At 47.7% G+C, this 70,790-nt stretch overlaps 5 protein-coding genes across 5 annotated transcripts in view; all 5 read right to left on the reverse strand.

Annotated features, from left to right (window-relative positions):
- LOC106739991 (olfactory receptor 5G9-like) overlaps positions 1-10 on the reverse strand; it is a 4,914-nt gene extending 4,904 nt beyond the window's left edge. The window contains exon 1 of the mRNA XM_059719107.1: positions 1-10. This exon is cut by the window's left edge and continues 3 nt beyond it. Coding sequence (XP_059575090.1) covers positions 1-10 — 10 coding nt within the window.
- Positions 11-6,885: 6,875 nt separating this feature from the next.
- Positions 6,886-7,824, reverse strand: LOC132245892 (olfactory receptor 8S1-like). Its single transcript, XM_059719108.1, has one exon. The coding sequence runs from the start codon at positions 7,822-7,824 to the stop codon at positions 6,886-6,888; it is 939 nt and encodes a 312-aa protein (XP_059575091.1).
- Positions 7,825-15,484: 7,660 nt separating this feature from the next.
- On the reverse strand, positions 15,485-17,368 carry LOC132245893 (olfactory receptor 5AR1-like). The gene is made up of 2 exons (XM_059719109.1): positions 17,356-17,368; positions 15,485-16,443 (listed from the first exon to the last, which is right to left on the reverse strand). Exons 1-2 carry the CDS (start codon positions 17,366-17,368, stop codon positions 15,485-15,487), a joined length of 972 nt encoding a protein of 323 aa, XP_059575092.1.
- Positions 17,369-22,750: 5,382 nt separating this feature from the next.
- Positions 22,751-34,773, reverse strand: LOC132245894 (olfactory receptor 5AR1-like). Its single transcript, XM_059719110.1, has 2 exons — positions 34,623-34,773; positions 22,751-23,727 (listed from the first exon to the last, which is right to left on the reverse strand). Exons 1-2 carry the CDS (start codon positions 34,771-34,773, stop codon positions 22,751-22,753), a joined length of 1,128 nt encoding a protein of 375 aa, XP_059575093.1.
- Positions 34,774-35,017: 244 nt separating this feature from the next.
- Positions 35,018-41,722, reverse strand: LOC132245895 (olfactory receptor 5B3-like). The gene is made up of 4 exons (XM_059719111.1): positions 41,716-41,722; positions 37,089-37,544; positions 36,640-36,803; positions 35,018-35,209 (listed from the first exon to the last, which is right to left on the reverse strand). The coding sequence occupies exons 1-4, from the start codon at positions 41,720-41,722 to the stop codon at positions 35,018-35,020; spliced, it is 819 nt and encodes a 272-aa protein (XP_059575094.1).
- Positions 41,723-70,790: the final 29,068 nt, after the last annotated feature.

Genomic DNA, 70,790 nt, shown 5'->3' on the forward strand with positions numbered 1-70,790 from the left:
TCATTGTCATCTTCCTTTTTTCTTTCCCTCTTACTAATAAAGAACATAATAATACATGCTAGTATTGACCCTGTATTTTAAATCCTTAACTTTTAAGCCTTTGGTTTTTGCCTACAATTAGGCAATGAAGTCATTTAATAAGGGACTCAGCACTTGCTTTAAGCACATGGCAGCCAATAGTTCCAAATGATCATAAGGGAAAGGGAAGATGCTGACAACGTCAGAGAAGCAGACTCTGTAAATGGATTTTGTATGGAAACTTTTTTTCCTTAAAATTGTTCAAATTCTCAGTGCAAAACTAAAACCGAATAAACACATACGTCATAGATTCATAGACTGTAAAGTCGGAAGGGACCACAATGGATCATCGTGTCCGACCCCCTGCCCCTGGCAGGAAAGAGGACCGAGGTCAGATGACCCCAGCTAGGTGACTATCTAGCCTCTTCTTGAAGACCTCCAAGCTAGGTGACAGCATCATCTCTCTTGGAAGCCCGTTCCAGATCCTGGCACCCTTACTGTAAAAATATTTCTTCCTAATATCTAACCTAAATCCACTCTCAAGTAGTTTACACCCGTTATTCCTAGTCACTCCCTGGGGCGCCTTAGTAAACAGCGCGACCCCTATTCCCCGTTGACCTCCCCTAATAAATTTATAGGCGGCCACAAGATCTCCCCTCAGCTGTCTCTTGTGAAGGCTGAAGAGATTCAGCTCTCTCAACCTCCCCCCGTAGGGTCTATCACAAAGGCTATTAATCATGCGAGTGGCCTCCTCTGGACCCTCCAAGATTCCCCGCGTCCCTCTTGAAGTGCGGCGCCCAAAACTGGACACAGTACTCCAGCTAAAGCCTGACCAGTGCCGCATAGAGGGGGAGCATCACCTCCTTTGATCTATTAGTCATGCACTTGCTAATGCAGGACAAGGTGCGATTGGCCTTGTTGATGGCCTCGTTACACTGCCGGCTCATGTTCATCTTGGAGTCAGCTATGACTCCAAGATCCCTCTCTGCCTCCGAGCTGCTGAGAGGGACTCTCCCCAACCTATAGGTGTGCTGGGGTTCCTCCTTCCCAGGTGGAGTACCTGACATTTATCTTTATTAAATTGCATGGAAAATGTTTTTGTCGTTTCTCTGTTGTCTAGCAGAGACAACCCCATAAAAAACCTACAAAAATACTGAGAGAGTTGTTTTCAAAACCAGACTATTGCTGGGTTTTTATGTGGCTTTTTATCCTATCTAAAATCACAGACAATTGAAAGGAAATAAAACCCAGCAGAAAATGAAAAGAGCAGCAAAATCTCCAAAATTGCAAATCATTCCAAGAAAAACAAATGGCATCTTTAACCAGCCCTGACTATGTTTACTAGTGAAAGCATTGGCCAAAGTCACAACTATTCGAAATCCATTCTTTCAAGGTCCCCGACAACAGAGAATTTGGGGGAATAAGGACCAAGTTCCAGTGACATTCAACCAAGAGCATGATCCCTAACCCTTCTGTGGATGCTTTGGCCCTCTGCAAAATAGAGCACACAGATTAGGAGGTCAGAGAGCAAAAAGGAGAACATGACTCACCTGGGAGGAGGGAATCTTTGATTCTGGTCCCTACCCCAATGAATGTCTTTGTATTCTACGTTAAATGTCTTTGGGTGAAAAACAAAAAGAAAAGAGAAATAGACCTGAAAGTGAGGACTAAAGTGAAGCAGACACCCACAAGATGAATACCCTGAACAGTAGCCAACAGGTTCCTGACTTTGCTGGTCTGGACACTCTCTGTGGAGGTGTGCATTTTTGCTCCTTCAAGCTCAGGAGGGAATTGAACATCGGTACCCTACGTCCTAGGTAAATGTTCTAACAACTGAGCTATTGATTAAAATAAGTGACACAACCTCCACCTCTGGACATGTTTAAAAAGATGGAAGGCACCATCACTCATTGTGAGAAAAAAAATTGTGTGCATGTGTGTGTGTGGGAGAGAGGGAGGGTGCAAGACCAGACCTGAACAACCGCCAGCTTTTGTTCCTCGGGAGCCTTAAGTTGAAGATCACAATTTGCGAATCCTTGCAGGGGTTAGGCATGATCTATATGCAGAGATGCTTGTCACTGTCATAGCTGGGGTTGTCAGGGCCAGCACACCAGACAATTTTTGGCACTTGGGAAACTTTAAGCTATAACAGGGGACATGCCCAAAAGGGCTTTGGCATTTCCAGGGTTAGGCTCCTGCTCAGCATAGTATCTCAGAGTTACAAGTTAGATGTAGACACCTACATTTTGCCAAAGTCCCCATTTTGGGACTTAAGCTCTTTTTAGGTCTGGCCCAAAGAAAAGAAGACTGGAAAGGCCTCTGAGGGATCAAGCGCAGCCTCATGGTGGTGTGCAATTGCATTATATATTTTCTTTCTGAAAGTGGTCAGGCTCAGTCTTCAGTTGTGTTAGGCTATGTTGCTTCCCATTAAACTTCTTGGAAATCTGTACCAGGACTTCAGAACTGGAATGGTTAAAATCTTGTTCAAATGCTCAGCCATATTTAGGGCCAATTTAAATAGATTTATTTTCATGTGCTGACATTATTGTTTAATTTAAATCCCTCTTTACCTTCCTTTGATTTTTACCACCCTTGATTGACTCAAAGAGAATAATTCTTTCTCTTTCTCAGCCTTTTTTCCCCAAGCTAAACAAAGTAACCTCAGACAGATCATATGCTCAGCTTAGCAGAACTTCTTTGTATGTGTGACAGTTTTCTATTTTTTTCCCTTTTTGATTGGTAACCAGAATTGTACATATTATTCTACCCGAGTCTTTTCAATACATTAGGCTACATTTTCTTTGAATACTTGAAATATCTCTTTTTAAATAATACACACATATATACTTCCACCATTCACACATAGAACCCTACCCAGCACATTAAAGAATAAAACAATAATCCACTCACCACACATCGGTAAAAAAAAAGGGGGATTATTTTTTTTGTCCCCAGCACAGACAGAGAGATGGACAGGACTCCTTGTTCTTACTGGAGTTCGGCACTGCCTAACTCGAAGAGCAACGTACTGGTGTTAAGATAAGAGAGCTATTAGGGGGGCATTTTTCAAGAGGAACAAGAGCATCATGATATACTTTCAGTGAGCCATCAGTAGGTTTGCCTGCTTTCCTACTACTCACCTCTCATTGTAGTCTTCCTTGTTTCTTTCCCACTTACTAATAAAGAACATAATCATACATGCTAGTCTTGACCCTGAAAAAAGGTCTTTCCGGGTGTTGGAAATGCAATATAAATACCTGCCCTGATTGCCCCTCCCCTCTTGGAAACAAAGAATCAACATCCTTCTTTGTTCGGGATATTTACTGGGCGACTAAATATTTTTCAACTACCTTGGGGATAAGGAGCGCTTGCATAACAAGCTGCCAGTGCTTGCTAAATAACAATTAATGAATCAAGGTAGATCTTCATTTGCTCTGTGAATATGCAGCATTATAACTAGGTGATACTATGTGCTATCTTTTAATGCATACGTGTGTGTGTATCTATACGTTTTGATGCCTTTTGCTCTTTTGATTTTGTTTCAGCAGAAGGGAATATGTCCTGTTCAGTGCATGTGTGTGTGCATGTGCAGACACACATACACTGAAGACAAGTGCAGAAATACATCCCTGCTGTCCCTGAAATGACTCCATTCAGTGTGTGCGTTTGTCCTAGCTACATGTGTGGGGGTAATGGAAAACAGAACTTGCTCTGTGATGAATTGAGAAAAGTTGGCTTTATCCTGACCTTTGCCAGGCAGTTCAAATCCTCTGGGCTGGGATTCAATAGTTATCCCAAGCTGAAGGATGGCTAGTGAAGGCCATACTTAATGTAGTGTTGCAGGTTACTCTCAGGGCTGTCCACAGTCCCTGGGCTGCACCAGCACAGTGTTCAGGCCACAACTGTGTTGCTTGAGTGCAGGGGCTGGCAGCTCTGTAAGCTTTGAGCTGAAATAACCTGGCACCTCTCTGGTGCAGACTGGTTGGCTTTGTCAATCTTTCAACAGTGGTGAGAGGATATTGGGGCTGCCTGTGCCTATGCCATGGCCTAATACTGCCACCACTTCTCACAGGCCCCCTGCTCCCTTTCCACTTGCTGGCTGGGGTGAGAGTGCAGCTGTTCTCATGCTGGAGCTAAAGGAAAGGGGAGCAGGGAGAAGTGGTGGCAATGCGGGAGGAGTTTTCAATTGCCTGGTCCTAGCACAGCTCCTTGTTGCCCATCTGTAGAATGGGCATGGGCAGCAGCAAAGGGCTCTGGTTCAATGGGCCAAATCCATTCGCTCTGTGGGTTGGATCAAGTCCAGATGGTGCATCTGTGTGTGTGTGTGTGTGTGTGTGTGTGTGTGTGTGTGTGTGTGTGTGAATAATGGTCATAGTGGGGACCACACGGGCTGTAGGTGGGAATATCAGACATTGCCAGCACAGGAAGGCTAGTAGGGCTGTGCAAAACGGCACCGTTCCATTCCGACTTCTGTTTCGATGGAACAGCTTTTAGGAGATCGGTGCAGGGGTTTCTGGGAAACTGCAACTCAAGCTGCTGACAAGCAAAACTCATGACATGTGTGACTGTGTGTGTGTGTGTGTGTGTGTGTGTTAAGGTGCGCCCTCACTGATGCTGGGGCCCCTACATGATGTGGTAGTGTGCCCCAATGAGGCAATGAGTTTCTGTACCTATTATCTAGGAGGCTGATGAAGTGAAGTTTATAGGCCCAGCTCTGCACCTATCTCCTTGAAAGCTGGCAGGCTCCATGGCCTCAGCAGGGCCTAGCACGCCTGTAGTTTTCACCCTGCTGTGCCTTAACACGCACACAGTGTCGCCTATGTCACGAGTCTTGCTTGTCAGCAGCCTAAGGTACAGTTTCCCAGAAACCCCTCTACCTATCTCCTTGAAATTTGGCAGGCTGTGTGGCCTCATTACGGTCTACCATCTCTGAAGTTTTCATCCACCTGTGCCTTCACATTTATAAGTGACATGAGTTTTGCTTTCAAGACTTTGCAGTGCAGTTTCCCTGAAAACCCTCCTTGAAACTTGGCAAACTTCATGTCCTCAGAAAGGGCTACCATCTGTGCACATTTCATCTGAATCATGCAAGAAATGACAAAGTTATAGGCAATTTCATGCTTCCCTATCACCTATGGGCAAAACATCGGAACAGCGTTAAAACAGTGAAACAGTTTTGACGAAACGAAACAGAACAGTAGTTTCAAAACAAAATGAAACATGAAATGAAACACTATCCTGTCGAAATGTTGAAACAGAATGGTGCCCTTTTGCACAGCCCTAGCAGGTAGTACTTAAAGGAGCTAGATAAGGGCAAGAGGAGGAGGGTGCATGACTTCCAGGGAAAAAAGGACTGTGAAAAGAACAGTGACTGGAGAAATCTCTGCTTGGAGCTGAACACCTTATTGGGGTACTCAGGCAATAGACAGAGGCCTCAGGAGCAGGGTGAGAGTCCAAGGTTGGGTCTTGCCCTGAGGGACATTTGTTCACTTGAGTGAAGACAATGTGGTTTGTGTTGAAGCAATGGCTCATTTGGAAGGGGGTGGGGGGTGGGGGGGATGTTGTACAGCTGCCTCTTTGAACGTAACAGCATACTTTTGGGGGTCTAACATCAGAGTACCCGGTGTAGGGTGCATTGGGTTGAGATGTGACCCTGCCATTTTTTTTGTTCTATAACTCATGATTTGAACTGGGAGTAGGAGGGAGAAGAAGGATCCAGCATTGCCCAGAGAAGGGGATAGCCAGTGTCCAGAGTGAGGAAGATTGTGTCCAGTGCAGGACAGAGATAGATCCCAAAAAGAGATAGACACATGGGGGCCAAGGGCCCCAGAGGGCAAGATCAGTCTGAGGCCCAAATTCAGGAAGAACAAGGTAAGGGCTGGTGCCCAATAACTAAGGTCCAGTGCAGCGGGCCTTAGCAAAGGGGGCCAGTGAGAGCAGAGTGGTGAGTGCCGAGGAGGCTGAGCCCCAACAAGAGAAAGTAACCAGACAGTGCCACCTGTTAAGTATGGGATTGGCTGTAGAGGTGATGAACACAGCTCTTCAGGCATTTAGTAATGAGAAATATTAAGAGAAAGGGATAGAATCTAGGCACTAGACAAAAAGTTCCCTAAGGCTCCTGGGTAGTCTCCCAACATTTATTCCTCCAAAAGTAACATCAAAGGTGTGGTAGGCGAGAGAACAAGAGGCTACCTGGGACCAAGCAAGCAGGAGTCTGATGAATGGTAGGAGGTTTTACTATGCATCTTGCTCTCATCCTGCTACAGATGGCTACCACCTATTCTAGTTTGTGCTACGTATCTGTCATCTGGCTCTTTTGCAAAAATTGCAGCATGATAGGATATACAATATGGTTCCTCAAGGACCTCAGGAATCAAGTGCTTATAATCAACTATAAGTTAACAGAACTTCATCCCCTAAAGTTCTGGGTCCCTCAGGGAGGATGGACTTGTTACTTTGCTGTGAGATTAATATATTCTGCAGTCTATACTTGGCCATTTTCACTAGTAGAGGTGTTTGGTGTAATAATGTATATTGAATTAATTATTAATTCAACTGCCATCGAAATAAGCTAAAATTAAAGATAAATTCAGGCTTAACTGAGATGCCTTGACTTGAACTAAACATCTTTTAAAGTCTAGTTAAAACACTAAGGGTGGTTCGTTTCATGTGGTAATTTCTACATTCAGTGGCAGATACAACCCAGGGTATTTTAAAAATAAAAAATCATTGCTGCTTGTGTCCTAGAATCATCCAGGTACATGTACTCAGAGCATCCTAATAGCTTGTTTACCAGACTTCTGTATTTTCAGTAGTATTTATTTAAATAAAAAATATTTAGAAATTCTATTTACAGTTGTATTTCATTTACATCAGTTGAGAACTGGATTTTTTTTTGAAAATTCTCCCCAAGGCTGTTTTCACTTCTTTATTCTTCAGACTATAGATGATGGGATTTAACATGGGGGTTACAATGCTGTACTGGATGGAGAAAACTTGATCCAGGATCACTGAAGAAATTGAACTGGGTTTCAAGTACTGAAAAAGCCCTGTTGCATACAATAAAACCACCACAGTGAGGTGGGAGCTACAGGTGGAGAAGGCTTTATGTCTACTCTCTGCAGAGTGTATCCTTAAGATGGTGGAGATGATTTGGATGTAGGAAACCAACACGAGGAGGAAATTGCCAAAACCAACGACCACAGCAGAAGAAAGAAGAGCTATTGTGTTATTGAATGTCTGAGAGCAGGAAAGTGCTAGTAATGGGGGAAGCTCACAGCTAAAATGCCCAATTTCATTGGGCCCACAGAAGTGCAACTTTAACACAGGGATTGTATTTACCAGTGAGTCCATAAGACTCACAGTCCAGGAAAAAGCCACTAGCTGCCTGCATACTCTTTTGTTCATAATCCCCACATAATGCAGGGGGTTACATATAGCAGCATAACGGTCGTAAGCCATTACTGAGAGTATGAATACTTCACAAGTACCTGAGAGAATGGTGAAGAACAATTGGGTGAAGCAAACATTGACAGAAATCGTTTTATGTGCTGCTAGTAAATTCATGAGCAGCTTTGGGACAATTGCTGAAGAGTAGCAGATATCAGCAAAGGACAAATGAGACAGGAAGAAATACATGGGGGTATGAAGGTGAGAATCAGCTCGTATCACCAGCAGGATGACTGCATTCCCCACTAGGGTGATTGTGTATATTACCAAAAACACAAAGAACAGGAACATTTGGAGTTGTGGGTCACTGGAAAGTCCCAAGAGAATGAACTCAGTCACAGTGGTTTGGTTTTCCATTCCTAGGTGGTGACCTGTAGGAAGAGCAAAAAAGTTGGAATTAATGACAGTGAAAGGAATTCCCATAAGACAGAAATAAGTATAGACAAGTGGGACTACATGGACTACATGAATGTCTCAAAGCCAGCTGATGGGCTTGAATCTCCCAAATGACCAAGAAGCAGATTTCCACCTCACAGGAAATTTCACTTTTTAGACATTTTGTTTCACTGGAAGTCAGAATATTTTAACCCTCAATTTCCAATCCCAACATGCTGCCCAAATGCCAAAGAACCATGGTGTTTCATCTCAGCTTTCCAGGATCCAGGGAACCTAGGAGCTCTAAGAAATGTTGATGTTGCTCTGGCCATGATTCCCCAGCCTTGTAGGCCTTCTGTCTCCAAGGAGAGAGCTAAGCTTTATTTCAAGCCAGACCCATCAGGACTTTCAGGTGTATGGCTTTATAGCAACAAACATGCAAGACCTATCCTGATGCCGATCAATAATTGAGGACCTGGAATCTCTGGGTACCTGGACCACAGGCAATTTATCTGAAGGCACTTTCTTCAAGTCAAAGTTTGTGGGTGGACAGTTTTTGGAGAAGGACACAGGTCTGCTAATGCCTCCTGGCCCACAGGAAAGCTTTCTATCCTAGGGCAAGGAAGCATGGAAACAGCTATGTTCCCACACAAGGTCAGTGTACCAAACATATCCATCAGAAACTTACCTTGGATTCAGGAAAAAAGAATCAAACCTGTGATGCGTTGAGCTGCAATGAATAAGGGTTTTGCTGTGGAGCTATTTTACCAGAAAAATGGCAGCCAACTCTGTGCTAGTTTCATAGATTCATAGATTCATAGATGCTAGGATTGGAAGGGACATCAACAGCTGATTGATCATATATTCAGTTTCACACCTCAAGTAACTCAACACAATGGAGCAAATTGATGGCATTTTTCTATTTGCTGCAACTAAACAGATATCAAGAGCTTGTCCCATGATTTTTCAAGTATTAAACCTCTTGCAAGCCATCAAAAAAGAAATAGTTTGGAGACATTGCCTATATAACCATTCCATAAAAACCGTTCCATAGTATCTACCACAAAACCATTGCAAGGGGTTGCAGAAGTGAAAAAAATTATGGAAGAAGCTAAACTGAAAATCATCTCCCAAGTGGTGTGGCTATACTTAGTTAGATTACTTCCTAAACATGCCAGAATCAATGTCGAAGTCTCTTCTCTTTTAGTGGATGGTATATGTAGGTCTGGCTCAATATTTCATTACTGCAGCTTTACAGCAGTACAACTACAGGATTTCAGTAGCAGTCTTCCAGCACAAAAGCGGTGTTAAACAAGAGGTGCATGAAGGGTTGTGTATCACAGGTCAGCAATTTTCAACCTCTATACTGTTTTTGACTGTTTTTCCTCCCCTAATATTAAACAATGAGACATGAACATCTATAGTTGTTTTCTCTTTCTGGAAGGATATTGCAGGACAAGATATTTGAAATAGATCCATGTCAGAAACCTCCAACCCTCTAATTTACAGAATCAACTAAGCCAGTAGATTTTGATTTTTAGAAAGCTGTACACTGAAAATTTTGAGGCACCCAAAATCCTGACCATAAGCAATACGGGTTTTTCAAACCCAGTTGTGGAATCTATAATATCCAATTGCTGGTGTGTTTTGCTCTCAGTAAAATTCATGTATTCCAGGGCCTTCAAACTGGCCTTAGTACAAATGAGCTTGTTGATTTAGAAGAGTAGGAAGAGTGAATCTCAAGTGATCCCATTTCTCAGGTCTCTCATTTCTTTTTTCTTGTAAGCTTAGGAGACCTTGTTCTCAATGACCTAAAGTAACTGGGGTGCTGAAATAGCAAATCTTGTTTTCATGTGAATCCATCTCACAACGAAACAACATTTGAAAGCCCAGATCACTGGTTTGGATCTGCCCAGACAGTGCCTTGTACACCTTTGTTGACCTGTAAAATTGCAGGCACCCATGTGTATGGCTTCTACTGCAGTTTTGGGAGCAATTCTGTTTCTCCACACATTTATTTTCCCCCTGATTTCTCGCTTTGATTGCATACCTGAAAACCATTATTTTTCCAGCTGTTTCATCCCATCCTAAAGGACAGATCCCTAATTAAAGCACCCATGCATTCTTACTAATTTCTTAGTCTCACTCCTATTTTCTGACTGCATCTTTCATTATGCCTTAGCTTGCTATATAAATCATCATCATAGCATCCATGCATTTAGATTAATCTCCGAAATCCTGCTCATTATAGTATACAACTAGCATTAATGGATTTTCCTTATTAAACAAATACATGCAAATTTTTGCCTGAAGTCGGGCACTGAAGGTTGCCAGCAGAGAACTAAGCATATTTTAACATTTCTTGATTTCTATATGATCTAACACAGACCATAATAACAAACACACAAAAACACAACGAGATGTCAGTAGCTATGTAGTTTTCACTTGTCGAAAGCCAGGCCGTTTTTGAAGGTTTAATTCTGGGTTTGCATCCAATCTAAAATTACAGACAGTTAAAACAAAATGAAAGAAAACAGAACATGAGAAAAGGTTCAAACCAAAGTAACTCAAAAGTACAAAACTTTCCAGGAAGAATAAATGGCTTTCATTGACCAGGCCTGACTAGCAGTGATTCATTAGCCGTAGATATTTGTCACCTTGCCTGAAATCCACACTTTCAAGTTCCCATGCAACAGAGACTTTTGGGGAACAAGGACGACACTCTTTGTGGTATTCAAACAAACAGCAACATTTCCATCCCCCTATTGAGGCTTTGGTGCAATGCAGAACAGAACGCAAGGTTAAAAGGACCACAGACAGTCAATGCAAAAGGCTATAAAGGCATCATATGGGGATTCACGTAGGAGGTTTCTGGTGCATGCTCTGGGAAGTGCTTCTGTTTTCCATGAAATCATCATTGGAAAGAAAAAAAGCAGAGCAGCTCTGAATGTTCAGTCAAGAATTGAGGAGACACCACAGCAATAATAATGCCTTAAATGCCAGGGTGTCACAGATTTTTTTTTTTCCGGGCTCCTAGAGAAACAGATTTGGTCGTCTAAGTCTCAGAAATGCTGCATATGTACAGGTGGTCGCTATTTCTGTGGCTTGTATCCCTATGCACATGGATGGCTACCTATGTACCTACCCAGAAACAATGTCACTCCCCTGCATAAGTGACATTGTTTTATACTTAGCTAATCATGGACACAACCAAATCTAGGCATGCAAAGAAAAACGGAGTGCCCCCCTACACTTCAGTCTCGTATCTTTGGTGGTGTGAGTGGTCTCCTGTGGTGCGTCAGTTTGAGTTCCTTCAGGCAGCCAAGGGAAAGGGAATTTAATATTGGTATCCCATGTCCTGGGCAGGTGTGCTACACACTGAGATACTGAAAAAAGTAAGATGGCACCAATACCCCCTCCAGCCATGTTTTAACACAAGATTGTGAGCACAACTGGATTTTGTGAGAAACCCAGTCTCTCGTGTGTCTGTGTGTGTGTGTGTGTGTGTGTTAAACGTAGTCTGAGAGCACCTCATAGACTAGGCTTCTCAGGAATCCTGCACAGAAGAAAACATATTTTTAATTCTGCCAGGTTTAGGCATAACCTAGGTGCAAAGCTGCACGTAGCCTAGGACTGTCCTGACCTAGCACAGAGACTGAACTCTAGGCACTTGAGAAACCTTACATTCAAACATGGCAAAGCTTGAATAGCGTCTAGGCAGATCCTGAGTTAGGTGGCAGCTAACAGAGGCTTTCATGATTGCAAATTTGGATTTAGGCACCTACATTTCACCTTTGTTCTGAATGAGGCACTTACGCTCTTTTGGGGGTCTGGCGATAGGACATAAGTCTGGGAGGAACCCTAGGATCATCAAGGACAGCCCAATATATTTTGGATGCACCTATTATATATTCTCTGTCTAGTGCATAACCTATGCCAATTCATGGACAGTTCGTACAGCTAATTGATTAATATCCTCAGACTATCATTTAATTTATACAGCTTTTTCAATCCCTTTTTACCCCTTCTCCCCAATATACTTTCAGATAGACAATTTTATCTGATATACCTTTTGTACCCTAGGCTAGACAAGCCAAAATCTTTCAGGCCATTCCCTTTGTCATCCTGATTGCCCCTCTTTGGAGCTGTTCCAATTTGAATTCTTTTTTTTCCAAGACGGGTAGCCAGAATTGTACAGATTTTTCCACGAGGTCTTTCCAACACCTTATGTTACATTTTCATTCTAATGACATAAATACACACAGAGACACACACAGATCTAGCTAGCTAGCTAGCAGATATATCTATCTATCTATATAGATATAGATATAGTTATAGATATAGATACACACACACACTCCTATTGCAACTCCCACCCACTAGATTAAAGAATAAAATAAAAATGCACCCACCAAATATCCATATAGGTCATGTTCATGTGACATCTGTCTGTTAGGGGAGAGAGAAAACAGATTCTGATGCTCTCACTAAACCTCCAGATTTCTTTATTGAAGGAAGAGGACTACTCTTCTTAAAGGGACTGTTTTAAGAGGGCAAATAGTCAAAAGGAGCAGGAGTAACTCATAGGAAATGAAGTGGTTGGTTATTCTGTTTGTCTATCTTCCTACCTCTTCTCCCCTCACTTCCTTTCTCCCTATCTCTCTCTCTCTCTCATAAACATGGGACACAAGAAGACTTGCTACTCTTTACCCTGAAAACAGCTCAAGGTGATGCAGTACTTCTAGTCTATAAATCCAGTATAAATATCTCCTTTTACTGCTCCTCCCCTCTAGGAAACAGAGCCAATATTTTTAGGCACCAAGACTAAACATCAATTTGAGAATCTTCATTTTTGAGTACCTCTGGGATAAAGTATCTCTTGTGTAATTAGCTAACCATGTTTTGATCAGCCCACTGGCCATTTTGCAAGCCAGAATATTACATATTTAGATTGATGTGCCTGTTTTGACTCATTTTGAACACTGATTTATCCTTGAATATTGATAAACTCTAGATAATCAGCAGGTGATCATATTATAAAAAAACCCTAACCCAATGTTGTTTCACCCCTTTCTCAGATTTTTCTACAAGCAAGTGTTTGTCGCTCAACTCCACTAGCAGAGGCAGAGGCCTTGTCTGAAGTTTTCAATACTCTAGTTCCCGACGTGCTTCAGTTTTGAGCTTTTGGTATTGTACAAATATACAGTTCCCCCAGCTGTAGTGATTCATAATGCCCTGGAGCCACTACTGCTGTAATACTGCACAACTACATGGCTAGTGAACAGACATCCCAACATGCCTCTTGGCGATGATCTCCTAGAGGCTATTGAAGACAGATGAATGGCAAGAGCAGAGCTTTCTACTCAAGGCTTCCTACCGCTGGGTGACTGGTTGTTTTCACACTAGAAGGACTGGTCTCACACTTTGCCATGCCCACAAGAGCACAGAAGGGACCTATACCATATCCTTACCTTTCCTTCTGACTCACAGAGCAGTGTCACGCGGTACTGGCTCTTACCGCCCCTTCATAGTGGAACATCTTGGCATACCTGGCCATGCTTTGCTTCCAGCCCGTCTGTTAGCAGGTGTGTTTTGGTCTGGCAGCAGGAGGCCCTGGAGAGAAGACTCCTCAGGCTAGTCTATGTGCCCTCTATTGGGGAGCTGCATGCTAGTGTGGCAAGAACTAAGGGAAGGCGTCACCTCTGTGACCACCTCCAGGCTTTGACTGTATGTTTCAGGGCCAGACACATAAGCAGTGACCAGTAGGAGTGGATAGCCTCAGGACCTGGAATAAAGAGCACCAGCCGCAGGAATTCAGTAAGTTTCCAGTGAGATGTATGTGTCCCATGAAGATGGAAAGTGGATGAGTATTCCCATGTGGAAGCTGGGACCCCCGATAGCCTCCGTTCCATTGCCAGCCACTTTGACATGGGTAATTCCTTTCCCAGATCATCTGCCCAGGAAAGATTTCACACCGTCTAGAAACCATTGGCATTGAGATGCTTCTATAGGAGGTGTTTGCCTGGATGGCCTTTATTTACTGCATGGGAGCCATTAAAGGTTTGAGGACATCAGGTGCAAACATGCTTTGGGATATTGTGGGCCAGAAGGGGCATGTCACCTATGTGGTCTGTACTTTGAAGTGTCAAGTCCACAATACCAAAGGAGGAATTCTTTGGACATGGTGCTCTTAGCATAAAATCTGAAGGGCTGACCATCCCCACTTCCTCTTCGGGACTAGGCCTACCTTCCCATGCCTCCTTTGTCTTACTTCTTTGGGACTGTGGCATATGTGGTGCAGGTAGGCTACCTAGTTAATAGGGAAGGAGACTGCTTCACAGAGAGCCAGGTGTCAAAGCCAGGGATTCACAGAAAGCCCTGAGTCACAGAGGTACGATGCAAGACCAGTGTTCATGGTAAGCTAGAAGCCTAAGTCAAAGTTTAGGGTCTACCACCAGTGAAGGTCAGCATTATGTTAGCAAGAATTCAAGCCTAGGTAAAAAAAAAAAGGAATGAAATCTGCTGTCTTGGGCCATGTTTTAAAGGGTAGAGCAGGATCCTGTTTCCTGCAGCCTCATTTAGGACTGTGTACTCTTCAAGTACCAGGTGAGGAGCTGCTGAATGACCACAAAATGTGCCTCTGGGGGCCTAAAGGCAGGCTGGAGGGCACTGGGGTGTGTGCCTGATCAGTAGCAAGTAATTCTTTCCCAGATGATCGTTTTATCCTGCATCTTGTCTCACAGACTTGGGGTGAGGTGATGTAGTCTGGACAAAACAAAGGAAAAAGGGAGGGGAAGTGTGCTCCGTGTAAGTGGCCCACAAGTGGCCTAACCTTTCTCCCGTAGACTCATTGAGTCCCAGAGGAAGGACAGGTTTCTTTGGGGTCAGGTGAGAAGGCAGCATGCTGTTCCATTGTGTGAGTGGTTCCAGGGCTAGAGTCCCACCGTGCCTTGCTTTCCCACAAGGTAAAGTGTCCAATAACCTGGGAGGTTAAGCGGTCTGGCTCTCACCTGCACACCCCTGCGACCTTTGGTAAGGGAGTTGTTCCAGGGCTTCATCCTGTGTTGGAGAAGGGGCTTTGTTCCCCTTCACCATAACAAGCCTGTTGCGGGGCATTTTCTAGGACAACACAAAAGAGACCCTGGTGCTTAGGCCCAGCTCTCAGTAAGGCCAAAATGGCACAGGAAAGTTTTAAGCATGGGTGGCTTAAGGCTGTGGCTAGTTCACAGAAACAGGATGGCTCGTGAGGACTTGCCTATGTCATGACAGTTCGTACTCTGAAGGCCTTCTTCAGCCTTCATTTTAAAGGTGGCCCTGTTGGACTATGTTTTGAAATATGCTATTATTGTTTAAAACATGTGATACTTATGCTATGACTTTGCTTATGAATTCAGGCTTACCTGTGATACCTTGACTTGATATAAACAGTGTTTAAAATCTAACTAAAACACTTGTGTAGGTTCTCTTCTTGTAATAATTTCTACTTTCAGTAGCAGGTACAATACAAGATATTTTTACAATAAAATTCATTGTCATTTGTTTTTAACATCCTCCCAGTACCTGTTTCCCGTACTTCTGTATTTTCAATAGCATTTATTTAAAATTTTTAAAAGTTAGCATGCCTGTTTAAAATTGTTCTTTTTTACATGAGTTGGGACTTTGATTTCTTTGTTTTTTTCAAAATTCTTCCCAAGGCTATTTTCACTTCTTTATTTTTTAGACAGTAGATGATAGGGTTCAGCATAGGAGTAAAGATGCTGTACTGGATGGAAGCAACTTGATCCAGGATCACTGAAGAAATGGAGCTGGGTTTCATGTACTGAAAAAGAGCTGTTGTATATAATAAACCCACCACAATGAGGTGGGAGCTGCAGGTGGAAAAAGCTTTATGTCTACCCTCTGCAGAGCGTATCCTCAAGATGGTGGAGATGATTTGGATGTAGGAAACCAAGACAAGGAGGATATTGATGACAGCAAGGACAGCAATAGAAGAAAGAAGAGTTATTTTGTTAACGAGTGTCTCAGTGCAGGACAGAGTTAGGAGTGGGGGAAGTTCACAGCTAAAATGCCCAATTTCATTGGGCCCACAGAAGTTCAAGTTTAATACAGGAACCGTGTTGACCAGTGAATACATAAGGCCCATTGTCCAGGATCCTCCCACTAGCTGCCTGCACACACTTTTATTCATAGTCCCCGCATAGTGCAGGGGATCACATATGGCAGCATAGCGGTCATAAGCCATCGCTGAGAGCATGAATGCTTCACAACTAGCTGAGAGAAATATGAAAAATGTCTGGGTAAAGCAAGCATTGACAGAAATAGTTTTATGCCTTGCTAGTAAATTCACCAGCATCTTAGGGACAACGGCTGAGGAATAGCAGAGATCAACAAAGGATAGGTGAAACAGGAAGAAATACATGGGGGTATGAAGGTGAGAATCAGCTCGTATCACAAACATTATGACCATGTTCCCTGCTAGAATGATTAGGTATATCACCAAAAACACAAAGAACAGTAACATTTGGAGTTGTGGGTCACTGGAAAGTCCCAAGAGAATAAACTCAGTCACAGTGGTTTGGTTTTCCATTCCTAGGGACTGATCTGTAAGAAAAGAAACGATTCAGAATTAACATTATGACAATGAAAGGATTTTTCAAAAGGACACAGAGAGAGAGCTGGAACAACTTGTTATTTTCTGAGCCAGCTGATGGGCTTGAAAATCCAAACTGACTGAGAAGCAGGTTTCCAAGTCACAGGAAATTTCACAATTTTGACATTGGTTTTGGTGCAAGTCACAATATTATACCCCCAAATTCCCAATCCCAACATGTTGCCAAAGTGCTTCATCTAGGTTTTGCAGGATCCAAGTCCCTGCTCTGCAGCAGAGAACCTGGAAGCTCCAAGAGACGTGGCTCTGGCCTTTCTGCTTCCAACCTGAGAGCTTAGCTTCATTTATAGCTAGATCAGGATTGTGGCTTTATAGCAAGAAACATGCAAGACCATTCCCGATGACAGTAAAGAACCGGGGGCCCCCAAATCTCTGGGTACTTGGACCATGCAGTTCATAAGATGCCACTTAATTCACGTCAAGATTTGTAGGAAGACCCACTGGATGGACAGTTCTTGGAGAGGACACAGGTCTGCTAATGCTTCCCAGTGCAGAGGAAAGCTGCCTGCCCCATGGCAAGGAAGCATGGAAAAATCCACTTTCCCACACAAGGTCAGTCTACCAAGCATATCCACCGAAATTATCCTTGGATTCAGCAAAATATAATCAACCCTGAGATGTTCTGCACAGGAGGTATTGAGCTGCAATGTGGAAATTCCCAGGAAAAACATTACTTCCAGCTCTGTGCCAGTTCATATATTCAGTTTCTCATTCCAAGTAAATTAAATAAAAGTAAATAAAATTGAGTGAGTTAGTGTCTTTTTAGTATTTGCTATAACTAAACAGGTGTCAAAAACTTTTCCAAGGACTTTTCAGGTATTCAACATCTACTCAAAGAACCTTACCTGCCAGTTTCATGTGAATACAATTTACAATAAAATAGTGTTTAAAAGCCCATGTCACTGACCTGGATCTGCGGAGACAGCCCCTTGTACATACTGGTTGACCCATCACACTGTAGACAGCTAGTTGTGTGGATTATGTTGCAAGATTTGGAGCAATTGTGTTTCAGAATGGACAACTCTGTTTCAACCCACACTTCCCCTCCCTAGTTTCTTGCTCTGAACACATGTCTGAAATATCATTATTTGTCCAGCTCCTTCATCCCACCAAGACACCAAGATGTGGGGTGAGGTGGGCACGCTGGAGGGGAGGGACAGGATCCAGCTAGTTCTAGACAGCTTGCAGAGGTGGGCGGATGAGACTAGGATGGAGTTCAACACAGATAAGTGCAAGGTGCTGCATCTAGGGAGAAGGAACCAGCAACACACCTATAGGCTGGGGAACTCCCTTCTCAACAGCACAGTGGTTGAAAGGGATCTTGGAGTCATTGTTGACTCCAGGATGAACATGAGCTGGCAATGCGAGCAAGCGGTCTGTAAGGCTAACCGCATCTTGTCGTGCATCTACAGATGCATCACAAGCCGGTCCAGGGAGGTGATCCTCCCCCTCTATGCGACACTGGTCAGGCCGCAGTTGGAGTACTGTGTGCAATTTGGGCACCACACTTCAGGAGGGATGTGGCTATCCTTGAGAGGGTCCAGAGGAGGGCCACCCTCATGGTCAAGAGGCAATGAGTCAGGCCCCATGAAAAGAGGCTGAAGGGCCTGAACCTATTCAGCCTCCACAAGAGAAGGCTGAGAGGGCATCTGGTGGCTGTCTATAAACTCACCAGGGGGGACCAACAGGAATTGGGGGAGGCTCTATTCCCCAGGGCACCACCCAGTGTTACTAGGAATAAAAGCTACAAATTGTTAGCAAGCAGGTTCAGTATGGACATCGGGAAACATTACTTTACAGTTAGGGCTGCCAGGCTCTGGAATGGACTCCCAAGGGAGGTGGTGCTCTCTCCTACCTTGGGGCTCTTCAAAAGGAGGCTGGACAGATATTTCACTTTCGGTGTTATGACCCCGGGGCAGGGGGTCGGACCTGATGATCTGTTTAGGTCCTTTCCGACCCTAAGCCTTATGAAACTATAAAACAACACTGTCCTCCTGATTTGTTATTCTCTCTCATTTCAATGTTATGATTATGTCTTACGCCATGGTTAAGCTTGCTATATAAATATTCTTCATAGTTTCCATGCCTTTAGATTAATCTCTAAAGTCTGGTTCATTATACTATATAACTAGGATTAATGTATTTTAAATTATTAAGTAAAACCTCATACCAGTTTGCCTGAAGTGGGGCAGTGAAGGTAGCCAGTAGACAACAAAGTAAACAGAACCATATTTTAAATTTTCTGGTTTTTTTAATATATTCTAACACAGTATATGATAACATAACACAGAAAAAGGGGAGATTTTGGTGGCTCGCTAGTTTTCAGTTGTGAAAATGTAGAATTTTTTTAAGGTTTAAGGATAGATGGTCTAAGGTTTAAGCATGCACAGGTGGTCACTATTTCTGTGGCCTGTATCCCTATGCACATGGATGGCTACCTATGTACCCAGCAGTAGTGTGTCACTGCTATACCTAAGTGTCATTTTGGGGCCTTTGATAATCACGTCCACAACCCAATATAGGCATCCAGAAATGAATAGTATGTCATCCTAGTCTTCAGCATCATGACTTTGAAGGTTTGAGTGGTCTCATGTGGGGTGTGATTTTGAGCCCCATCAGGTAGACAAGGGAATTTGTTATTAATGTCCCATATCATGAAGAATTCTGCAAAACACTGAGCTAATGATTAAGAAGGTGGCAACAATACCAGCCTGACTCAGGTTTTAAAATAAGGTTGTGGACACCACCAGATTTTGTGAGAAACCCAGCCCTGTGTGTGTGTATTAAATGTGCTCTGAGAACACCTACTACATGGGACTTCACAGGACTCCTTGGCACAAGAACACACAGGGTCTCAATCCCGACTGGGTTTGGGCATTGCCAAAATGTAAAAGTGCATCTAGCCTAAGGCAGTCTGGACATAGCGCAAAGTTCAATTCTAGGCACTTGGAAAACTTGAAATTCAAAGATGAAAATGTCTCTAGGGTCTAGACACATCCAGCATTAGGTAGCACCTAACAATTGAAGACTGCAAGTTTGGATGTTGGCTCCTACATTGCCCCTTAATTTCAAATGAGGCACAAAAACTCTTTTGTGGATCTGGCCAAGATGACTTAGGCCTAGAAGGAACTCAGGGATCAAGTACAGCCCAATGTATTTTGGACACACCTATTACATATTCCCTGTCTCATGCTCAGTCTATGTGAATTTATGGACAGTTCATACATTATTTTGTTCCGTATTCTGATACTATCCTTTTATTTAACAAGTTACTTTAACTCTCTTATTTTTACCTCCTGCCCTATACAGTTGCAAAAAGTTTCCTTTTTAACTATTATACCCTTTCTACCCTCGGCTAGAAAAGCCATATGCTTTTAGACAATCCCCTTGGTCATAATGATTGCCCTTCTTTGCATCTCTCAGGGACCGAGTACAACCCGATGTATTTTGAATGTGCCTATTATATATTCCCTGTCTCATGCTCAGCCTATGTGAATTTATGGACAGTTCATACACCTTTTTGTTCTGTATTCTGATACTATCCTTTTATTTAACAAGTTCTTTTAACTCCCTTATTTTTTTCCTCCCCCTATACTCTTGCAAAAAGTTTCCTTTTCATTGATTGCCCTTCTTTGCATCTGTTACAATTTTAATTAATTTCTCTTGAAGACTGGTAGCCAGAATTGTATACATTATTCCCCATGAAATCTTTCAAATACTGTATGTTACATTTTCATTCCAAAATGACATATGTATACACACACAGACACACACAAAAGCAAATACAACTATATCTATTCTTATATTGCTCCCACCCAGCCTCCCACGCAGCAGAGTGAAGAATAAAATAAGAATGCACTCACCAACCATTCATATCAAAACAGTTCATGTGATGTCTGTTCCTTAAAAGACTATTAGAAAGAACAGATTACATGCTTCTCTTTACCCTGAAAAAAGCTCAAAGTGATAGATGATTATTAGTTTGTACATCCAGTATAAATACCTGCCTTTACTGCTCCTCCCCTTTAGGAAACAGAGACCTAAAATCTTCCAGACTCTAAGACTAAACATTAATTGGAGAATCGCAATATTTTGTGGGGACCTCTGGGACAACGTATCTCTTGTTTAATTAGCTAGCAGTGTTTTGATGTGTCTCTTTTGATTCACTTGGTATATAGATTTACCTGTAGGAAATTAGCAGCTGATCGTATTATAAAAATCCCTTCCCCAGAGGTATTTCCCTATTTTGTCTGATTTTCTATATGCAAGCATTTATTAGTCAACTCCATTAACAGAGACAGAGACCTTTCCTGAAAGTTTGGAGAGAAAAAGCAGTTTAAGTACTTCAGATCTGGTGGTCCAGAGCTGGGCAAACATACAGGCCCCTCCCAGCTACAGTGACTCATAGTGTCCTGGAGCCTCTGCTGCTGTAATACTGCGCAGTAGGGGTGTGCAAAGCTTTGGTCGCTGACTCAATTTGGATAAGCTTCAGTCCAATTTAGAGGCCAAGTCACTGAATCTGAATCGAATTGGGAGGGGAAAAATACCCTCCAAATTGATTTGGAGCCTCCGAATTAATTCGGAAAAGATTTAGAAAAAGATTTGGAGATTCGGAAGGCAGTCTTTCAGGGGAACAGAAACTGAGAAGAGGGAGCAGAGGCAGGCTGGAGGGCACTGGGGTGTGTGCCTGATTGGTTGCAAGTAGTTCTGCCCCAGATGAGCGTTTTATCTTGTTACACAGACTTGGGGTGAGGTGATGTAGTCTGGACAAAAGGAAGGAAAAAGGGAGGGGAAGTGTGCTCCGTGTAAGTGGCCCACAAGTGGCCTAACCTTTCTCCCGTAGACTCATTGAGTCCCAGAGGAAGTACAGGTTTCTTTGGGGTCAGGTGAGAAGGCAGCATGCCGTTCCATTGTGTGAGTGGTTCCAGGGCTAGAGTCCCACCGTGCCTTGCTTTCCCACAAGGTAAAGTGTCCAATAACCTGGGGGGTTAAGGGACCTGGCTCTCACCTGCACTTCCCTGAGTCCTTTGGTAAGGGAGTTGTCCCAGGGTTTCATCCTGTGTTGAAGAAGGGGCTTTGTTCCCCTTCATCATGACAAGCCTGTTGGGGGGTGTTTTCTAGGATGACACAGAAGAGACCCTGGTGCTTAGGCCCAGCTCTCAGTGTGGCCGAGATGGGACAGGAAAGGGTTTAGCATGGGTTCTGGGTTGGGTTCTTGTTCTACATGGGGCAAAAACTTTCCCAGTGAATTCATCCACTGAATAGAAGTGCAAGTTGCAGTAAGTCAGCCTTTTTTTTTTTTTTTTTTTTTTTTTTTTTTTTTTTTTTTTTTTTTTTTTAGAGGAAGGCTGTTGATTATGCGTTTTGACCTCGCTGTCTCTTAACACATACACGTGACATGAGCTTTGCTTTCAGGATTTTGGGGTGCAGTTTCCCCAAACTCCTGCACCTATCTCCTTGAAACTTGGCAGGCCTTGTTGCCTCAGCAGGGGCTACTATCCCTGCAGTTTTGACCCCACTGTGGCTTAACACATATACCTTACATAAGATTTTCTCTCAAGAATTTGGGATGCAGTTTCTCTGAACTCCCTGTATCTATCTTTGTCAAATATAGCTCATGTCATACCCTCAGAAGGGGCTACAATTTTTACAAGTTTTATCCAAATCTGGGCAGAAATGACAAAGTTATAGCCTGTTTTGACCTTCCTCATTATATCCTATGGGCGAAACATCGAAACAGGGTCGAAACGGCAAAACGTTTTGACGGAGCAGAACAGAACAGCTGTTTTGACTCAAAACAAAAATCAAAATGAAACACAGTTCTGTCGAAAAGTCGAAATGAAATGCTTCCGTTTGGTACAGCCCTACTGGACAGTAACACCGCCAAGGCATGGGCTTGGCTGCAGAAGATCTTGAAGACCTTGGGTGCACACCTTAAGGCATTTAATATTGCGAGATACTGAGAGAGAGTAATTTTAGGCACTAGACAAGAGTTCACCCAGGGGTCCCAGGCAGTCTCCCAACTTGCATTCCTCCAAAAGTAACAAGAAAGGCGTGACAGGGGACAGAAGGAGAAAAGCCCTGGGACCAAGCAAGCTCAAGTGTCACAGATGCTAGGAGGTGCTGCTATGCCTTTTGCGCTCCTCCTGCTACACATAACTTCTTTGTACCCTACTCTGTTCTACTCTGTTCTACTTTTCTGTCATCTTGTTCATTTGCAAAACTCCCAGCATGGTAGGATTACATGAGTTGGGACTTTGATTTCTTTTCTTTTTTTTTCAGAAGTCTTCCCAAGGCTATTTTCACTTCTTTATTTTTTAGACTATAGATGATAGGGTTCAGCATAGGAGTAAAGATGCTGTACTGGATGGAAGCAACTTGATCCAGGATCACTGAAGAAATGGAGCTGGGTTTCATGTACTGAAAAAGAGCTGTTGTATATAATAAACCCACCACAATGAGGTGGGAGCTGCAGGTGGAAAAAGCTTTATGTCTACCCTCTGCAGAGCGTATCCTCAGGATGGTGGAGATGATTTGGATGTAGGAAATCAAGACAAGGAGGAAAGTGATGACAGCAAGGACCACAACTGAAGAAAGCAGAGTTATTTTGTTGATGAGTGTCTCAGTGCAGGACAGAGTTAGGAGTGGGGGAAGTTCACAGCTAAAATGCCCAATTTCATTGGGCCCACAGAAGTTCAAGTTTAATACAGGAACCGTGTTGACCAGTGAATACATAAGGCCCATTGTCCAGGATCCTCCCACTAGCTGTCTGCACACTCTTTTATTCATAGTCCCCGCATAGTGCAGGGGATCACATATGGCAGCATAGCGGTCATAAGCCATTGCTGAGAGCATGAATGCTTCACAACTAGCAGAAAAACATATGAAGAACATCTGGGTAAAGCAAGCATTGACAGAAATAGTTTTATGCATTGCTAGTAAATTCACCAGCATCTTAGGCACAATGGCTGAGGAATAGCAGAGGTCAACAGAAGATAGATGGAACAGGAAGAAATACATGGGGGTATGAAGGTGAGAATCAGCTTGTATCACAAACATTATGACCGTGTTCCCTGCTAGGGTGATGAGGTATATCACCGAAAACACAAAGAACAGGAACATTTGGAGTTGTGGGTCACTGGAAAGTCCCAAGAGAATAAACTCAGTCACAGTGGTTTGGTTTTCCATTCCTAGGGACTGACCTGTAAGAATAGAAAAAATTCAGAATTATCATTATAACAATGAAAGGATTTTTCAAAAGGACACAGAGAGAGAGCTGGAAGAACTTGCTATTTTCTGAGCCAGCTGATGGGCTTGGAAATCCAAACTGACTGAGAAGCAGGTTTCCAAGTCACAGGAAATTTCACAATTTTGACATTTGGTTCTGGTGCAAGTCACAATATTATACCCCCAAATTCCCAATCCCAACATGTTGCCAAAGTGCTTCATCTAGGTTTTGCAGGATCCAAGTCCCTGCTTTGCAGCAGAGAACCTGGAAGCTCCAAGAGACGTGGCTCTGGCCTTTCTGCTTCCAACCTGAGAGCTTAGCCTCATTTATAACCAGGTCAGGATTGCAGCTTTATAGCAAGAACCATGCAAGACCATTCCTGATGGCAATAAAGAACCGGGGGCCCTAAAATCTCTGGGTACTTGGACCATGCAGTTCATATGATGGCACTTATTTCAGGTCAAGATTTGCAGGAATACCCAGTGGATGGACAGATCTTGAAGAGGACACCCATCTGTTAACACTTCCCCGCCCAGAGGAAAGCTACCTGTCCCAAGGCACGGAAGCATGGAAAAATCCACACAAGGTCAGTCTACCAAGCACATCCATCAAAAATTTTCCTTGGATTCAGCAAAATATAACCAACCCTGAGATGTTCTGCACAGGAGGTATTGAGCTGCAATGTGGAAATTCCCAGGAAAAACATTACTTCCAGCTCTGTGCCAGTTCATATATTCAGTTTCTCATTCCATGTAAATTAATAACATTGAGTGAGTTAGTGTCTTTTTAGTATTTGTTATAACTAAACAGGTGTCAACAACTTGTCCAAGGACATTTCAGATATTCAACTTCTTCTGAGCCAACAAAAAAGAAAGCTTTTGGAGACGTTTCCCATACAACCGTTCCATAAACACAGTCCCATAGTTTCTACTTCAAAATCATTGTGAGGGGCTGCAAGAAAAAGCTAAAATTGAAAAGCGTCTCCTGAATAGTGTGGTTAAACTTAGATGACTTACTAAACATACCAGAATCAAGGTCAATGTCTCTTCTCTTTTAGTGGATGATATCAGTAGGTTTGGCTCACTATTTCATTGCTGCAGCTTTATAGTAGTACAGCTACTATGACTTCAGTGGAATTTTCCCAGCATAAATGGGTGTTAAAGCAGAAGCACATGAAGCATTATGTATGATATTTCTATTTTCAACATAAAAAATAACCAATATTTATGGCTATTTTTCATTTGTGCATGTTAAACATTTGAGTCATCAGTAGTTGTACTCTTTTTGAGAAAGGATATTATATACCAAGATCTTCCAAATAGATGGTCAACATCAGAAACCTCCAAACCTCCTGGTTTACTTAAACTGAAAATCCAGCACTTTCTAAAAATCAGTGCCCTTGAGGTATCTCCAGTTGTGCACTGAGAATTTCAAGGCACCCACAACCCTGCCCTTCAGCAATATGGCTTTTTCAGATGCAGTCGTGGGGCCTATTTGATCCCACTGCGGATTTATTTTGCTCTGTCAAATCCAGGTAATCAAGGGACTTCAAAATGTCCTTAATACAATTTTCATGTTGATGGAGAAGAGAAGAATTAATCTCAAGTGACCATTTTTTTTTAATTGACTCTCACTCCCTTCTGTTTTCCTGTAATCTTAGCAGACCTTGTTCTTGATGGACTAAAGTACCTTGGGTGCTTAAACAGTAAATGTTATTTTCATGTGACCTGGGTTTTTGGTCATAGCTGTATTGGTCTAAGGCAGGGGCAGGCAATTATTTTGGGGGGAGGGCTGCTTACTGAGTTTTGGCAAGCCATTGAGGGCCGCATGACAGGCAGCGAGGGGCAGATAAATATTACTTTTCTAAATTGTTTAGGGGTCCCACGGGCTGGATAGAATGGCCTGGCAGGCCGCATCTGGCCCATGGGCCACATTTTGCCCATCCCTGGTCTAAGGACATAAGCAGGCAATAAGTAGATGTGAGATCTTTTATTATTATTTGTCCAGCTCCTTCATCCCATCCTAATCACTAATTAAAGCTAATCTCTAATTAGAACAACAACACGTTCCTCTTTATTTGTTGTTCTCTCTCATTTCTATTTTATGACTGCACCTTTCGTCATGTTTTAGCTTGCTATATAAATATTCTTCATAGTTTCCATGCCTTTAGAGTAATCTCTACAGTCTGGTTCATTATACTATATAACTAGGATTAATGTATTTTAAGTTATAAAGTAAAACCATGCAACAGTTTGCCTGAAGTGGGGCAGTGAAGGTAGCCTGAAGACAACTAAGTAAACAGAAACATATTTTAAAATTCCTGGTTTTTTTTTAATATATTCTAACACAGAATATGATAACATAGCGTAGAAAGTGGGGAGATTTTGGTAGCTCTCTAGTTTTCAATTGTGAAAATGTAGACATTTTTGAAGGTTTAAGCCTAGATAAAACAAAATAAACTAAAACAAAAAATGACAGAAGTATCAAACAAAATAATCTCAAAAATAGCAAACCTTTCCAGGAAAAAGAAATGGTTTTCTTTGACCAGAACTGACTAGCAGTGAGTTGTTAGCTTTAGCTATTTGACAACCTTTTTCAATCCACGCTTTCAAGTTCCCTCACAACAGAGACTTTTTAGAAACAAGGACTACAATCTTCATGGTATTCAAGCCACTGGCAAAATCCCCATCCCTTCTGTGGAGTCTGTGCCACTAAGCAGAACAAAACTGAAGACAAAAGGACCAGAGAGCAAATGAAAAAACACAAAAAGAAGAAAGAAATCCTTGTTTCTGGTGCATGGGCAAGGGGCTACTTCTGTGTTTTCTATGAAACAGTCATTGGGAGGAATAAAAACAAGCCCAAACTGTTAAGTGAAGAACTGAGGACATACCCGCAGCAAAGCTAATGCCTTAAATGCTTAGGTGGCCCTGTATCCTTTTCTGGGCTCCTCGATAAACAGGTTTGGTCATCTAATTGTGAGAAAGGCTACCTATGCACACATGGACACTGTTTCTGTGGCTTCAGAAAGCCTAACGAAGCCAGCGCTTCGATCCGGACGTGCTGCTTTGTATACCGAAGCATCTGGAGCTTTTCCGGATCCCAAGCTCTGTCCGAAGCCTCGCACAGCCCTAGTCTACAGCCCAAGATAGGCATCCAGAAATGAATAATATGTCATCCTAGTCTTCAGCATCATGACTTTGGTGGTTTGAGTGGTCTCGTGTGGGGTGTGATTTTAAACCCCATCAGGTAGACAAGGGAATTTGATATTAGTGTCCCATATCATGAAGAAGTGAACTAAACACTGAGTGTACTAAAGACTAATGTATTAAGAAGAAGGCGGCAACAATGCCACCTCGACTCCTGTTTTAAAATAAGATTGTGGACACCACCAGATTTTGTGAGAAACCCAGCCCTGCGCGTGTGTATTAAATGCGCTCTGAGAACACCTACTACGTGGGCCTTCACAGGACTCCTTGGCACAAGAACACACAGGGTCTCAGTCCTGACTGGGCTCGGGCATTGCTAAAGTGCATCTAGCCTAAAGTGGTCTGGACCTAGTGCAAAGTTCAATTCTAGGCACTTGGGAAACTTGAAATTCAAACATGAAAATGTCTCTAGGGTCTAGGCACATGCAGCTTTAGGTAGCACCTAACAGAGGCTTTCACTGCAAGTTTGGATGTAAGCACCTACATTGCCCCTTAGTTTCAACTGAGGCACAAAAACTCTTTTGTGGATCTGGCCAAGATGACTTAGGCCTAGAAGGAACTCAGGGATCAAGTACAGCCCAATGTATTTTGGACACACCTATTAAATATTCCCTTTCTCATGCTCAGCCTATGTGTATTTATGGACAGTTCATACACCTTTTTGTCCTGTATTCTGATACTATCCTTTTATTTAACAAGTTCTTTTAACTCCCTTATTTTTACCTCCTGCCCTATATAGTTGCAAAAAGTTTCCTTTTCACTATTATACCCTTTCTACCCTCGGCTAGACAAGCCATATGCTTTTAGACAATCCCCTTGGTCATAATGATTGCCCTTCTTTGCATCTGTTACAGTTTGAATTCATTTCTCTTGAAGATTGGTAGCCAGAATTGTATACATTATTCCCCATGAAATCTTTCAAATACTGTATGTTACATTTTCATTCCAAAATGACATATGTATACACACAGGCACAGGCAAAGCCATACACACACACACACTCACAAAAGTAAATACAACTATATCTATTCTTATATTGCTCCCACTCAGCCTCCCACGCAGCAGAGTGAAGAATAAAATAAGAATGCACTCACCAACCATTCATATCAAAACAGTTCATGTGATGTCTGTTCCTTAAAAGACTGGGAGAAAGAACAGATTATGATGCTCCCAATAAACTTCTACACTGTTTTATTTAGGGAATGTGGCTATTGATCTTAAAGCTAATATTTTAAGGGGGAAATAGTCAAAAGGAGCAAGAGTAACAAAGAATAAACTCAGTGGTTGCTTAGTCTTTTTGTCTATCTTCCTACCTCTATCCCCTCACTCCTTCTTCCTATCTCTCATTCTCTCTCACACACGGAAGACAAAAATACATGCTTCTCTTTACCATGAAGAAAGCTCAAAGTGATAGATTATTATTAGTTTGTAGATCCAGTATAAATACCTGCCTTTACTGCTCCTCCCCTTTAGGAGACAGACAGCCAAAATCTTCCAGACTCTATGACTAAACATTAATTGGAGAATCTAAATATTTTGTGGGGACCTCTGGGACAACATATCTCTTGTGTAATTAGCTAACCGTGTTTTGATGTGTCTGTTTTGATTCACTTGGTATATAGATTTATCTGTAGAAAATTGGCAGGTGATCATATTATAAAAATCCTTAACCCAGAGGTATTTCCCCATTTTCTCTGATTTTCTATATGCAAACATTTATTGGCCAACTCCATTAACAGAGACAGAGACCTTTCCTGAAAGTTTGGAGAGAAAAAGCAGTTTAAGTACTTCAGATCTGGTGGTCCAGGGCTGGACAAATATACATCCCCCTCCCAGCTACAGTGATTCATAGTGTCCTGGAGCCTCTGCTGCTGTAATGCTGCACAGTAGGGGTATGCAAAGCTTTGGTCACCAATTTGATTCAGAGATGATTCGGCCTGATTCGAAGGCTGAATCACCGAATCTGAATTGAATCAGGAGAAAAAAAATTCAAATGCCAGGTATCCAGGTTGTAGCCATGCAGAGCACTGGTGGGATCAGTCAGGCCATCGGTGGGCTCTCCTTCAAGTGGAGGTGATGGATGAGTCCCACATGGCAAGGGAGATCATGGTGGCCATGAAACACATGGAGCAGGGGTGGCTCGCTGGGCAGGGTGAGCTCGCCTGTGGGTTCATGGTCACAGATAACAGGGCCAATACGGTCAAGGTGGTCCATGATGCCAACTTTGTTGACATCTGCTGTGTGGCACACAAGTTCCACCTCATAGTAAGGGACGCCTTGGAGCAGGGCAGGGCTGCAGGTGATGGTGCCATCACTACCACCCAACTGATTTCAAAATGCAGGAAGGTGGTGGGCTACTTCCACCACAGCATCAAGTGGGGCAAGATGCTGTGGGACAAACAGGCAGAGCTGAGCATCCTGCAGTACAAAATCATTCAGGATGTAGAGACTTGGTGGAACTCCACATACTTGATGCTGGAACGGCTGGTGGAGCAACAGAAGGCCATCCATGAGATGGGTTTGCTCGGGGAGATTGAGATCAGCGAGCCCCTTAACAAAGTGAAGGGATACCATCTCCCAGATCTTCGTGGTCCTGAAGCCATTCCTTGAGGCCACCAACACCCTCAGCGCTGGCAATGCCTTCCTTATCCAGGTGATCCCTGTAGTCAAGGAGCTTAAGAACCAAATGGAGATGTTTCAGGGGATCAGTGTTCCTGGCTGGGGCAAGCTGCTTTCTCCAGAGGTGCAGGCATTGGTGAAGTGGTTGAAGGAGGGCATCAAAAAATGGCTGGATCCATTGGGGTCCAGTACAGTCCATGTGCTGGCAGGCATGTACAACCTGAGGGTGAAGAAGAGTATGTGCAGCACCAAAACCCTCAATCACTGGATGGAGGTGCTGGTGAACAGAGTCAGGGAAGCAAAAGGGCCAAGGCAACATGGAAGAGGGTAATCCACTTTCCCGTGCCAGCACTCCCACCACCAGCACCAGCCAGTCTCCTCCATGCCAGCTGCTGCTAATGTGGGCCAAGGGCATGGCTTCAATGTTGGGGTCCAGAAGCACCAGATCCCAGCCCCCGGCAGGTAGTGTCAAGGCTTTGGTGGCTACCTATCTTGCTGAGGATGTGGAGCCGCTGGACTACAACCCCTTGGCCTATTGGACAACCCGCAGCCAGATGTGGAAGGATCTGGTCACGGTTGCCCGGGAACACCTCTGCTGTCCACCGACCAGTGTTTCAAGCAAGAGGGTGTTCAGCATCACTGGAGATGTTGTGACACCCCACCATACCTGCTTGGATCCTGCTTTGGTGGAGCAGCTGGTGTTCCTCAAAGTGACCCTCTCACTGCTGGGGTTCCCCCAGCTCCAGGTGCAGATAGAGTGAATGCCACCCTCCTCACTCCATCTGCACCGATTTCCTTTTTCCATTTTTTAAAAGCCATTTAATGCCCTGCTCTCAGAGCTGGAGGTGGCACTCACTGCATCACCATCCAGCAGGGGAAGAACATGTCCCTGCTGACCTTCCATGCCAGGAGGAACTTGGAGGTATGGGCTGGGGCTACAGGAAATGAGGAGGTGCCAGGTCCTGGACATGACCTAAAACTGCACCCTGCCAGGGTTGGGAGCTCTGGTGGGACTGCCAGTGGTGCAGCAGCCCCCAGTAAATACCAGGACCAAGGACCTCCCTGGTGAAAGGTGGGTAGGAGGCACTTTATAACCTCCAGCCACCACACACACACACACACACAGAGTCCTGGCTAGGGAAAGCCCAGACCTGTAGGATCTTTGAGAGGCCTGAGGCTTGCTGGTTGCAGTGGAGTTGTGAGGCTCCAGGTGAGCTTAGCTGCCTGGGATGCCATCTGTGAGGCATGAGCCACACTGTTTGGGGAGGTATGGAGCTGTGAAACGGATGCATGTCACCCCTAGACATCAGGGGTATAAATTGGCAGCCTTCTGTCTGGGAAACATCTGAACTGATTTTCCATCAAGGCATGGCAGGTGAAAGAGGGGTGGGCAGTTGGCCCACAAACAGGTGTGGTGGCCAAGATCTCACCCGCACTAGGAAGGCCCCCTGATCTTCCTGGATGGAATGAATAGTGGAGAGGCCAGTGACTGGCATGCAATGCAGGCAAGAAAACCAGTCAGTTAGGATGGAAATGGAGGTGTCACAGGGTGAGGGACAGTCTGGGAGGGGGAGGGAGGAAGGGGGATGTAGCAGGTGAAAGTGGAGAGGTACCTGGGGAGTCAGATGTTGGGCAGGCTATAGTGTCATAAATGCAATGTCTATATTGAGTCCATGAGTTTCTGTATCTAGGCGGTTGATGAAGTGAAGTTCATGGGCTCATCTGTGAAAACTGGTTTGTAAATTACCTTTGAGGATCAGGCCTGAGAGACTGGAGACAGGTTGGCTTTCTTGTGAGAAATGTGACCCCACAGGTAGTTGGGTATTCTTGTCTGTAATAGATTGGATTAATATGTTGAACATTTCACCTTCATTGAACACCTTCAAGATGAAACTGGATGCTTATCTTGCTGGGATCCTATGACCCCAGCTGACGTCCTGCCCTTTGGGCGGGGGGCTGGACTCGATGATCTTCCGAGGTCCTTTCCAGCCCTAATGCCTGTGTGAAACCTGTGTTGGCAGGGTTTCCATTTCTTGACATGGCATAGTCTGGTTACATTCAGTGTGTTTTGGGCTGTAGGAAGTTGGCTTCCGGTGATGAGGTTAGTGTGGTTCAGTGCTTGTTTGAATTTACAAAGCACTTTTCACAGATGAGCCTATGAGCTTCGCTTTAGTTTTGGGCCCCCCACTATGGAAAGGATGTGAACAAATTGGAGAGAGTCCAGTGGAGGGTAGCAATAATGTTTAAGGGGTTGGGGCACATGACTTGTGAGAAGAGGCTGAGAGAACTGGACTTATTTAGCCTAGTGAAGAGAAGGCTGAGATGGGATTTAACATCAACCTTTAGCACCCTAAAGGGGCATTTGAAAGAAGATGGAGCTAAGCTGTTCTCACTGGTGGCAGATGACAGAACAAAGAGCAATGGTCCCAAGTTGCAGCAAGGGAAGTTTAGGTTAGATATTAAGAAAAACGTTTTCACCGGAAAGTTCGTAAAGCACTGGAACAGATTACATAGACAGGTTGTGAAATATCCATCCTTGGAGTCTTTTAAGACCCAGCTAGACAAAGCCTTCACTGAGGTGATCTAGTTGGGGATGACCATGCTTTGAGCAGGGGGGTGGACTAGATGTGACCTGAGGTCCCGTCCAGCACTAATTTTCTATGATTTTGTGCACGTCATGTTTTTTGCCCTTTCTTGTGCTTCCATGGTATGACTGTTTGCATGAGTTGGTTTTCCAGATACTTTGAAAGTCTTTCTGGTGCATTAAAGTAAAACTCCTCAGACATAGTTTAGTTTGGCTAACCATGAATTAAAGTGTCACATCCATGGACTTGTTGCATGCAAACACAAAAGGCACTCAAAGACATGTAATGATCCTCTTTGTCCACCAGACATCGCTTTGAATTGTAGCTGCCCCGTTTCAATAACTGGGTGTAATGTGTTTCCTTGAATGCCAGGTTAGCACAGCAGATGCAGATGCAGCAGTCCACCCAGTCCAATGTGCATCAGTGTTCATTATTCTGTATGGACACCTGCGGAAAGACACCCCGCCACTCATGCCCTGGCCGTTCCCTGTCAGGGTGACAACGGCGCTGTCACCCCATTACCTGCCCCCACCCCTGACTGAATGCAGCTCTTGGCTGCCGCTTTTATTTTTCTTGTGCCATGTGTCTGGTCCCTGCCGCATCATTTCAATTGCACAAATGTAATCTACTTGGACGGTATCTCATTCTATCCTCACAGATGAACTGAGCTGCTGTGACATAGATGATTGCATGGTCAGGTGGGTGGCAAATTGGCTTAGGGGTCGCACCCAGAGAGTGGTGGTGGATTGGTTGGTATTGACCTGTAAAGATGTGGGCAGTGGAGTCCCACAAGGCTCGGTCCTTGGACTGGTGCTGTTCAATGTCTTCATCAGTGACTTGGATGAGGGCATGCAAAGCACTCTGTCCAAATTCGCAGATGATATCAAATTATGGGGTAAAGTTAGCACACCAGATGGCAGGGAACAAATCCAGGTGGATCTGGGCAGGTTGGAAAAGTGGGCAGAACAGAATAGGATGCAGTTCAGTAAGGACAAGTGTAAGGTGCTGCACCTAGGGAGAAGGATTCACCAGCAAGCTTACAGGCTCGGGGAGGTCCTTCTCAGCAGCACAGCAGCAGCAAAGGATCTCAAAGTCATTGTTGACTCCAAGATGAACATGAGTCATCGACGTGGTGAAGCAATAAAGCTAACCAGACTTTATCATGCATTAGCAGGTGCATGACAAACAGGTCCAGGGAAGTGATACTTCCCCTTTTTGTGCGGCATTGGTCAGGCCGCAGTTAGAGTACTGCATCCAGTTTTGGGTGCCACACTTCAGGAGGGATGTAAACAACCTCGAGAGGGTTCAGAGGAGGGTGACGCGTATGGTTAGGGGCCTGCAGGAAAAGCCCTGTAAGGAGAGAATGAGGTCCCTGGATCTCTTGAACCTCTGCAAGAGAAGGCTGAGAGGTGATCTTGTGGCTGCTTGCAAATTCATCGGGGAGGTGAGGGGGGACAGCAAGGGATAAACTAACTAGGAACAATGGCCACAAACTGACGGAGAGCAGATTTAGGTTAGACATCAACTTCTTTACGGTAAGGGTTGCCAGAATCTGGAACGGGCTTCCAAGGGAAGTGGTGCTCTCCCCTACCCTGGGGGTCTTCAAGAGGAGACTGGACATGCACCAGCGCTCTTTGCTGCCCAGGGCAGGGGGTCAGACTCGATGATCCGCTAAGGTCCCTTCCAAGCCAAACATTTATGAATCTCCCCTCCCTGCCCCACCCCCACTCCCACCCAGAGGCAGAATTTGATAAGAAGCACACACAAAAGTAATGGAAACAGAGAAGTTAGTGAAACAGGAGCTAAAAACACATAGGAACAGTGTAGTGCCTTGTGCAGTACATTACTTGGCCTTCTTTTCCTGCTGTGCACCCCCTGAATGACTACCTTCTTGCTCCCTGAACTGCCGTGGTGCCTGCCTGGCCATGCTGGCATTGGTGCATCCCACAGTTGACTGCATTGAGTTTGGGGGAACAGGCTCAGCTGCAATGCTCCTGGCTACCTCCTGGACAGAGGCAAACCAAGTGGTGCTAGTGTGCAGTTTTGGGGGTGGTAAACATTCAAAAGGACAGTGACCCATCTCCAGTGCTATATGCACTAATCCCCTCCAGCACATCCAATGTGCAGTCACTGAAACAGTGCCTGCCAGAGTGGTGCAAATGGAAAGATTATCCATTCCCTAAAACTTACAAGTCCCCAGTTTGGAGGCACATCCCCAGCTGGCATTGGCCATGGTAGCTGGTAACAGTTAAAGGAAAAAAAAGTGTTCATGGTGTGGTGAAATATCCTTCACCCACCCTCCACGCATTGAAGACAATGATGACCCACCTCTAGTGCTACATGCACTAACAGATATGTGCAAATGGATATAATGCCCATTCCCCAATACTTACATGTCCCCCGTCATGAATCCTCTTGTGTCTTGGGAGCAGAAACCGTTCTTTGGGTCCCTGGAGGAACCTCTGACATGGTACCTGCATCTGAAGTGGTTTCCTCCTCCTCTTCCTCCTCATCTGTGCTACTCTGTAGAATCGGAGAGGAGATTGGGGTCATGACCAGGGCCACCCCCTCTTGGGCATCCCTCTCATCCAGCACCATGGAGCAGTCACCCCACTTCTCCGACATGCTCATGGTTTCCCACTCAGGACACGCTGAGGCTCCTTCCATAGGTATGCTCTCCAGGACAACGCCAAACAACCGGAGACAGGAAGCCTCACCCACATCCTTAGAGAGAATGACAGACATCTCGTCTGGAAAGGAGCATTGTGTGCCCTGCCCCAGAACGAGAGCTCTTGTCCTTGGCTCGATAAAACGCACATCTCAGGGCCTTGATCTTGCTCTGGCACTGTGTCCAGTCCCAGTTGTGCCCTCATGCCTGCGTTTCTTTTGTTATTATGATATACACTGGCTTATTCTTCCTACTTTCCAGCTGCTCTATGATCTTTTCCTCCAACCAAATGTTGATCAAGTCCTTCAGTTCTTCCCAGGTCCAGCTGGGGCCCCAGTTGATGGATGCATCAGCCTCCTGCTCTGTCGGCTGCCTACTGCTGGACTTGGTTTTCTAAGACATACGGGAAACTTTTCGTGCTCAAGAAGTTGTCAGGACCAAGGTATTCTTACAACAACTGAGTCATGAAAGGTCACTGGCAAACTTGGCGGGGCTGTTATATAGGCATGTCTTGAATGAACCTTTTGAAAGTTCCACGTACTCATCATTGTGAAGGAGTCAACTGTGTCTCACAACCGGCAGGCAGGGCAATGTAATCAAGCACCATTTATGAACAAAACAATGGTGATAGGCTTAGGCTGGCCCAAATCAGCTCCCATTGTCTGTTCAAATAGCTAGATAATGTCCCATAATGTCCCAATGACAATCACACCCAAGTGTCTATGCCTGGATGCTCTTCCTACAGGCCAAATTGCCCCTAGCCTCACTGTCCCACCGAATCAATGAATGGCAGTGTCCTTGACTGCCAAAACCTCAACTTTTTCGTGATGAACAAAAAGAACGATGAAATTATATCCCGGGGGGGGGTGCAGAACTCATTATAGCAGGTTAGGGGAGGAGAGTGGGGTGCCGAAGGCCACCATGCTCATCCAGCACTACAAATACAGCGTGTCTGCTACCAAAGGCCCATTCGAAAACCGGGTGGGGGTCAAATATGGAGGTACATTTGTTGGGAGAGGAGTTGATCCCAGGATTGGCCAGAAAGTGCTGGGAGCTGTGGCGGGTGGGCAGCCATTGCCAAGCTGGGAGATTGGACGGGGGATAGGCCTGGCCGGGGTGATTCAGAGATTGGGCGGCATCCGAATCTCCGAATCAGACTTGGCTGAATCGATACGGGACAGTGATTTGAATCACCAGTTGAATCACTGTTCCCCAAATCGACTGAATCCAAATCCAAAGTGAATACTAGCCGCTCTGCACAGGCCTCCATCATTGGATATTCAATATGGTTTCTCAAGCATTTCAGGAATAAGATACTCACAATCAATATTAAGTCAAGGGGATTTCATCCACCACATTTCTGAGGCCCCTTCAGGGAGGACAGGCTTATTACGAAGCTACTGGATACATAAATTCTGGGATATATACTCAGCCAGTTTTACTAGTACAGGTAAAAAATGTATAGTGAATTCATTCTTATTTGAACTGCAATCAAAACAGGCTTACTTTCAAGAAAATGTCAGGCTTAACTGAGAGAACTGGACTTGAACTAAAGCATGTTTTAAAACCGAGATAAAACAATTGTGTTGCTTCTCTTCATGTGATGTGCTCTACATTCAGTGGCAGATACAAGCCAGGATATTTTTTAAATACATGTCATTTCCATTTGTGTTCTAGCCTCATCCAGGTAGCTGTTTCCTATACTTCTGTATTTTTCATAGTATTTATTTTCAATTACAGATATTGGACATCAGTATTTACAATTGCATTTTTTATATCAGTTGGGAACTCCCCCCCAAACTCCCCCAAATTCTCCCCAAGGCTGTTTTCACTTCTTTATTTTTCAGACTATAGATGATGGGGTTTAACATGGGGGTTAAGATGCTGTATTGGACAGAAAAGACTTGATCTAGGAGCGCTGAAGAAATGGAGCTGGGTTTCATGTACTGAAAAAGAGCCGTTGTATAAAACAAACCCACCACAATGAGGTGGGAGCTGCAGGTGGAGAAGGCTTTACGTCTACCCTCTGCAGAGCGCATCCTCAGGAGGGTGGCAATGATTTGGATGTAGGAAACCAAGGTGAGGAGGAACGTGCTGAAACCAGTGACCACAACAGAAGAAAGAAGAGCTACTTTGTTGATGAACGTCCCAGTGCAGGACAGCGTTAGTACTGGGGGAAGCTCACAGCTAAAATGTGCAATTTCATTGTGCCCACAGAAGTGCAATTTTAATACAGGAGCTGTATTTACCAGTGAATTAATAAGACTCATTGTCCACGAACCACCCACTAATTTCCCGCACACTTTTTTGTTCATAGTCACTGCATAATGCAAAGGTTTACAGATAGCAGCATAACGGTCATATGCCATTACTGAGAGAATGAATATTTCACAAGTACCTGAGAAAAAGATGAAGAATATCTGGGTAAAGCAAGCATTGGCAGAAATAGTTTTATGTCTTGCTAGTAAATCCACCAGCATCTGTGGGACAACGGTTGAGGAATAGCACATATCAACAATGGATAGATGAGACAGAAAGAAATACATGGGGGTATGAAGATGAAAATCAGCTCGTATCACCAACATAATGACTACATTAGCCACTAGGGTGATTAGGTATATCACCAAAAACACACAAAAAAGTAAAGTTTGGAGTTGTGGGTTACTGGAAAGTCCCAAGAGAATAAACTCAGTCACAGTGGTTTGGTTTTCCATTCCCAGGCAGTGACCTGTAAGAAGAGCAAAACATTTGGACTTAGCATAATGACCATGAAAGGAATTTCCAAAATAGGGAAATAAGTAGAAACATGGTATTTTCAAAGCCAGCTGATGGGTTTTAATAACCAAATTGAGAAGCTAATTTCTAGCTCAAAGGAAAGCTCTTCAGAAATTTGGTATCAGAGAAAGTCTGAATATTTTACTTCCAAATTTTCCAATCCTAGCATGCTGCCTAAGTGCCAAAGAGACATAGTGCTTCAAGTAGTCTGTCCAGGGTCCAAATCCCTGCTCTGTGGCAGGGCACCTAGCAGCTTTAAGAGACATGCCTCTAGTTGGGCTGAGCCAGATATCTATAAATTAATTCTGCTTTGGAGCTGAGCGCAAAACCTCATTTACAGCCAGACCTGAGCGGGTTTCAGGATTGTAACTTTATATCAAGTCAAAAGGAAGGCCTGTCCTGATGATGGTCAAGGACTGGGCACTAGGGCCATGCGAAGCTTTGCGTGCTGGTTCGATTCGGTGGCCAAATCTCCAAATCCAAATCAAATCAGGGGACCAATTAAAAGGTCCAAATCTCTTTGAAGCTCCCCGAATCAATTTGGAAAAGATTCGGAGAGCTTTGATGATTTGGGCAGTCCCCGATGGCTGCAGCAGGGAGCTGGCGCCAGACTCGGAGCTAGTAAGTGGGGGGTGGGGGAGGGGGGCTGGAGGAGAGAGGAGGGGACCGTGGTGGGATCCCTGCCAGGCCCACCCCCTGCCGGCTCCCCCTGCCCCCCACCCGCTCCCCCAGCCCCACCATGACTGCACCACCTGCCCCAGCTCCCAATGCTTTAAAAAGAAACCCGCACTCACTGGGCGCTGCCAGGTTGGGGGGCGATCCCCACTGCCCCCCACTGCCCCATGCCACACGGGGGGCTCTGCCATGCTCCCCCAGACAGCCCCCCTCCCCCAACCCTCCATGGCTGCTCTGCTCACCCCAGCTCCAGCCCTTTAAGGAAACAAAAACCTCAAAACCCCCAAACTCACCAGCTCCTGCAGTGGCCTTGGGGCTTCAGGGGGCTCGTGGCAGAGCCCCCCATGCAGTGCGGGGCAGTGGGGCCAGCAGGGATACCCCCCGCCAGGCAGGAACCAGTGAGCCCAGGGTTTTTTGGATATTTTTTTCCTTAAAGTGCCAGAGCTGGGGCAGGCGGGGCAGCCATGTGGGGGCTGGGGGATCGGGGTTGGGGGGCTCGTGCAGAGCCCCCCACGCAGCGTGGGGCAATGGGGGGCAGCAGGGATCACCTCCCACTCCCGACAACACCCAAGTAACTGAACAAAAAAGAGCGAATAGTAGCATGTATTTATGTGTTTTGCTCTCAGTCAGATTCGTGTAATCCAGGGACTTCAAACTGGCCTCAATAGAAATTTGCTTGTGGATTCGAAGAGAAGGAAGAATGAATCTGAAGTGAAACAATTTCTATTGGCTCGCATTCCTGTCTTTTTCCCTGTAACCTTAGCAGAACTTGTTCTCAATGAACTAAAGTACCTTGGATGAATATATAGCAAATGATGTTTTCCTATGAATACGTTTTACGATCGAACAGCATTTGAGAGCGTACATCACTGACCTGGAGGTGCTCAGTGAGCCCCTTGTACGCACTGGTTGGCCTGCCAGATTTGCCTGGATCCTGCTGCAAGATTGGGAGCAATTCTGTTTCAACTCAGACTGATTTTTCCCTAGTCTCTCACTTTGACCCTGTACCTGAAAAAAACATTATTTGACCAGTCAGGGTTTGTGGCAGAAGTGATAGCTTTTATTAGACCAACAAGATTTTTTGCAAAAAAAGAAAAAAAAATCTCTAATTACAAGCTTTTGGGCACAAACACCCTTCATCAGGCATCAGAGAAAAGATTGTAAAAGTCCTCCCAGGTAGAAATGAAAGTTCGTATTTCATAGGATTTTACAGAGGAGTCAGTGGATGGAAAACTCCTCTGGGCAGGCAGCGCTTAGCTGGTAAGGAGTCTCTCTGATGATGCAAATGACCTTGAATAAAGGCAGGAGCAGGATCTCAGGTTTCAGGTGGTCAAAACTGCTTCCTCCTTGGAAAGATACCTGACACATGGAAGAGCTGAGAGACACCTTACCACCTAAGAGCTGCCTGCCCAGAGGAGTTTTCCATCTATTGACTCCTCTGTGAAATCCTATGAAATATGAACTTTCCTTTCTACCCAGGAGGACTTTTACAATCTTTTCTGCAAAGCCTGATGAAGGGTGTTTGTGCCCAAAAGCTTGCAATTAAAGAAAATGTTGCAAAAATCTTGCTGGTCTAAAAAATGATATCACCTCCACCACAAACCCTGCTGCTTTTTCCTCTATACCAATATGGCGACAACTTGGTTATTTGACCAGCTGGTTCACCCCCTCCTAAAAGACAGATCAATATTTAAGGCAACCATGCATTCTTCTTATTTTGGTATTGTCTCTCATTCCTGTTTTATGGATGCATCTTTCATTATGTCTTAGCTTGGCAGATGAATCTTCATCTCAGCATCCAAGCCTTTAGATTAATCTCTAAAGTCCTGCTCATTACACTCTATAACTAGCATTAATGTATTTTAAAGTGTTAAATAAATTATGTAAGTGTTCACCTGAGGTTGGGCAATATAGCTAGCTAGCAGACAACTAAATGAACAAAACCATATTTTAAAATTCCTATTGTTATATCTTCTAACACAGTACATAATAACATACACACAAAAAAAAAGGTGAAAATTTTGTATCTGTAGGTTTCATTTGTCAAAAAACAAACTTTTTAAAGCATTGAGTGTAGCTGTGCATCCAGTCTAAAATTACAGACAATCAAAAACAATGAAACAAACCAGAAAATGATAGAAATATCAACCAAAAATCAAAAAATTACAAACTTTTCCAGGAAGAATAATGGGCTTCTTTTTGCCCAACCCTGACTAGCAGTAGCGATTTGCTAGCCATGGCTATTTCCCATTTTTTCAATCCACGGTTTCAAGTTCCCTCACAACAGAGCCTTTTTGGGAACAAGGGCTATCCTCTCCATGGCATTCAAGCCAACAGCAACATTCCCATTCCTTCTCTTCAAACTTTTCCATTATGCAGAACAGAAATCAAGGCTAATTGGACCAGAGGGGGCAAATGAAAAAATGCCAAAAGGAGTCTGACTCTACACAGGCTTGATATGGGGACTCACCTAGGAGGGGGAAATCTTTGGTTCTGGTGCCTACTCCAGAGAGTGCTTCTGTGTTTTCCATTGAATGGTCATTGGGCAGAAAAAAAGACAGAGCCGCCCAGAACAGAAGAGACACTCAGAGCAAAAATAATGCCTTAAATGCTCGGGTGGCCCTGTATTCTTTTCTGGGCTCCTGGATAAACAGATTTAGTCATGTAAGTCCCAGAAGGGCCACCTATGCAGAGGTGGCCACTATTTCTGTGGCATGTATCCCTATGCACATGGATGGCTACCTATGTACCCAGAACCAGAATGCCACCCCTTCCATTGGTACTTAAATACTCATGTACAAAACCAAATCTAGACATCCAGAAAAGAATAGGATGTCACCCTAGGCTTCAGCCTCATGACTCAGGCGGTTTAAGTGGTCCCCTGTGGGGTGTGAGTGTGAGCTCCTTCAGGAAAACCAGGGAATTATCAGTGCCTCGTGTTCTGGGCAAGTGTGCTAAAAGTAAACACTGAGCTACTGATTAAAAGGAAGGTGGCACCAATACCATCTCCAGTCAGATTTTAAAACAAGATTGTGGACACCATTGGATTTGGTGAGATACCCAGTCCTGTGTGTGTGTGTGTGTGTGTGCATGTTAGACATGTTCTCAGCACATCTATTAGATTAGGCTTCTAAGGAGCCCAAGGCAAAAGAACAACTAATTTCTCAATTGTGCCCGGGTGTAGGCATCACCTGTCTGCAAAACTGAATCTAGGCTGGGTCTGTCCTGACCTAGCACAGATGGTCCATCTAGGCACCTGGGAAACTTGAAATACAAACATGAAAATGCCTGTAGAGTCTAGGCACATCCAGGGGTAGGTAGCACCTAACAGAGGGTTTCACACTGTAAGGTTGGATGCAGGCACTTACATTTCACTCCCGTTCTAACTGAGGTAAAAAAAGCTCTTTTGTGGATGTGGCCAAGAAGACTTAGGCCTGGAAAGAACTCACCGATCATCACGTAGAGCCCTAGGTATTTTGGACACACCTGTTATATATCCCCTATCTAATGCACAACCTACACACATTTATGGATGGTTCATTTACCTGTTAGTTTTCCTATTCTGACACTATCTTTTCATTTAAACAGTTCTATTATCTCCCTTATTTTTACACCCTCCCTCCACTACACTTGAAGAAAGGCATCCTTTTCCCAGGTATACCCTTTTTATCCTACGATAAACAAGTCAGATTCTTTTAGACCATCCCCTTGGTCATCCTCGTTGCCCTTCTTTGCACCTGTTCCTGTTGGAATTCATTTTCCTTGAAGATCGGTAGCCAGCACTATATACCTTATTCCTGAGGAAGTCTTTCCAATATGTTATGTTACATTTTAATTCTAAAATGACATACTCACATGTATGTATGTATGTATATATGCATGTATGCATGTGTGTGTGTCCATGTATATAAACATTCACAAACAAAAATAAATGTATGTACATTCATACATTACTCCCACCCACTAGATTATAAAATAAAATAAGAATGCACTCACTGAAAATCCATATAGAAAATGTTCATGATGTCTGTCACCGAGCAAAGAGAGAGAAAGAACCACCTCTGATGCACTCATTGAAGTGCTACACTTTTTCTCTTCAAGAAATGGGGCTGTTCATGTTAAAGGGACTGTTTTAAGAGAGAAAAAATCAAAGGAGCAAAAGTAACACATATTCCACTCAGTGGTTGCTTAGTCTCTTTGTCTGTCTTCCTACCTCTTTGCCCTCACTTCCTTTCTCCCTAGCCCTTTGTCCCTGACAAACAGGGAACACAAGACGGCTCCCTACTCTTTACCATGGAAAAAGCTGAAGAGGATGGGAATATTACTAGTTTGTAGATCCTATATAAATATCTTCTTTTGCTGCTCGTCCCCTCTAGGAAAAAATACTGCCAATATTTTTCAGGCTCTGTGATGAAACATGAATTTGTTCATCTAAATAGTCTCTGGGTACCTGTGGGACAGAGTATCTCTTGTGTAATTAGCTAAAGTGTTTTGCTCAGCAATTGGCAATATTGCAAGCCATAAAACCACAGACTTAGATGAATATATCTTTTTTGACTTGCTTGGAATATTGATTTATCTGTAGATAATTGGCAGGTGATAATATTAGGAAAAAACCCTAACCCATGGTGTTTCACTACTTTCATCAGTTTTCTAAAGGGAAGTGTAGATTGCTCAACTCCACTAGCAGAGGCAGAGTCCTCGTCTAAAGGTTTGGACAGACAAGCCATCAATGTACTTCAGGTATGATCTTCCAGCACTGTAAAAAAGTACAGGCTTCCCCAGCTGCAATGACTCAAAATGTCTTGGGGCCCCTGCTGCCATAATGCTGCACAGCTCTAGGGCTAGTGAACAAAAATCACAGCATGCCTCTTGGCCATGATGCCCAAGGCTTCTGAAAGCAGATGAATAGCAACAGCAGAGCTTTCTACTCAGGACTTCCTTCTACTGGGTGACTGATCATTTTCATGATAGAAAGGCTGGGCTTAGACTTTGCCTTCAGAGCAAGAGCACAGGAGACACCCAAACCATTTTCTTACTCTCCATGATCTACAGAGCAGTCTCGTGAGGCACTGGCTCTTACCTCCTCTTCATAGTGCAATGCCTTGGCATTGACCATGCTTTCCTTCCAGCTTGTCTGGCATCTGGACTGTATTGGCATGATAGCAGGAGGTATTTCAGATAAGACTTCTCTGTTTTACGTACACTTTGTGTCAAGGAGCTACTTGCCAATGGGGCAAGAAGTAAGTGAAGGTGTCACCTCTGTGACCATCTCCAGTCTTTGAGCATCCGCTTCAGGGCCAGACACATAAGTAGTACCCGATAGGAGTGGATAGTCCTAAAACAATAAGCAGCACAGAATTTCAGGAAACCTATGATGAGAGGGATGTTTCACCTAAGACACAAAGCACTAGCATGTGGATGCCCACGGACATGGAGCGTAGGTGCCGATTCCCATCTGGAAGCTGGGATCCTCTGATGGACTCCATTTCATTGCCAACCACTTTGACATGGGAAATTCCTTACCCTGAGCAGCTGTGAAGGAAGATTGCAACAGCATCCAGAAATCACTGTCACTGAGCAGCTTGTGCAGGAAGTCATAGCCAAGCCAGCCTGGATGGCCTTTCTTTCCTGGTTGGGGACCATGGTGGCTGAGAGTACATCAGCTGTAAGACAACTACTGACATGCTTCAGGATATTGTGGTTCAGTAGGGGCATTTCACCTATGTGGCATCCATGTTTTAGTGTAAGATCCACAACACCAGAAGAGGAACTATTTGCTAATGGGGCTCTCTACATAAATTCTGAATTGGCAATGATCCCTGCCTTCCTTCTCTGGGAGCAGGCTATGGGGGTGCTACGGTGCTGAGCCACCTGGCTCACTGTGCCCGACCAAAACTATGATTTGGGTGCCTCCCCTGGGATACCTACATCTGGCTGACCCCATTCCTGGAGCACATCCACAAGCTTAGGGTAATTGCTGCCACCACCCAGGCTCTGGTCTCTGTTAGGTCCCTCTGCAGCCTGGGGTGCAAAGACCCTGCAGATGTTGGGGGTGCTTAGCCCACCGTGGTATTTTGGGGTGCTTCTGATAGCCTAAAGCATTCAAAAGTAACCCCTGTCCTGGAGGAAAGTAAAAAAGCCAAGTCCATTTTAGCTAGCCGACCAAAGGGAGCTAAAAGGCTAGTCCCTTCCCTCTTCCCTCAAAAATGTAACAGATAGCATTTATTGATCGGCGGGAGAGAGAATGGGGAGTCACAGAGCAAAAAGATTTTAGAGAAAAACACCTTGAACAAAAGAGAATGGGCTCATGGCCCTTTTAACACGTGGCTAAAATCACTTGATCCTAATATACTGGCTAAGTTTCCAAGGCTACTCACAGTAAGATCACCTGGAGCATCTCTCCAGAGGTCCAAGCTTATCTGTGTTCCCAAAGTGACTCCTCTCCTTCCCAGCGTGCCTGCTCCAGGACAAAGGGAAGAGCAACCTCCACACCCCCCCCGCCCACACACACACACACACACACACACACACACACACTTTGGGAATTTCTCTCTCTCTGTCACATAGATGACCAGGTTAAAACCAAACAGCACAGAGGTGAAAGGGGAAGGATGTGTGTCCAAGGCAGGGCAGAAAGAGAGGGGGGATCTCTACAGAGAGACAGGGGCCTTTTTTTCCACACACACCTACCTACCTATACTTCCCTAGCCTCATGCCTTAGAGCCTGTGGCCTAGGTGGTGCAGGTAGGTTACCTAGTTAATAAGGCAAATCAAGAGAGTAGTTCACAGAGAGACAGGAGTCAAACTGGGGTTCACAGTAAGCCACAAGTCATAGAGCAAGAGGGCAAGACCGGGGTTCATGGTAAACTGGAAGCTTAAGTACAAGTTCAGGGTGAACCACAAGTCAAAGCCAAAGTTTAGAAAGCCAGATGTGCAGCCAGAGGTTTAGGTGAGAAAGGAATCAAAGAACTGTGAAGGGGTCTGAGATAAGAGCCAGAGTCTTTGCCCAGAGAGCCTGCTGCTGTCTTGGGGAATGCTTTAAAGGGTGGAGCAGGTAGATCCTGTTTCCTGCCTTCTCAATTAGGATTGTGTGGGCCTAAAACTGGGATTTCAGCTCTTACATCCTGAAGCACTACCTGGATGCCAGGGAGCTCTTCAAGTACAAGGTTAGGATCTGCTGGATGCCCACAGAATATGCCTGTGGTACCTCAAGGTGGGATGGATGGCACAGGGGTGTATGCCTTGATACTAGCAAGCGTTTCTGCTCCAGATGGTCATTTTAGACTGCACCTCATTACACAGACTTGGGGTGAGGTGATGTCATCTGGAGAAAAAGAAGGCAAAAGGGAGGGCCAGTGTTTTCCAGACAAGTGGCCCACAAGCATCCTAACCTTCCTCTCATGGACTTACTCACACTCAGAGGAAGGGAGGAGACTTTGGGGTCAAGTGAGAAGGCAGCACATTGTTCCATTGTGTGAGTGGGTTTCAGGGCTTGAGTCCCACCGTGCTTTGCTGCCCCCCCCCCCCAAAGGTAAAGTGCCCAAGAGCCTGTGAAGTCAAGGGGTACGGCGCACAACTGCACATCTCTGAGGTCCCTGGTAAGGTGTTGTTCCAGGGTCCCATCCTTTGTTGGAGAAGGAGGTTTATTACCTTGGAGCATGGCAAGCCTGTTGTTCTGGTTGCTTGTCTGGTGTTCAAGAATCCCTGGAGCTCAGGACAAGGTCTTAGTATGGCCAAGATGTCAGAGGAAAAGTTTGAGCATGGGAGGCTGAAGGTTGTGGCTGGCATGTAGGAACAAAATGGCTAGTGAGGACTTGCCTTTGGGGTGGAAGTTTGTACACAGGTGTGGGATTTATGAAGCTGATTCTTTGAACCACTGGTACTTGAATCTAGAGCAGCCAAGCCAGCAGGCAGAGGCAAAGTCTGTGATGCCACAAGGCAGCTTGTCAGACTCCAGGCCTAGACCAGCGTGGTCCTTCCCATGAGGATATTGATGAGAAGACAGGCGATCAGGAGGAACCCATGCAAACCACGAGCCCCTGACAAGGGTACTATAAAACCCCTACTACTTCGTGTGGGACGTGTCCCAGCAGTAACATGCCCATTTGTGCTTCTGGGCCTCCACTTCACTCCAATCTGACTCCAGCCCCTCTCTTGCACAACCACCATCCCTGTCCCTGCTGTATTTGTACCTCACAGCTCTATTCTACTATCTGCCCTGGCGACACTACCCGCTCAACCCTTGGCCTGACAACTCAGACTGCAATGGATGCCTGGTGTGACTCCAGCCTGCCTATGGTAACTTGTTAAATAACAGTCCATGGCCCTTTCAGTCTTGACACTCATGCATTCTTGGTTATCAACCCAGTTCTGTTCATCCTCACCCTCCTTTCTCTCCTCAGGGCAGGACTCTTTTTCTTCTTGGCTTGCATCCAAGTGGGCCCACTTATCTTGGACCCCAACCCCACTGGTCAGTCTCTTTCTTGGGCTCTGACTGCACCAAACTCAGTCTCTATCTCTTTCTGGCTGAGGCTCTGACTCATCTGGACATTGCTCTTCCTGTCGTGCTCCAACCCCCTGAACACCGTCTCTCCAATACTGGAGTCTATTAATCCAAGTCATGACCCCATGGTCCTAACTGTCTAAAGGGCTATAATCACGATCACCAGCCACCTCCCTTTGGCACTGGCTCTCCTCTGCCTGGCGCAGTATTGCTGCTTGCTGCTATTTCTTGTCTTGTCGGGTTCAGGATGGGGTGCTCTGTTGGGGGTGGGGGGATGGAGGGGGCGAGTCTTTCTTGAAAAAAGGTGCTGCACCCTCAGAGAGGCTTGCCAGGATCCATGTACATTGGGATTGGGAGTAAAACAAGCATTGGACGAGCGTAAGACCTCCCATAACAGTCCACCCTGCAACTCTTTCTAGTAATCCCATCTCTCCATAAGCACTCCCAAGTGAAGGATCCCCAAACTGAGGTGGGTGGGCATGGTCATCAGCTCTCCCGACCCACACCCCCCCAAATCGCATGGACTGCCATGCATGCCAATCTGCCTATGAAAGAAAACATGCCACACGTATAGACACAATTTCAAATCTTTATTTCAAAAATAAAATCATGGTGCGGTGCACTTAACATTTTTTTTTTCTCAAAAAGGCATCATTAAAAAAAATGTAGATAATAAATAAAGAAAATTTTAAAAATTGGTAAATTACTAGAAAAATAGGAAAATGGAAAATAAGTAGAAAAATAGTTTGGATTTTCCTCCCCAGCAACTCTGTATCTATACAGCATTGTTTATTAAAACACTATCTATACACTATACACGAGTATCTATATACTATCTATAGCTATACACTATATTCATATATGTACTATTTAACTATACACTATAGCAGGGGTAGGCAACGTTTTTTGGCCAGAGTGCTGAAAAAACCACAATGTCTACCTTGGAAGGTGCCAGAGTGGTGAGATGCCGGAGCCCAGAGCAGCTGTTTGCAGCCTCCCGGCTGCAGCCGGCCCAAGGAGCCCGGTCTGCTTGCAGCAGGGCTTGCAGCCTCCCAGCTGCCTGCTGGGAGCAGCCTGGGCTCCATGGCTGGCAGCAGCTGCTGAGAGCCCGGGTTGGTGGTGGCGTGTTGAGCAAAATGTCCTTACGTGCTATGCTTGGCACGTGTGCCAGGGGTTGCTGACCCCTGCACTATATACTACTTATTACATACATTATACACTTTTTAACTAGTACACTACTGCTAAATAACTTGTTTCTACTGGTGGGTGTGGATTCTTGGTGCTTTCCAATTTCTGATCTCGAAAGTCTTCTGCAAGGAGGGGAAGAAAGAAGAGGAGGATGGGGTTTTGAACCACAGTCCAAACATCACCATTTTGACACTGCCACCCTGCTACCACTCCCCACACCCTGCTCCACACAGGCTTTATGGGACAGTTTTGATATTACCTACATATCATCCAGGAGGCTGCACATCTTGGGGATGGGTCTGGTGTGCGGTATCCGCCTGCACTATTCATCGTGTTTCTGGAATGGCAATGGCAATTATAAAAAATAAGAAGGTTACTGATGAAATATGAAAATGTTAAGAAGAGGTGCCACACTCCAAACAGTTGCAAACTTCCCATGCTGGTGATGCCGGTGTGCTCGGTGGTTCAGACCCACCGTAGTGGGAGCAGTGGGCGGAGGGCACAGGGGGAGCATGTACAGGACCGCTGGTGGTGGTCTGGGCACGACCTCTAGCAGAGGGTAGTAAACAACAGTAATTGGCCATATGGGTTGCTCCTCTATTTCTTTCTGTATTACTTATTCTGCATTTTGTATTCTTAATATATTAAGTGCTAGGGTAACTAATTTAGATGCCCCCCACAATGTGCCCTGGCTGCCTGCAGTCAGCTGCTGGGGCAGGGGAAGGGAGGGAGGGATGAGAAGCAGCAGCCCCCCCACCCCAAAAGAAAAAGAAGAGCAGCAAAATATCAGTGGTACCTACTGACCAAGGGCCTGAACTACAGAAATATTGCAGTGCACCTGGTGGCAAACAGAAGCCATTACATGTCTTTGAGTCACTTGGCGTTTACACGCCACGAGTCCATAGATGCAAAGATGTAGTCAACGGCAACGTAAACTAAACTATGCCCAAGCAGTTTTACTTTTACATACCCAAAAGACTTTTAAACTGAGGGGAAATCCCGCTCGTGCAAACACAAAGGCAGTTGTGGCGCCATAAATGGGAAATCTCGTGGTGTGCACATGCAGCCATAGACACTTGGTCTTAGCGCTAGGGAGGAGCTGGCCTGGCTGCGGGCAGCAGGAGGGATCTGTCCTCACCCCTGCGAGTGTCTGAGGTGCTGCTCAGGCTGTGAGACACAAGCAGGGAGCAGAAGGCAGGGGATGTTCAGTGCCTGCTTCATGGCTCGGATTCTGCTCCAGCAGCCTTGTGCCAACCCCATACTAGGTCCCCACCTGGGTCCAGGTGACAGAGCCGGAGAGCGCAGGATCCTGGAGCGCAGGATCCAGCCCACCACGTCCTGCCACTGGGATCCTCTCCCAGCTGTGGTCTGCACCAGCTGAGCATGTGCTGTCACCAGCTGGGATCGAGGGCAGCTGGAAGCTTGCATGGCACCTTCACCATGCCACTCATCCACAGGATAAGCAATCCTCCTGCTCTGTGCAGAGGTAGCAGAGGTGCTGACTGTGATGGAGGAGATGGACGAGGGCCTTCACCAGCACCAGGAGAGATGGTCTGAGACTGGGGGGGCAAGAGTGTCCGTGGGAAGGACATGTCCCATATTTTCTCCTAGTGGGCCAGCTCTTCGTGCAGGCAGGAGGGAGTCTGTGGCCCTGGAGCTGGGTAAGGGGGAGTCACAAATCCCAGCTCCCTGTGGGGGCATCAACAGCTCCTTCTGGGGTATCAAAGGCAGGCATTGTCTCGGCTCTGGGCACAGGCCGCGGGGCTGGCAGCACTCTGGCTCATCCCCAGATGGAGGGTCATGAGGAAGGCTGCTTCTCTGACATCCTCTGGCTCCCGTCTGCTTTCACATCGCTGCACTTCCTCCAGCATGGATGGCAACCTTAGGTGGCAGGGTGGCACAAGGGGCTTCCCTCTGTAAAAATGGTTGCCACCACCCAATGGAGCCCATGGGGCTGAAGCCAGGCTAGCCACAAGAAACATGGAGCCTTCCCAACCTGCCCCCCCCCAGTCACCATGGGGGCAGGCAGTGCCCAGAGGCCCTGGCAGTAGGGAGAGCGGGATGGAGAGGAAGCTGTGAGGACTCGGGGCCGGGGCTGTGGGGAACGGGCTCAGCTGACCAGTGTCTGGAGCCGGGCAGTGGATGTCAGTCTCTGTGTCCCCCGTGCAGCTGCCCCCGCGCTCCTGTGCTTTGCCTTCACCCCAGGACTTTGGATGACGGCCCCTTGCAGACAAGACCCAGGCTTGCTCTCGGGTTGGCAATGGCAGGTAATACTGGGGTGAACTGGACAGGGAGGAGGAGGGGACCCCATTGCCCACTCCAGTAGGCACATGACAGGCTTGAGCCAGATTAGGGACAGAAGGAGCTGAAGCCCAGAGGGACTCAGGAGGACCCACAGGCACAGGGAGGTCAGTGGCACAGCTGGGCCATGGGCTGGTGTTCCCAGAGCCCCACCAAGCACCTCCCGTGCCCTCTCACATGTGCATACGAGGAAACTGAGGCAGGGAGCGCAGCCCTAGGCCCTGCAGCAGCTCTGGAATAGACCCTAGCTCCCGGCTCCTTGGTCCAGACCAATCCTCCGCCACTGCATTGTGTGGCCTCCTTGTCAGCGCTCCCTCTACTGTCAGCTGCCGTGGGGACAGCCACGTGCCTGGAGAGCCTGAGCATACTCAGGGGATGCCTCAGGCAAGCAGGAGGCTCAGCGTGTTGGGATGGGGTTGGGAAGCCCTTTAATCAGGACTCCTACTCCAAACAGCCCCGGACCCCCATTGGGAGCTGAGAAAAGCACTGACTTGAGAGAGGTGTGTCCCGCGCTCCCAGCAAACCCCCTGCCCTCATCTTGGCCCCCTTCCTGAGGTGGACTCCTCATGATGAGCATGTCTCGGCTTCCTCCTGGTGAGCATGTGCATGGCCAGGATCCCAGGGACCAGGACTGCCAGCACCCCCAGCAGGATGAGCCCCTTGGCACAGCAATAGGACAGTGATGGGGCCAGGGCGGTGCCTGAAAGAAATGAGACATGTCCGGGGGTTAGTTCTCTGCAGACACCTGCTGCTGGGCTGCACTTGGGCTCAGGGACATCCTGGAGCACCTGGGACAGGGTCACTGCATCACTTGGTGTGGCCAGACAAGCCACGCACTGCACTCCCAGCCACCCCCTGCAAACCCTCCTGCCCAGGGCAGGGCCTGCAGGGAACTGGGTGCGTGGGGTCTGGTAGGGTCCCTTTAGAAAGGCTGGGAGCCCTCGAGTGGTGCTCACTGTGTGCTAGGCTGCAGATCCAGCTGGCACAGGCAGCCTGGCCTGGCGGGGTGTGTTTCCCCCTGGGTGAAGGGGCCTGTGGCTGGGACCCGAGGATCTTTTGCCAAAAGACAGTCCCAGAGCTTGTGACAGGCACTGGCAGGGTCCAGGCCTCCCCTTTGGAACAAGAAACCTGCCTGTGCAGAGAAACAGGTGCACACAGCGGGGGCTCGGACCCAGCCATGGAGCTGCAGGCTGAGCAGAGCCAGCTCAGGGGGTGCAAGGGGCTCTGGGGGCGAGGGCAGGGTGCTGGGTGGGTGGGGAAGGGGTGGAAGGGGAATGCCTGGAGGGGCTGTGAGTGCGTCCAGGGCCCAGAGCCAGGGCAGCAGCAGGCAGTGGGGTCTCAGAGCAGGAGCAGCCACGCTGTGTGCCCTGAGCTGCCACGGCCATGGGGAAGACCCCTACACTCCCCATGCTCTGTGTCCAAGTGTCACCTTCACAAGCCGCCTTTGGGGAGGCCGTGGCCGAGCTGTTGCTGACGGGGTTTGTGGCCGTGCAGGTGACAGGTGAGTCCTCATCTCCAGGCTGGTGCTGCACAAGCAGGGATTTCCCAGGGGTGACCACAGCGCCTCCTCCTGGGTGGGCCCAGGTATACGTGGTGTGCGGGTCGGGCTCCCCAGCGCGGCAGGTGAATGTCACATTGCAGGTGCCGTCCACCTCCCTGGTCAGGCGGGTGCTGATCTCCAGCTCCGGCAGACACACTGGGGAGGCAGGAGGAGAAAGGGCTGCAGTGAGGGGCTGCTGTGGACACAACCAGCTGCAGGCTCCCCCCTGCTGTATATCAATTTAGTTGCAGGCTGACTGGGTGTTGCAACTGTATCAGCCCCTAGGCTGTTTGGCTCGGGATCGAGGAGGCTGAGTTGGACGTGAAGCAATGGCAAATTTATTATAGCTTACACACACAACAGTTAACAGAAAGATCAATGCGATAAGCAGATAATGCAGTATTAAAGAGCTAATAGTAAATAATAACAACAGATAATAACAACAGATAGATAGATCAACCTGTCGCAGGCCAGCTGGGCACTGCGAGGGTATCAGCCACTGGGCTGTTCAAAACAACAGATAGACAGACATGGGTTGGCAACTTATCGCTAGTCCCTCAATGCCAGGTGCGCGCCAAGTGATTCCAGCGAAGTCAGGCATCCCCGATCGACACTGTCAGAGGGATTACTGGGGAAGTTGTCTTGATCTGGATCCAATCTTCACTCACACTGGGAGTTCGGGGTCCGGGCTTGAAAAAGCAATTACTGTTCTGTTCCCTCCGTCCTGCTGGTTACCCGACGCATGCACTTTTTGTACCTCACCTTATGTTAACTTGTTGGCTTTAGAGCCACTCACAATCTTGCCCTATAGCTGTTACCCTATGGGATGAAAAACTTAAAAATTATTATAAAAGGTTACTACAGACTCGGGTTTATCCAATAAGCAAATTACAATGCAGCATCTCCAGGTCTGACATTAACATTACTCCACCTAAATCCAACCCCTTTAGATTTCTCTGACTATGCTTTCTTGAGACGTGCTTTCCTGGAACGTGGGTGGGCCTGGCGGTTGGATCCAGTTTTTATCATCAAAGCTTAACTTTGAGCAAAAACCGTTAGGTCAAGTAATCTTACAGCTACAGATTTGTCTTTGAGATTCAGTCAGTTCCACAAACAGTTAGTTTTATCATTTTGGTTAAATTTGTGACAGGCAAGTTACATTTGCGGGTTACAAATTTACAAGCTTTATATTAGGCAAAACTTCCAAATGCCTCGAAGAAGCACATATCTATTGCTCATTCATTTCTTTGGTCCTGGCCGTCACAGTGGTGCAGGATGGCTTCTGCCTTTTCTCTGGACTGCACACCTTGCTGGCAGTTCTGTCTTGCTTTATGCTGTTTAATTGTATAGGTTCAAACCATTTTTTTTTTGATGGTGGGCCGATTAAAATCTGAACAAAAGAGAGAGGAAAAGGGTGACCATCACATTACAATTGTAAAATTGCTGGGCTCCTGTTTTTGGAGAGTGCTGGTACCAGTGTAAGTGCCTATGTGGCTGCAGCTCCCAGGGCTCCTGTGCTGGGGCAGCGCTGGAACAGACAGCTCCATGGCAAGGCCAGAGACTGTCCATGCTTTGCTGAAACAAGCAGCCTGTGTTCACCCTGGGGTTACCCAGAGAGGTGGTGCAGTCTCCATCCGCAGAGGGTTTTAAGGTCCAGCTAGACAAAGCCTTGGCTGCGATGATATAGCAGAGGCTGGTCCTGCTTTGAGCAGGGGGTTGAACTCACTGAGCTCCTGAGGTCCCTTCCCACCCTCATTTTTTGTGGCTCTATAACCTCTTCTGGCTGCACCAGGGGTAAATGCAGCCCCTTGGCACTTACCCTACGTTTGGAAATACAGGAGGAGGCACAGCAGAAAGGAACAGAGAATTTCCTCCATCATGGTAGGCATCTGAAAGGGCAAGCAGGCAGCAGGGAGTGAGGCTGGAAGGAGTCAGGCAGACTTGAGTTAGGAGGAACCAGGCTGATTTCTGCATGGAGGAGCATGAGAGTGGAGCCTTCCTCCTCCTGGGAACAGGCATGGTGGTGGCAAGTGGGGAATGCCCACAGGCAGCCATGGTGACGTTGGCGGCGAGAGTGGGCTCAGTGGGGACCACCCGCAGGTGTCTGCGGAGGTGTCAGTGGCAAGTGCGGAGTGGCGAGCAGCGATCACCTGCAGACACCAGTAGCAGTGCCGGCAGTGGCCGATCTCAGGGGGTGCATGTACCCCGCGCCCCCCGTACCCTCCCTATTGCCTGTGGCATTAGTGCACCCAGCAGGGAGGACGTTAGTAGAAAGCACAATTGCTCCCCTTGAGACTGACCCACACAGATGCCCGTGCTATGAACAGCAGACCTGAGTCAGAGGGATGTGGTTACAAGCCAGACGAGGTCTGACATACAGTGGCTTTTCAGCCGGGGCCTCTGCCCTTGTCCTGGTACAGTGGGAGCTTGCAGAGACATGACTGAGTGGCATCATCCACGCTGCAGACACTTCCACACCACGGCCCACCTGCTTCCTGCTTCTCCGCTGCGGTCGGGCATGGCCATACAGGGTGCTGAGCGCTCACGGCAGGGCCAAGAGGTGTGTAAATCTCCAGAGGAGAAAACCTCATACCGGTTCTGTCACCTCTTCAGCAGGAAACACCGGCACAGAGACTGGCGTGCAGGTGGGCAGCGGGCATTGCTGCATTACCGGGGGCAGGGTCCCACCCCGCCCAGAAAGAGCTGCTCGTCGCTAGGAGGAAACCCGCCTGCCTAGGCACGGTCTTTCCCCGGACAGGTGAGGCCAGGAGGGGCAGGAGGCGGCGCGGGGCCCCGGGCATCCCGGGCACGGCGCTGGGCGGCCGCAGGTGCGGGGCCTGGAGGCGGCGGCGCACGGACACCGCTCCCGGCCGGACACGGGCTCCCCGGGCCCGGCCCGGCGCGGCGAGCGGCGCACACGGAGGGGCCCGGCCCGGGCTGCCCGCGGGGAAGGCGGCGGCGGCGGCGGCACCGGGGCCAGGAGCTCCCCGCGCGGGGTCAGCGCCGAGCCCCACGGCCCGCGTCCAGCGCCGAGCACCGCCTGGCCAGATGCCCCGGGCACCGCTGCCCCCGGGGGTTGCTACAAGAGGCACCGGGCAGCGCAGCCTGGACAGAGGCGGACACGGCTGGGGGGCAGGGGGCATCTGTGGCGCTGCCGGGAGCAGGGAGGCAGGGGTTAGGCAGGGGCAGGGTTGCTAGCTGGGGGCCCTGGGGCTGTGCCAGGCAGCGATGTAGTGCCCACCCCGCTGGCACTAGGCCGGGCTGTGCTGGGGGGTCTCCAGGACTGGCAACTGCTGTCTGAGTGCCAGGCAGAGGCAGAAGGAGCTTGAGGCTGGAGCCATCCTCCTCCTGGGGACAGCATCAGGCCCCCTCCGCTCCGAACTGGTGTGGACGCAGAGACAGCAGTGCCCCTGGTGACAGGAGTGCGCGGGGGTGGGGGGAGCTGTTGCATCCAGTGATGCTTTATTGGGTCTTGTACCAGGTAACATGGGTTTCCTAAGCTAGAAGCAAGTTTATTCAATCATTTCAGATACAACCCTCAATGAAAAATGAAGCATTCTCAGCAGTTACAAGTTTAGAAATGTAGTTAGTCAAAAGCAAAAAAAAAGGGATGGTCCCCACCCCAAGACTGAACAAAGGCGATGTCACTGGATGGCCATCCGGGATGTTTTGCCCAAGGTTCCCGACTCTTTCGTCCGAGTTCTGGATCTTGGATCGGTGACCAAATCTCCAGAACTAGGTACAGAAGGGTCCATGCCCTTTAATACTGGCTGCTTGTCTCAAGCACAATTCAAGCAAAGCATGGAGCTTAAGTCAATCACAAAGTTCAAAACCCCATGCCTGAAGGCCTCTGGGTCCCAACAGAGCACCCTGCGGGGTCTCTGCTCCTGGGTCCAAGCCAGTGTAAAGCCTGGGAGTTGGGGCTGTTGCAGCAGGATGAGCCCCTTGGCCCAGGAGTAGAGCAGTGCCCTGCCTGGGCGGAGGAGCAGGAGCAGGGGCCAGGCCGGGCACCAGGGTGGGTGCAGTGGAGGCAGGATTTCAAGGAGGGGCAGGAAGTGCGGGGACAGGCAGCAAGTCCTGTTGGGAGCTCCCCCCTGATGGGGCTGGGCTGGGTTTGCTGCAAAAGGGAAATGAGGGGGAGGAGGGTGTTTGGGCATTACCCCGCCAGTGGAAAGCCTGCCTTACAGGAACGTTGGCACCCACAGTGCTGATGGCTGAACAAGCCCTGAGACCCACGGTGCAACTTCATGGGGCTCTTGGGGAGTAGTTGGGGGAGGATTGACCCTGAGGGTTCAGAGACAGACAGCACAGAGGAGGGAAAGTTTTGAGGCTGCAGCTGCCCCCGGGACAGCAGAGTTGTGTCTTTCCCATGTCTGTGTGCCCCTAAGCCCAACCAGTGACTGCCCTGCAGACTGCGGTCTTGATCATTTGCCCCCTGGGCAGGGGAGGAGGCAGCGATGGGGTGAAACTTCTCCAGGGCGCCCGTGCTGCTTTAGGAACTGGTCTCCGACTTTCAGTGTTGGACCCCTGCAGCCCACCAGCTGCTTCTCCTCCGTGCTGCAGCCTCCCCTCATCCTTCTCTCCCGGAGCAGAGCAGGGCTGGTGTGGGCTGGGCCCTTCTCAGTCCTGTTTCAGTGGCTTGCCAGCCATGATGTGCACTGCCACGGTCCCAGTGATCAGCACCCCCAGCACCAACAGCAGGATGAGCCCTTTGGCCTGGCAGTAGGACAGTGATGAGGCCTGGGCAGGCATGGTTGCTGGAACTAGAGCAAGCCAGAGAGTCAGAGCCAGGGGGAAGGGGCTGGTGCTGCCTCACTCTGTTTGCCCTGGGGGGCAGCAGGGATAGGGCCAGCCCCTGGGGTGCTTCCAGGGGCAAGAGGAGCCCAGCAGGGAGCTCCATGTCTGAGTACGGGTGGCAACATGGATTGAAGGCATCGGTGCTGGATCCCCGCGCACACAGGCATTGCCTTTCCCAGCCCCAGGGACTTCTGCCCACACAGCCTGGGGCTCTGCCTGTTGCCAGGAGCAGTAGGAGGCACGGGACCCCAGCCCCACCAGTCTGCCAGGCTCTCAGAGGACACTATCCAGGATGGAGGTTGGGGCAGCTAGAGCATCCTCACGGATACTTGGCCCCTTCATCTGGTTTCATTCAGGCCAGGCTCACGAACCAGCTCCATAGGACCCAGGAAGATGCAAAACATCCCTGTCCCCCTTCATATGTCTGGTGCAAAGGGGGCACTTACCTGTGTAGTTGCACAGCGGTTCGACATCGATGGTGGCCATGTCCCAGCTGATGGCATTGCTGACATTGCAGTGATAGAAGGTGTTGCTGCTGCTTTTAGTGATCTCCAGCTGCAGATTGGCTTGATGCTCTTGGAGCCAGTGGTCCTCTGGGGCTGGGCTGGAAGATACGCCTTGAGACCAGCTGTAGGTGACCCGGTCAGCTTTGGGCACCAAGCAGGACAGGGTGAGGTAGCACTGTTCACTCTCCTGGGAAGTAGATGCCTTGATGTTGGGCTGCTGGACACGGTCTGGAAGAAGAAGTCCCAGTTGTCACAACCCAAAGTTGTGATTTGTTGTTTGTGTGTGCTTCGGCAACGCTAAATTATGTTCCCGCTAAAATTACAGTTTCCTTGCATGGTGGAGTTCTCTGCTGCGAGAGAGAAGTCTGGTGCAATGGGGGATTTCCTGCCAATTTGCAGCTTTTTTGCATGGTGCATTTCTTTTGCATCTCAGAGATGCACGGTGCAAAGGAGTTCCCGCCATTTGTATTTAGATTTGCGCCACATTATTGGCCAGTTCTAAATGTAGGCACATGTGGCGGCTAGCTATTGGCTTGCTAGCCATACAAAAGGCTTGGGTAGTTTCCACCCAAGTCGGAGAGAGAGGAAAACTGGAGAGAGACAGAACTCGCCAGGAGGAGGAGACTGCGCTGTGTGAAGATCTCTAAGCAATGTGGACCCTTGCGGACCCAACGCACCATTCTTAAGCAGGCAACGGAAGTCTAAACAGCCTCTGGCCTCTCCCCATCGCCGAGCGCAATCCTAGACGTATCCTTATCCTATATACCCAATTTTCGAGCCCACGGAGTCTTAACAGCTCCGGGGGACCTGGGAACCAAACAAAATCCACGGAGATTCAGCCACTCCATGAGGAAAGAATTGCCGAACCCGCGGAGCCTAAACCACTCCGGGGCCAAAGAACCGAGTTTGTCAGAGTCCTCCAATGAGGACTCAAGCGGAGCTGCACCTGGAAAACTGTCCAGCCTACACCGCGACCATCTTGGGTGTAGGTAAATAATCTTTTCAATCAACCACTACGCCTCCGTAACTAATTCTAGCTCGCGCGTACCTTACCGCGCTGCAGTTTTCTCCAGCACTGCATGCCCGGGCTGCTGGCCACAGCCCGCGTGCGCAAAAACAGGCCCGGCTCGCCCCCGGCCCGCACACCAGTGAGAGGGGCTGGGTGCCCCGGGGGTGAGCACGGGGGGGAAAACAGCACCCCCAAACTCACCAAGCACAAACAGCCGAAAATTATTGCTGATTCCAGAGCCATCCCCCAGCGTCAGGTCCATGGTGTAGAGGCCACTTTCTTTTTCTGTGACCGAGTTAATTTGCAGCGAGAGATTCCCAGGGTGGAAAGAGACTCTGTCAGCAAAGGGCAGTAATGGATTGGTCGAGGTGCTGTTCTGATCATGTCTGATGATCCGGTAGCCCTCTAAGCGCAGTTTCACTTTCCAGATGATTGCCACCCAGGACGACGGCCATGTCTTGGGCTGCAGCTGAACCGTCTCCCCAACAGCAGCCATCACTTTTACTTCTTGACAAGCTGGGGGTTCAGAAGGGCAAGGGGGAGAGAAGGGTTCACAGATCTCAGCTCCTTACTTCCCTCTGGAGCAAAGGAGCAACACGGATTGAAGGCAGCGGTGCTGGATCCCCGCGCACACAGGCATTGCCTTTCCCAGCCCCAGACACCCCTGCCCACAGAGCCTGGGGCTCTATCTGCTGCCAAGAGCAGGGGGAGACACAGGGACCCAAGGCCTGAGACCCAGCCCCACCAGTCTGCCAGGCTGTCAGATGAGCCACACTGGGATGAAGGCTGAGGCAGCTAGAGCATCCTCACGGAGACTAAGCCCCTTCCTCTGGTTTCATTTAGGCCAGACTCATGAACCAGCTCCATAGGACCCAGGATGATTTAAAACATCTCTGTCCCCACTCATATGCCTGGTGCAAAGGGGGCACTTACTTGTGTAGTTGCACAACGGTTCGACATCGATGGTGGCCATGCCCCAGCTGATGGCATTGCTGACATTGCAGTGATAGAAGGTGTTGTTGCCGCTTTTAGTGATCTCCAGCTGCAGATCGGCTTGATGCTCTTGGAGCCAATGGTCCTCTGGGGCTGGGCTGGAAGATACGCCTCGAGACCAGCTGTAGGTGACCCAGGCAGCTTTGGGCACCAAGCAGGACAGGGTAAGGTAGCACCATCCACATTCCTGGGAAGTAGATGCCTTGATCTTGGGCTGCTGGACACGGTCTGGAAGGAGAAGTCCCAGTGAGAGGGGCTGGGTGCCCCGGGGGAGAGCATGGTGGGGAAAGCGGCACCCCCAAACTCACCAAGCACAAACAGCTGAAAACTATTGGTTATTCCAGAGCCATCCCCCAGCTTCAGGTCCATGGTGTAGAGGCCACTTTCTTTCTCCGTGACCAAGTTAATCTGCAGCGAGAGATTCCCAGGGTGCAAAGAGACTCTGTCAGCAAAGGGCAGTAATGGACTGACCAAGGTCCTGTTCTGATCGTGTCTGAGGATCCAGTCGGTCTGTGAAACGAGCTTCACTTTCCAGTTGATTGCCGCCCAGGACGACGGCCATGTCTTGGGCTGCAGCCGAACCGTCTCCCCAACAGCAGCCGTCACTTTTACTTCTTGACAACCTGGGGGTTCAGAAGGGCAAGGGGCAGAGAAGGGTTAGCAGACTCCCCCAGCGGTGCTGGATCCCCGCGCACACGGGCATTACCTTTCCCAGCCCCAGACACCCCTGCCCGCACATCCTGGGGCTGTGCCTGCTGCCAGGAGCAGGAGGAGGCATGGGGCCCCAAGGCCAGAGGCCCAGCCCCACCAGTCTGCCAGGCTCTCAGATGAGCCAGACAAAGATGGAGGCTGGGGCAGCTAGAGCATCCTCACTGATGCTAGGCCCCTTCCTCTGGTTTCATTCAGGCCAGGCTCACGAACCAGCTCCATAGGACCCAGGAAGATGCTAAACATCCCTGTCCCCCCTCGTATGTCTGGTGCAAAGGGGGCACTTACTTGTGTAGTTGCACAGCGATTCGACATCGATGGTGGCCATGCCCCAGCTGATGGCATTGCTGACATTGCAGTGATAGAAGGTGTTGTTGCCGCTTTTAGTGATCTCCAGCTGCAGATCGGCTTGATGCTCTGGGAGCCAATGGTCCTCTGGGGCTGGGCTGGAAGATATGCCTCGAGACCAGCTGTAGGTGACCCAGGCAGCTTTGGGCACCAAGCAGGACAGGGTAAGGTAGCACCATCCACACTCCTGGGAAGCAGATGCCTTGATCTTGGGCTGCCGGACACCATCTGGAAGAAGAAGTCCCACTGAGAGTGGCTGGGTGCCCCGGGGGAGAGCACGGTGGGGAAAGTGGCACCCCTAAACTCACCAAGCACAAACAGCCGAAAATTATTGCTGATTCCAGAGCCATCCCCCAGCGCCAGGTCCATGGTGTAGAGGCCACTTTCTTTCTCTGTGACCGAGTTAATCTGCAGCGAGAGATTCCCAGGGTGGAAAAAGACTCTGTCAACAAAGGGCAGTAATGGATTGGCCGAGGTCCTGTTCTGATCATGTCTGAGGATCCAGTAGCCCTCTAAACGCAGTTTCACTTTCCAGTTGATTGCCACCCAGGACGATGGCCATGTCTTGGGCTGCAGATGAACCGTCTCCCCAACAGCAGCCATCACTTTTACTTCTTGACAACCTGGGGGTTCAGAAGGGCAAGGGGGAGAGAAGGGTTCGCAGACTCTTCAGCTCCTGAGAGAAATACAGGCTGCCACACACTTCTCTCGGGTTCAAAGGGCACTTAGAGGCAAGCCATGTCTTGCATTTTCTACAGAACAAGCAGAAAAGATGCATCTCCCTGGAAGCTCCGGCTGCTTTTTGATATCCCTCATCCTAGCCCAGGGCTCCCCTCTGCAAAGCACGGCACAAACACGGCTCCCAAAAACAGTCTCTGCTCTAAAGACCCTCCCTCTCCCATGCCTGAGCTCGTCTCAGGCTGCACCCGGGGAAGAGCAGCCCCTTGTCACTCACCTCCAGCTTGGAGGAGCAGAAGGAGGGAGAGCAGGAGGGGTCCTAGAGCCCCGTTCATCCCAGCTGAGCTGCGCAGGGCAGGCGAGTGCAGACCAGGCGGTGGAGAGCAAGGTTATGTGGCCAGGCTGAAGAAGTCAGATGGAGAAATGATGAATAACGAGGAAGCAGTTGACTTCTCCCTTGAGTGGTCAATCCTGCAGGCCCTGAGCACCCCACAAGTGCAAACAACCCTGCATAAAGTACGGGTAAGTTGGCTTGAGTGGGTCTGGGTTGTGAATCCATCACCCAGCAGCAGAGGAAGTGTTGAAGGGCCCAGGGCAGTGTGATCAAATGCTGGGTCTCCCTTCCAGCACCCTCAGGCCCCAATCCTGCCACGGCTTGCCAAAACCCTGACTCAGCAGCATGTCCCACAGCATAGAAACCCCCTCCAACCTAGCCCACTGGCACTTCCTCCTGGTTCCTTCGTGGGTGCACAAAGGGGTGTCGTGGAAACACATGCAGCATACTTTTGGGTTAGGTCAGCAGAAGCTTTTATTCAAATGAAACTACGGCTGTAGGGGGAACTTCAAAGTGACATGGATTTCCCAAGCACTTGGAAGGGGTTCCCCCTCAAAAGCAAAATTAGGAGGCTTATATACTTTTTAGCAGTCGCTTACAACTTAATGATTATATAGTAGAGTTTACTAGCTCATACTTGCTTTGCTGTTATTGTGCGGGCCCGGCCCCGATCCTGCCGCCACGTGCGGGCCGGGGACGAGCCGGGCCCGTCTTCGCACACGCAGGCTGTGGCCAGCAGCCCGGGCACGCGGGGCTGGAGAGAATCGCGGCGTGGTTTGGCACGCGCGAGCTAGAATTAGTTACAGAGGCGTAATGGTTGATTGAAAAGATTGTTTACTTACCCTCAAAGATGGTATTGGTGTAGGCTGGACAGGTTTCCAGGCACAGCTCCCGCTTAGATCCTCGCTAGAGGAACACGACAAGTTCGATTGCTCCCACGGAGTTGTTCAGGCTCCGCGGGTCCGGTTCGGGATTCGAAAGATTCCCCCGAGTTGCTTAGGCTCCGCAGGTCCGAAGTTTACAGGAAAGGGATACGTCTGGGATTGCGATCGGCGACGGGGAGAGGCTAGAAGCGAAAGCTCCGTAGGTTCGGTTCTATTGCCTCTATTGCCTGCTTAGGGGAGGCGCGTTGGGTCCGCGAGGGTCCGCAGCGCTTGGAGATCTTCACACAGAATCTCTCTCTCTTCCTCCCTCCTCCGACTTGGGTGGAAGCTACCCAAGCCTTTTGTATGGCTAGCAAGCCAATAGCTAGCTGCCACGTGTGCCTACATTTGGAATTGGCCAATAATTTGGCGCGAATCTGAATACAAATGGCGGGAACTCCTTTGCAGCGTGTATCACTAGTATGCAAAAGAAATGCACCCTGCAAAGAAGCTGTAATTTGGCGGGAAATCCCCCATTGCACCAGAGTTCTCTCTCGCAGCAGAGAACTCTACCGTGCAAGGAAAGCGACAAATGGCGGGAAAATAATTTAACGGTGCCGAAGCACACACACAAACAAAAACCACAACTTTGGGTTGTGACAGTTATCAGGATGGGAACCATGCGGGAGGACAAAGGGAGAGCTAACACCCCCTTCTTGCACCTGGAAATCAGAGTTGTACATACTTTTTTGCTAATTTTAAGGCCGCGGTGAGCGAAGCAGTTGCAGAGGAGTTACAAAGAACGAACACTTTCCATTATTTGTTTTACTGTACAGAGCCAGCAATTCCCCACAAAGCGGTTATGTCATCTTATAACTCGTATAATCAAAGTTTAAGGCTTTTTTTTTTTGATTCCACAGACCCCCCTTTGAGACTATTTAGTCTCACTTTAACCTTAAACTTTTATTCTCATGAGTCCCTTTATTTTATTATGCAGCCTTTTATGTTTTCTTTCAATTTGCTCACACTTTCTGACACCATTATTTTAGACTTTACCGTGTGTTTTCTTGCCTTGCTAAAGCTTTTTTTGCTGGCTTTTACGCAGCAGAGGATCAGTTGCACTAAGACATAAAACATTGGTAGAACTATTAAGACAAACAATATTTCATACAGGATTTTTTTGCCAAGGGCCCCGAAATCTGGGAGCCAGAAGGTTAGCCAAGACCACATTTTTTTTAGACCCCAGTTGGTATTTTTTGAGGCCACTTGATGTAGGACCCTTAACTGATTTTGAATTTTACAAATGTCAGTTTCTATTTGCATGTCCTGATTGACATAGACACAACAGGTGGAGTTCACTAAGGCTCCTACTCCTTCCTGGGATACCAATAGGTAATTTAGGGCTATGCGGTGTTGTATAGTTAATTGTGAGATCTGGGAGATTTTTTTTTGTAAAGCCTGAATTGCATTTCCAGCGGCATTTCCCATAGCTTTCATTGTGGCTGAAATGTTAATTATGGCTAGTTCCAATTCTTTTACTCCAAGCCATGGTATGAAGGTTCTTCCAAATTGATGGAACCCTGGGTTTTTAGTAGCTAAGGGGTTAATCACCCTTTTTATGTGATGGTTGAATTTTTTTACTGGCTGGGCAGCAACACCGCAGAAAAGGACCTGGGGAAAAGGAGATGAATATGATCCAGCAGTGTGCTCTTGGTGCCAAGAAGGCTAACGGCATCCTGGGCTGCATCCGTAGGAGCATTGCCAGCAGATGGAGGGAAGTGATTCTTTCCCTCTATTCAGCACTGCGGAGCCCACATTGGGAGTCCTGTGTCCAGTTTTGAGCCCCCCAGTACAGAAAGATTGTGGACACATTGGAAAGAGTTCAGCGGAGGGCAAAGAAAATGGTTGGGGGACTGGGGGACATGACTTGGGAGGAGAGGCTGAGGGCACTGGGCTTATTTAGTCTGCAGAAGAGAAGATGAGGGGGAATTAAATAGCAGCCTTTAACTCCTTGCAGGTTGGTTGCAAAGAGGAAGGATCTGGACTCATCTCAGTGGTGGCAGATGGCAGAGCAAGGAGCAATGGGCTCCAGCTGCAGCAAGGGAGGTTTAGGTTGAATATTAGGACAAAGCTTTCTCACTGTAAGGGTGGTGAAGCACTGATCCTTGTTACCCAGAAAGGCTGTGACGTCTCCATCTTTGGAGGTATTTAAGACCCAGATAGACAAAGCCCTGGATGGGATGATGCAGCCGGGGCTGATCTTGCTTTGAGCAGGGGGTGGGGCTAGATGTGACGTCCTGAGGTCACTTTCCACCCTCATTTTCTATGATGATTTGATTGTAAGTTGTAGTTGAGGGTGGAGGCTTGTCCCTTGCACCATGGCTGCAAATGCCTCCAAGGCAAGGATTTTGGCTACACAGATTATAGTGATGAGGGATTGCTGTGAGGCTCTCCCTCAAGCTTCCTCCTTCTGGCTCAGTGCAAGTGAGATGAGGGGACATCTGAACACCAAGGCCTCCAGGCTTGGAGCTTGCATGCAGGAGCCTCCTATGGATTATGGAAGTATTGGAAGCCCCAGGGTGAAGGGCCTGGGAGGGACACGATGGGCTGGTGGTAGCACCACATAGACTGGAACCATTGAGCTCTGCTCACTTGAAATTTGGAACTTAATTTGGAAGAGCTTTGGCCTGGAAACAGAATTATCTAAAAAAAAAAAAAAAGGATGAGGAGTATAGCCTCCTTGCATGGTTTCAGTGTCATGGTATTGCAGCCGTGCAGTCATTGGAAGCAGTCTCAGCCCAACTGCTCAGCACTTAGAAGACAAGTGTCATGGGGCAGCACGTTTGTTGGGGGTAACAAGGGGCATTTCAGGTCAGTGAGCCAGGGGACGGGGAATCCTCCTGGCAGTTTCACTAGGATGCCAACCCGCAGCTTCCCCGTGCACACAGGACCCAGTTTGGATTACAGCCCTGGGATCCTGGAAACACTGAGACGGTTCAGCTGGCCGAGCAGGATTGACTTCTTCGAGCCAGCGGGGCATGTGGGTTTGGATGGGGGGAAGTTGGATATCCCATGGCTGGTACATACCTCATCCTCACTGTATTGACAGGAATGAGCAGTGGCACTTTGATGTAAGATCAGCCAAAAAAGCCATGTTTGTCTCATGCATCGAGTGTGATGGGTGGATGGTCAGGCCGTGACCTGTTTCCTGCCTTCGTGGCAGTGGCCGACCTGGCCCTGGGGCCGTCACACAGGTAACAACAACAGGAATAGCCTGTACTGCACTAGCTCAGCGCAGAAAACTCTTGGCTATGCCATGGCTGAGGCTGGCTCCTGTCCCAGCTTGGAGCAGAGCAAGGGAGAGGGGAAAGGGTGGGCAGCCCTATGGATCCTGGCTGAGCTGCCTGGGGATGGCAGTATTTACCCCCTGTTACCAGATTTGCCTGTTACTTTGGGGTGTGCTCATTTATTAGGGATACGTTTCAGGGTCTTGGTAATACTGTCAATGTGCTGCTTGTGTTACTTGTGTTTCTATACGGAGCCGTATATCTCCCTCCTGCAAGTCCTCACCCCCAACGGAGCTATCTTGCAGGACTCTGTTTCAATGGGGCTGGGTTCCTCCAGTCACCAAATCAGTCATACACACAAACACACACAGATTAACGTGACATGCCTGACCAGGCCGGGTTGATCAGCATGGACAGGCTGACACCCTCATATGCCGAGAATCAGTTCATCAGAGCAGCAATACACTGCAGTCAGACACAAGCACACCGGTGAACAGAATCCCTCTGAATCCGGCTGGGTGTCCAGCTGACACCCTCATGGGCCAGCATCCAGTTCATAAGGGCACGTCTGAGTCAAACTGGGTTAATCAGCCTCTACAAGCTGATCCCCTTCTGTGTTTCAAACTCAGCGCATCCCAATCTTTGGCCTCTTGATGAACAGACACCACAGTATTTTGGAGCTTCACAGGGATCTTTAGCTTAGGTAAAAGAAGCGTTGCTGCAGAGCACATGAGGAAGGAGAAGCAGAGAAGGAAAAATATACCCAGTTCCTATCAGTTTGACTATAAAAGTTATTTATTGCTAAGCATATGAAATATAGAATGGTACTAAAAGTAATAGACATGCAAAGGAAAAGCAAACACAAACAATTACAGTATTACCCTGGTTTCACTAAGTATTTGGGTAAACTTAGCTCAAGCTTAACTAATACAGTTCAGGTTCAGAAATTTATGCCTAGAGAGAAAAGACAGAGAGAGCGCTGGGATCTCACCAGTCCAAGGCACTTGGGTTGCAAAGCTGACAGGTAAAGTTCATAACACGATCCTTTAAGGGAGACGATCTGTTCTTCCAGCATCGCAAGAACAACAGGGGATGGTGTCAGCACACACACTGCTGCTTCTTACAGATTTTTATACCCTCAGTTCGGCTGCTTCGAAGCATTCCCAATAGTGTAAATCATTGTCTTTTCTCTTGACAAGGGGTTATCTGGTTTGGAACATCTCGAAAAACTGATAATCAGGAAACACATAAGGTTAGGGAGTAACCAGATACTTGGGAGCCAGCTTGAAATTCCTATGGATAGCAGATATACTGATGGGATATCTCATGGTTTCTTCAGAAACAATAGCTAGCTTGCAGCATCAGGGTTTTGGATCTTTACTTGATGTGAACAAGCCTCAGCTTAGCCTGACTTTTCCAGATCTTCTTATCATCTTTTAACAGACCTAAGGCAATTATTGGGGTGTTTATAACCTTTGAGCAGGAGGACTTCCACCAGTGGTCTGGGGGAAAGTATGACAACACCTGTGGTCAGGCCTCCAATGGGCTGGACGCTGTGATGAACCCTTTACCATTGTTCAAATGTTGCTTATAACCCCTCTGACTCAGTCTCCTGCCTCAGCATCCCTAACCCGACAACCAAGTTTTAGTCAATCAAGTTGAAATAGGCCGACATAGCCGGACCGGGGAACGTACGGCCCGAGATGCCTATTAAACTAAGAAGTGTGTGTGTGTCTGGGGGGGGAAAGTCCTTTGTAAATCCAGATTAGAACTGGTCTGATAAATGCTGTGCTGGGTGTGTGTAAATGTGGGTTGATTAGCATTTGGAGCACAGATCCCCCATCATGCAGTGCTCCCCTGCTTCTTTGATCCCAGAACTCAGGGCAGTATTTGTTTCAGGGTTTCTGTTCTGCATCTCTCATGTAAATGAATGGTCATCTGGTTCCACCTCGGATGCAAATGAGACCTAAGGTGGTTGTTTCACTCTTGTCACCCTTATCTGGAGGGTTTTAGGTGTGTCTCCCACTGCATCTTAATCAGTTTTGTTTAGGTGGGGCGGGGGAGGGGGAGGGGGGAGTTCTTTGTGAGTCAGACAGACTGCGTCCTGTGCCAGGGTCTCCCATGAACAGAGCTGACACATAACACCTCCTGCCCTCCGTTAACCACTTCCATCCCCCAATCTGCCCCCTCCTTATTTGTGTGCAGTGAATCTCCAGTAAAGACTGCAGTTTCACCCCATCACTGCACTTCTCTGCCCATTCCTGCTTTGTGCAGCCACGAAGGAACTAGGAGTAAGTGGCAGCGGGCTGGGTTGGAGGCGGAGCGGTTTCTATGCTGCAGGTGGCACCCGAGTCAGAGTTTTGTGAAGCCCCGATAGGATCGGGTCCAATGTTTTGTATTATGTTATTTGAAATGTAATATTACCATTTTGTGAGGCCTCTGTTTTGAGGTCGTTTTGAGTCTTTTGGTATAGTCTGGTTTTCTAATTAAATGTTTTATAAAAAAAAAAAAGGGGTCCTGAGGTGCTGGAAGCAGGGACCCAGCATTCGCTCACACTGCCCTGGGCTTCTTCTCACACTTCCTCTGCTGCTGGATGATGGAGCCAGAGTCCAGCCCCACTCACGCCACCTCTCCCTTGCTTTATGCAGGGTTGCTTGCACTCATGGGGTGCTCAGGGCCCGCAGGATTGAATGCTGAAGGGGGAAGTCAGCCTGGTTCCTCATTATTCATCATTTCTTGATCTGACTTCTGCCTGGCCACGTAACCTTGCTCTGCACCGCCTCCACAGCCTGGTCTGCACTCACCTGCCCTGCGGAGCTTAGCCAGGATGAAAGGGGCTCTCGGACCCCTCCTGCTCTCCCTCCTTCTGCTCCTCCAAGCTGGAGGTGAGTGACAAGGGGCTGCTCTTGACTGGGAGCAGCCTGGGGCGAGCTCAGGCATAGGAAAGGGGGCTTTTTGGAGCAGAGACTGTCTTTGGGAGCTGTGTTTGTGCCATGCTTTGCAGAGGGGAGCCCTGGGCTAGGGTGAGGGTTATCATAAAGCAGTAGGAGCTTCCAGGGAGATTCATATTTTCTACTTGTTCTGTAGAAAATGCAAGACACAGCTTGCCTCTAAGTGCCCTTTGCTCCAGAGAGAAGTAAGGAGCTGAGGTGTCTGTGAACCCTTCTCTCCCCCTTGCCCTTCTGAACCCCCAGGTTGTCAAGAAGTAAAAGTGGCGGCTGTTGTTGGGGAGACGGTTCAGCTGCAGCCCAAGACATGGCCATCGTCCTGGGTGGCAATCAACTGGAAGGTGAAACTTGGTTCAGAGCACTACTGGATCCTCAGACACGATCAGAACAGCACCTCAACCAGTCCATTTCTGCCCTTTGCTGACAGAGTCTCTTTCCACCCTGGGAATCTCTCGCTGCAGATTAACTCAGTCACGGAGAAAGAAAGTGGCCTCTACACCATGGATCTGAAGCTGGGGGATGGCTCCAATGTCACCAGTTACTTTCGGCTGTTTGTGCTTGGTGAGTTTGGGGGTGCTGCTTCCCTCCCCCCCACCATGTTCAGCCCCCGGGGCACCCAGCCCCTCTCCCTGCCTCTGACCCACTGCCTTGCTCTAGTTCCAGCCTCGTCGCTGTCCTACTGCCAGGCCAAGGGGCATGTCCTGCTGCTGGTGCTGGGGGCGCTGATCGCTGGGACTGTGGCAATGAACGTCATGGCTGGCAAGCAGGAGAAATGGGACTGAGCAGGGCCCAGCCCACATGGACCCTGCTTCCCTCCAGGATGGAAAGCCTGGGGGAGGCTGCACCACAGAGCAGAAGCAGGCTGTGGGTCTGCAGGGTCCATCTCTGAGTGTCAGAGGCCAGTCCCAAATGCATTGCCCAGCACTACAGGTTCACGGGCACCCTGGCACACAGGGTGCCCCCCACAGCTGCCTCTTCCCCTGCCCAGAAGGCCCAGCAGAACCTGGGACCCCCTCTGTAGGCAGGGATTGGCTGGACTTATGGGCCCGAAGACACAGGCATTACCAAACATCACTGCCCCAGGGCAACTGCAGCCTCTAAACAAACCTTCCCTCCTCTGTCTCTGAACCCTGTCAGGGGCAATGCCTCCCTCACCCTTGCAAGAGCCTTAGGGGCTGCACAACAATGCTCAGGACATGCTCAGGCATCAGGGTTGCCCATGTCATAGTCCCTGCATGCCAGGCTCTCCACTGGCAGGGCTAGTGCCCAAGATCCACCCCCTCCCCCCACCCATAGCATTTCCCCTTTGCAGTGAGCCCAGCCCAATCCACCCACGGCACAGGGGAGCTCCTGGCCAGCCTTGCCCCCTGCCCCTGCACTTCTGTGCCCCCTTGGATGACTGCCCTGGGCACATGCCCTCCCAGGTGCCTGGCCTGGTCCCTGCTTCTGCACCTCTGCCCAGCCATGACACTGCTGGGCCAGGTGGCTAGCCCTGCTGCTCCTGCAGACACCGGCCCTAGTGCCTATTGGGATGTTTTACACAGACTTGGACCCAGAAGCAGGGACCCTGCAGGGTGCTGTGTTGGGACCCAGAGTCCTTCAGGCCTGGGTTTTGATTGTGATTAGCTTAAGCATTTGGCAAACAGAAGCAGCCAGTATCAAGAGGATTGCCTCAATGGTTGGTCATGGAGCTAGTTTTGTTCAATGTCTCTGTAGCAGAAAGCCCCCTTTTCCTCTTGCCTGCATTTGCTCTCCCCTCTTTAAATATGTTTTTCCACTTCTACCTTTTCTTCCTTCCTCTTTCTTTCACTTTAAGATAAGGAATTGTGTTTTGAAATTTGTGTGTGTGCATTTTGTATCTCCCCTTGTATTTTGGTATTTTTATCTATTTCTGTGCCATGGCATTACTTCTGTAGCTTATATTTTATACTCCTCACCTTTAAACTTTCAACTAAATGTGTTTAGTTTCTTAATTAAGTTATACATTGTAACAATTTTAACAAGGGCAGGAATCAAACTGCCCTTCCCTCTATCAGGCTGGCCCCTGAAAGAGTGAGTGAATCAGTGATTGAATGTGTAACACAGTAGCAGGTAGCGATTAACACCTAAGGAAACTGCAGATCAACCAGTGGAAGAACTCAATAGAAGACAATGTAACAACTGGGAAATCTCTAAACCTCACTGATCAAGGGCCAGAAGCCCTGGCCTGAGTTAATCAATGCCGGGGACCAACTTTTGGGCTGAATATCTCCAGATCAACTGCTCTCAGAGCCCTATTCAAAATTCATCAGCGGACTCCCAAACCTGCGTGTACATGCAGATGACCCCTGGGGCTGACAGATGCCATCCAGTAGCCACCGAGGGGGGAAGTCCCACAAGGGTCAACAACCCCTGGATTGGGCAAACCTGAAAACTGGGGAGTCACCAAAGTCTGCCAAGGACAGATAAAAAGCAGTGAAAAGTGACCCTCAGTGGTGCCCTCTTGATCTCCAAATTGGCCAGCACCTGACCTGTCCAG

Source organism: Alligator mississippiensis, chromosome 15, assembly GCF_030867095.1.
Source record: "Alligator mississippiensis isolate rAllMis1 chromosome 15, rAllMis1, whole genome shotgun sequence".
NCBI lineage: Eukaryota > Metazoa > Chordata > Crocodylia > Alligatoridae > Alligator > Alligator mississippiensis.

Excerpts from the sequence above, each read along its gene's own strand:
- LOC132245892 (XM_059719108.1), bottom strand. The coding sequence starts at position 7,824 with ATGGAAAACCAAACCACTGTGACTGAGTTCATTCTCTTGGGACTTTCC.
- LOC132245894 (XM_059719110.1), bottom strand. The coding sequence starts at position 34,773 with ATGTCGGAGAAGTGGGGTGACTGCTCCATGGTGCTGGATGAGAGGGAT. Across the intron at positions 23,728-34,622 it reads GGAAACCACTTCAGATGCAG|TTTCTATTCTTACAGGTCAG; the intron begins GTACCATGTCAG and ends AATTCTGAATTT.
- LOC132245895 (XM_059719111.1), bottom strand. Across the intron at positions 36,804-37,088 it reads ATTAGTGGGTGGTTCGTGGA|TCATTGTGGTGGGTTTGTTT; the intron begins CAATGAGTCTTA and ends GCAGCTCCCACC. Across the intron at positions 35,210-36,639 it reads AAAATAAAGAAGTGAAAACA|AAAACCAAGTCCAGCAGTAG; the intron begins GCCTTGGGGAGA and ends CGTATGTCTTAG.